This window comes from Heptranchias perlo, chromosome 19, assembly GCF_035084215.1.
Source record: "Heptranchias perlo isolate sHepPer1 chromosome 19, sHepPer1.hap1, whole genome shotgun sequence".
Taxonomy (NCBI): domain Eukaryota; kingdom Metazoa; phylum Chordata; class Chondrichthyes; order Hexanchiformes; family Hexanchidae; genus Heptranchias; species Heptranchias perlo.
Genome location: NC_090343.1, coordinates 10,192,971 through 10,245,104, shown reverse-complemented (window position 1 = coordinate 10,245,104; position 52,134 = coordinate 10,192,971). Strand labels below are relative to the sequence as shown.

Here is a 52,134-nt window from a genome sequence, read left to right as displayed (position 1 = left end):
ACCAGATGGGCCAAATGCCCTGTTTCTGTGCTGTAATTTCTATGTAATTCTATTACTGTTCATACTATAGATATCATCTTTAAAAAAATTCTGGGTGGATTTCACACTTGTGGGATTTTTAAGAAATAACCACAGCTTTTGTGTTTAAAATGAGAGCTGAAAGACTCAGGGAATTATTAGAAAAATGTGAGGCTGCAATCAGGGGCGCAGTAACCATATGGGAAATTTGGAGATTTCCCCAGTACCCCCATGAATGGTTCCAAGGTACTGTATTGTCGGTGTCCCTTTTTTTCCATGAGAGTCTTGAAGAATCAGAAGCCCTTTGAGAGAGCCAGTCTGCCACTGGCTGCAATCATGCTCTGGCAACTAATCTGGAAATGATATCTGCAATGCACAGTGTGAACAGCACCAATACACAGTGACAATAGAGTTCTCTTTGCTCATGCATGCTTTGATGTATGTAAAGAACTGTGCTCTTGCTGCCACTAATTTTTAATATTAGGAGCAAGCAGGCCCAACATCTGCTTTGGCCTAACAGTAAAGTCTCAATATGCAATTTTAAAATTTACTAGGCAATCCAATGGATTATTCCAGTGGACTGCCTAGGCAGTTTTAAAATGTAGCTTCACGCTGGGCAGGAGTTATACTGCAACAGACGCAAACTCAGACTCCTATTAGCCTCAAGGATCTGATGCATGTCGTACCATCAGCTTTGTATTGATGCACAGAAGAAACCACTTTGCAACAGTCCCTTTGAAAAACATCACTAACCCATTCAAACACATGGAACTGTAGTTATTTTTAAGAGAAGGAAACCTCAAAATAAGTCAGATACTATCTACTCCTGATAATTTGAAGTTGTTTTCCACATTAAAAAATTGAATTTTCCAATAATTTTAATTAAGCAACATAAATAACACACTGAAGTGGGAATTTAGCAATTAAAACAATTTAATTATAAGATCATTTTAATTAAGAAATGTAGCTGTTTAACAATGTCAGTTCTACCCTGAGAGTGTTACCACTTTATAATATACTTCAGAGTGTGTTATTCTTTACAGAAAATACAAAAGTGAAGGTTTATTACCATTTTTGCCAAACTGGGTTGTGATAAACTGATAGATGACAGGTTCCTGCAAATAAAACGTGATCTGACAAGTGGTTACGTTAGACCACATGACTTGATAAGTAGTAAAAATAGGATTTATTTAACTGAATAAACTTAAATGTCATAGTATGTGTATTAGATCAACAATATTTAGTTAATGCTGAAAATCTGAAATAAAAACAGAAAATGCTGGAACCACATAGCAGGCTTGTCAGCATTTAAAAGAGAAAAAAACACAGGTTAATGTTTTGAGTGAAAATCAAAGCGGAATCAGATTTTTCTTAAGTCTTAAAAGGTATTCAGTTTTTTCTTGCTATTATTTTCCCTCTGGTATTATTTTCTAAATGTATTGTCACTGATGAATCATGACTTTAAATTAGTATGACTAAAATCTGACATTCATTCTTCAGTATTGCTTTCTTTTATCCATGCAACAAGATTGAACTTAATTACATTGATCTTATTACCTCAAATATCCAACCTCTCAATTTTTCACCATTTGTGGTCTTGGCCCTTGTCCTAAAATGTGCAGTCCTGTCTTATATTTCTCAACTTTGAAGGGTTCTCTTCTTCATTCCATTTTAACTCAGAGAAATGAAAATCACCCCTAGTTATTACCCTCTCACTTACAATTCCATTTATAAAGTGCCTTTCATGTCCCCAGGACATCCCAGAGTTTCACAACCAATGAAGTACTTTTGAAATGTAGTTGCTGTTGTAATATAGGCAAATGCAGCAGTCAATTTGCACACAGCAAGGTCCCACAAACAGCAATGAGATAAATGTTTAATCTGTTTTGAATGAAGGATAAAGGTCATCTAGGATACTGGGAAAACCCCTTTGCTCTTCAAATGGTGCCATGGAATCTTTTACTTCCCCTAGAGGGCAGATAAGCCTCATTTTACCGATTCATCTGAAAGACCTCAGTCCTGCACTGAAGTATCAGTTTAAGATTATTTGATCAAGTCTCTGGATTGGGTCTCAACCCGAGCTTCTGACTCAGAAGCAGGAGTGCTCTCACTAAGCCAAGGCTGATACCTAAGGACGTACCTAACAGCAATGGCACTGCTAGAGTAGGCATGGAAAAGGTCGCTGTCTCTCAATCTATCCAACATCCCTGTGCAGTTGACAGTAAATGTGCTAGAAAGCAGACAGGACTAGCTAGCCACAGCAGCATCAGATGTAGCTGAACCAGTTGTAGGGTATGATCAGAAACCAATGCAAGGAGGTAGAAGGCCACCTGAATACTAACTGTCCGTCAGTGAAATCCTGCAGCCAGCCAGTACACTTACTCCATCCATGGGGGAAGCGCTAAGAAGTCATTATGCACATAACACACCTGCACTAAAAGGAAGCACCACAGGAAAAGATGATAACATCACAAGTACGAGGGTAATAAATTGATTAATTTGTTCCGATATTTTGTTTCTGATTGCATAGAATAAGGTAGCAGAACAGCAAAATGTGCATTGATGATATTTGAGGAACTCCAGACAAGTGTGTTGCTGAAGGTATTTTGGACCATTTTATTGTGTATATGTATTTTATTTACTAGAATGGTCGGTGTCCGCCTCCTGTCCTAGTCCTGATTCCAAATTGTCCTCCTCCTCCATGGTTATATCTTTGTATAACAAACTTGTGGAGCATATAGCAGACGACAATGATCTTGGAGACCATAGAGGGCTGTATTACAGGGTGCACCTGATCTCTCCAAACATCTAAAGTGCTGCTTCAAGATGCCTTTGGTATGCTCAGTAATGATTCTGTTGGCTGCATGGCCCTCTTAGCATGTGTTTCAGCACTGAGAGGAGTAGCACTCCTTCAAAGAGTCAGTTATCAGCGGCAGTGTGTACTTATCACAAATCAGACAGTTCAAATTTCCTTTTCTCCAAGGAGTCAACACAGGATGTTTGAATCAGCTCATTTTAATGCACATGTGTTACTACCACTGACAACTGGCTCCCTGAAGACCTTTGCTCAGTCATTCTCCCCAAAGTTGTTGCTCCCCATGGCTCTACGTGTTGGATTTACTGAAGTGACCCACAGCTCCAAATTAGTCTGAGGCTGCAGCTGCAATATAAGAACTCCTTAGGAGGTAAGCAATCTCTGAATTTAAACAAACATGCATTGACAGAAGTAGGGATGGGGTGGATGTGACAGGAGTTGGCTAAAAATACTGGAATTATTAGGGAAGGACGTTCAGGGAGTCCTCATCCTGCAATGTTTCATTCTAGTTACAGCTTATGCTGATCTCAACAATATCCTGGAAAGATGCCTGGAAGTAGCTGGTAGCAATGCATAGAAAGTGTTAGCTGTTGTGACCTGTGTGGCTATGGGTCATTCCTTTGCAATTACAGGTAGAATTTCTAGATGATTCTGCGATTTCTCACTGAGGTCAGTCTATAACCAAGTTGCTGATCCTAAGTCACAAGCACCGAATTTCAGAAATTGCTTTTGAGTATCCTGACTCGCAGCAAGTCCCGTTCACCCATCACCGCTGCACACGGTAACCTACATTGGCTCCCGGTTTAGCAACGCCTTGATTTTAAAATTCTCATCCTTGTGTTCAAATCCCTCCATGGCCTTGCCCTATCCTATTTCTGTAACCTCTTCCAGCCCTACAACCCTCTGAGAACTCTGCCTTCCTCCAATTCTGGCCTCTTTTGTATCTCTGATTTTCTTCACTTCACCATTATCAGCCCTGAGCTCTGGAATTCCCTCCTTAAACCTCTTTGCCTCTCGAGCTCTCTCTCCTCCTTTAAGGTGCTGCTTAAAACCTACCACCGTCACCTGTCCTAATATCTCCTTATGTGGCTCGGTGTCAAATTTTGTCTGATAACATTTATTACACAAATTGTATTCTCTGGAGTTTCGAAGGTTAAGGGGTGATCTGATCGAAGTGTATAAGATATTAAGGGGAACAGATAGGGTGGATAGAGAGAAACTATTTCCGCTGGTTGGGGATTCTAGGAGTAGGGGGCACAGTCTAAAAATTAGAGCCAGACCTTTCAGGAGCGAGATTAGAAAACATTTCTACACACAAAGGGTGGTAGAAGTTTGGAACTCTCTTCCGCAAACGGCAATTGATACTAGCTCAATTGCTAAATTTAAATCTGAGATAGACAGCTTTTTGGCAACCAAAGGTATTAAGGGATATGGGCCAAAGGCAGGTATATGGAGTTAGATCACAGATCAGCCATGATCTTATCAAATGGCGGAGCAGGCACGAGGGGCTGAATGGCCTACTCCTGTTCCTATGTTCCAATGTAACACTCCTGTGAAGCGCCTTGGGATGTTTTGCTATGTTAAATGTAAGTGCAAATTGCTGTTGTTGTTGAGTGAGTACATTCTATATTGAGTAAAAACTTCTCCCTTTTTTTGTTTCCTAGTTGCCTCTTGACTGTTATTGCTGCAAATGCCATTCCAAGAAATAAACCTTCAATCAATGAAAGCACTATATTCTGGGCAGTTTTTTTCTAGTCATCTAGCAGTTGATACTTAAATAGACCTTGGTGCTGTGACTGTTTAATGTTGGTGATGCGTAAGGTCACCAGGGAAAGTCTCCCCAAGTGCTTACCCATGTTCCAATCTTTAATATACACCTGGACTCCAACCACATGGTTTCCACCGATTGCTTTATTAACTGGAATTATTTGTAGTTTAATCATTTCTTTAATATTATAGTTTAATAATTTATTTTCAACAACAACAACTTGCATTTATATAGTGCCTTTAACTTAATAAAACGTCCCAAAGCACTTCACAGGAGCATAATCAAACAAAATTTGATACTGAGCCATATAAGGAGATATTAGGACAGGTGACCAAAAGCTTGGTCAAAGAAGTAGGTTTTAAGGATCATGTTAAAGGAGGAGAGGTTTAGGGAGGGAATTAGGGCCGAAGCAGCTGAAGGTACAGCCAATAATGGTGGAACGAAGAAAATCAGGGACGCGCAAGAGGCCAGAATTGGAGGAGCGCAGAGATTTCGGAGGGTTGAAGGGCTGGAGAAGGTTACAGAAATAGGGAGGGGCGAGGCCATGGAGGGATTTGAAAACAAGGATGAGAATTATAAAATCGTGACATTGCCGGACCAGGAGCCAATGTAGGTCAGGAACACAGGGTTGATGGGAGAACGGAACTTGGTGCAAGTTAGGATAAGGGCAGCAGAGTTATGGATGAGCTCAAGTTTATGGAAGGTGCAAAGTGTGAGGCTGGCCAGGAGATCATTGGAATGGTCGATTCTCGAGCTAACATAGGCTTGGATGAGGGTTTCAGCAGCAGATGAGCTGAGGCAGGCATGCAATTTTAGTTTGGATAGGCCATCCATCCCACTAATGTTCTCCATTCAGGGGGAGGGGTGTGCTTAAAGCTATTCACTTGGGACCCAATGCTTTATTCTTTTTAAAGTTTAATTAACATCTTAACATTTTAAAAAAAGTTTTCTGTTAAAATAGGGAATTTTGATAAGCAGTTATATTACTTTCAGCTCCCAAAAGAAATACTATACTGTACAACCAAGGGCATTTATTTGCGTCTGATTACAACTGGAAGGAATATGCTTGCAACTGGCCCCAATCAGTTTTTGATTCTGCCAGTTTTGAACATTTTATGCGTCATAAACATCGAAGCGTGCGTGCAGAAATGTACACACAACCTTCTTGTGGCCCGATATCTATTTCCTGATTGAGTTGGAAGAACTCTACAACGCTTCCTTGTTTGTCTGTGCTGCTGCCGCCGACGGTTTGCTAATGCAGGGAGAATGTTAAATAGCACGGGAAGATGGGAAACAAAAAAAGCCGTTCTAGAAAAGACAGACATTTTCACCACATCAGCAGCACAATGCTGCTTTTATTTTTTTTAAAAATCCGGCTAACACGTAATGGTGGGTAAAAAGAATGACCTGTATCTTGTCGATTTATTTGTCTCGATTCTGCCTTCGTCCTCTGCAGTGCAGTATCGTACGAATGACTCTCCCCTCCCTTGTACTGTCACATTTTAAAAATGTCATCGCTACACAATTCTTACTCTTAAGAAACAAAAATCAGTTAACTTATATACATAACATTAGTGTATATATATACGCACATACATACTATATAATACAATAATTTTATGTATAAATATACATTAAAAGTTTTGTTAAAATAGGGAATTTTGATAATCAGTTATAGTACTTTAAAATTATATATATACCCAGACACACTTTATATAACTATATAGCTTATATGCACACATTCTATATAAATATATATATGTGCACAGATTTTTTTGTGTGCGTGAGACTGAGGTTGTCACCTGATCCATACGCTTTTTGTTTGAGCCACTTGTATTCCAACCTCTCTATCCCCCCACCTTTCCTTTTTTTTCCCTCTCTCTCTTGGATATTTAGGAGGAAAATACCTTTACTTTGGCATTTCAGCCTGCTGGCGCGGTGCGCGAGGGAGGGAGGGAGGGAGGAAGAGTCACCAAAAAAAGGCAACATTACAAACAAACGGAGAGAAAGAAAAAGGCAACAGTATCACTGCGGGACGCGAGTGAGTTAGGTGACTCAGGATATCGTGCCGTCTATTTTTGTTTTAACGTCACCTCTCTTTTTATAGGGAAGTAGAGAGAGGGGGGAGAAAAAAAAATAAAGGGAGAAACACATACAATGGCAGAAGAAGACGCCCGTCAGGAGACGAACCTCGGGGCCTACTCGCCGGTAGATTACATGAGCATCACCAGCTTTCCGCGGCTGCCTGAAGACGATGCCGGCTCCACCGACAACGTCCTGCGATGCCGCAAGGAGGATGATTCGTCTCTCTGCGATCCGGACTCTACAGGTTGGTCATAATACTGTGACCACAACGAGTTATTTAAAATAAATACATTTTAATTGCTGTTATTTATACCTGTTTGTGTGTGTGTGTATACACATATTATACATATATATAACATTTATTTATTTAGAGACCAGTTTTTTTCTAATACCTTGGAGTTTTTATTTGTTTGATCAGGTGTGGGGGGTGGAGATAATGCGGATATCAGATTTTAAAATGTAAGATTATAGTGTGGTGGAAGACATTACAATCGACGGGGAAATTCATGCGTATTTGTTTTAACACCGCCTTCTCCAGAGCTGCGAAATTGACCCCTGAAGTCATTGGCCGGCCTTGTATATTGTATATCCAGCACTGATTTGTTGGTTTAATTAAACTGGGTAGTTTTATTTTAAAACTGTAACAAGGAAATAAGATTGCTGTTATGGGATCGAATAGAAATATAGACGTACTGAAATAATAATATCCAATGTTTGAAACACAGCAGGTGGATCAGCAACAGGAAGGGCCTATCAAATCCATTGGCTATCTCTTTCGATGCCTTCATAGAATCTGTTTGGCCCATAATACCTGTTCTTTTTGAAAGGAAAACAATTAGTCCCACTCTGTTCTTTCCCCACTGCCCTGCAATTTTTTCCTTTTCAAGTACATATTCCCTTTTGAAAGTTACTATTGAATCTGCTTCCACCACAACAACTTGCATTTATATAGCGCCTTTTAATGTAAAACGTCACATGGTGTTTCGCAGGAGCGATTATCAAACAAAATGTGACACCAAGCCACATAAGGAGATATTAGGACAGGTGACCAAAGAGGTAGGTTTTAAGGAGCGTCTTAAAGGAGGAGAGAGAGGCGGAGAGATTTAGGGAGGGGATTCGAGACATTAGGGCCTAGTGGCAATGGTGGAGTTAAATTCGGGGATGCGCAAGAGGCAAGAATTGGAGGAGCGCAGAGATTTCGGAGGGTTGTAGGGTGGAGAAGGTTAGAGAGATAGGGAGGGCCGAGGGCATGGAGGGATTTGAAAACTATGGGGGAGAATTTTAAAATCGAGGCATTGCCGGACCAGGAGCCAATGTAGGTCAGCGAGCACAGGGGTGATGGGTGAACAGGAATTGGTGCAAGTTAGGATACAGGCAACAGGGTTTTAGATGAGCTCAAGTTTATGGAGGGTGGAAGATGTGAGGCCAGTCAGGAGAGCATTGGAATAGTCAAGTCTAGAGGCAACAAAGGCATGGATGAGGATTTCAGCAGTAGATTAGATGAGCTGAGGCAGGTGCGGAGATGGGTGACGTTACGGAGGTGGAAGTAGGCGGTCTTGGTGATTGAGTATATATGGGGTTGGAAACTCATCTCGGGGTGAAATAGGACACCAAGGTTCCGAATGGTATGGTTCAACCTCAGTCAGTGGCCAGGGAGTGGATTAGAGATGATGGCTAGCGAACGGAGTTTGTGGCCATGCATTCCAGATCATAATAACTCTGTTTCTAAAAAAGAAAATTTAAAATTCTCCATTTCCCCTCCTTTGCCAATTACCTTAAATCTGTGACCTCTGGTTACCAACTTACCTACCAGTGGAAACAGTTTTTCCTTATTTACTCTATCAAAACTCCTCATTGCTTGAAATCCTGACTCCTTTTGCAAGTATCATTGCTCTCTCTTCATGGCCAAATCTGCATACTACTACAAGGTTATTCTGGAGGATAGGAACAACGCCAAACAATTGTTTTCTACCACTAACTGTTTCATCTGATCTCCCTCCAATTCCACCTCAGACACTAAATATAAGGAACTGATGGATTTTGATTCAGTTTAAGGAGAGTGACCCTCTTTCTGCACCCCCCCCCCCCCCCCATGTCCCTTTTCCATTTCATATCCCATGCCAGGTGCTGGTCTCAATAGTGCTGCCCCCCCCAGAGTGCCAGTATGCATAAAGACTCCCTTACATTTACTTTGTTGAAACTGGCAAACTTAACCCATTTGTAAACAATTTTACAACACCAAGTTATAGTCGAACGATTTTTATTTGAAATCTACAAGCTTTCGGAGGTTTCCTCCTTCCTCAGGTAAATGTTCAGGAGCTCCTTGAAGCCTACGCATTTATACATCACAGAACAATACATGGTGTTTACAGACTGCCCCTGCAACTGCCCGTCGCCAAGGCAATCACCGTGTTCAGACAGAGAGGTGTCACCTACAGAACCCCCGAATAGCACATTCGGGGGTTCTGTAACTTAACTTAACCCAAATAGCACATTCATAGTTTTCATGGATCTACATTGGTTCCCTGAACATCAGGTTGTCTGCAGTATGGAGTGTAGCCGAGGGAGGGAGAATTGCACATCTCTCAGCAACTGCACTTATGTTTGGGTAAAAGGATCTTTTGTGAAAGTAGTTAGCACCATTGAACTCTCCTGTCTGTTCTTCTCTCTTTACTTTGTCTTGGTTGATCCTATGAAGAAGCTTCTCCACCTGACAAGATGCCAGTTCTGATGAAGAGTCCAGCAAAAATGCTTACCTGTCTTTCAGTGCAGTTCCAGCATTTCTGTGTTTTATTTCAGAGCTGCAGTACATTTATGTGCATCAACACTAAGTTGCATTCATCCTGTTAATTGCATATTTGCGATCGGTGTGTTTGTGACCATTATGCTGTTGCCAGATTTTGAGCCTAGCCACCATTCAGATAAATCACAGCCTGTTAAAAATCATAGCAATATTGAGTTAATTATGTTGGGATAACTGTTCATTACATTGAAAGATATTAGTTTTTATCAACCAATTAGGGATATAGGGAGAAAGCAAGAAAATGGGTGTGTATAAAATCAGCCATCTGAGAGAGGCCTAAATACTAATCTTGGGTTGATCCTCAATACATGACTGTGCCTCCACTCCTTTCTCATTCCTTATCTCTCTTTTTCTTTGGTTTCTCCTTCTCCCTTCCTGTATATCCTTCTGTATGTCTCCCACTCTCTGTTTATGCCTCACATGCTTTTCCTTTTTTTCCTGCATGTTTCCCTCTCTGTTATATTTTCACACACTTCCTCTCACTCTCTTGTGTTCTCCTTTTCCATTCACCTTCCAGGAACACTTGGAGCCAGACAAAAGGCTCTGACCTGCTGTTAGCTGTAGAATTGGTTTTGTCTGTCCTTACACACACAAGAAATGAATGGGGATACACTTCTACTCAAGGCTCAACAGTCTTCCCCCTGCTGTTGCGCTGGATCTGTAACTGCAACTCTGATAGATGTAGGCCTGTCCAAGAGCTGCAGCACCATGACACGAAATGGGGACTCAGGCTGGAAGTAGCTGGGAAGCTAGGGCCTGAGGTAACCACAGGCTAGGAGGAACGTGGGAGCTTGGAGTTTAGGTGCTGGGGGTGTGGCTAGGTTTGGCAGAGAGCCGAAAGGCTGAGTTTGAGAAACAGTGGAGAGGCTCTAGCCTGGAGTGGAATGAGCACTGATAGGGAGGGTGGGACCCGTACAGTTACACTGGGAAGGATGGAGGCCGGGGCAGGTTGAGGAGTCAAGCAAAGCCACCATTGCCTTATACTTACCTTTTATGTACCTGGGTCTGAGCCCAGGTCTTTTGGGAGCGAGGCCAAAATTGGAGATTTGTGCCTGGTGACCCTGACTGATGATCTGTTCATTGTTATCACAAACCATCAGATTTCAGCAAACGGATAGACTTGGAATGGTAGAGGAGCAGACATAATTTCTTTATTTATACTATCACACCTCCTGTGGCATTGCTCATGGTGTCAAAGGAAATGTTTTTTTATAAAGAAATGAGCACTTGTAGTAAAAATAAATATGTGGAGTCTCTCTCAAACATTGCAATAGTTGTAATATGACCTCCCTCCTATGGATTGTGTTATTGCTGTAATATTGTGTAATAGTGTGTACCATCTACAAGATGCACTGCAGCAACTCGCCAAGGCTTCTTTGACAGCACCTCCCAAACCCGTGACCTCTACCACCTAGAAGGACAAGGGCAGCAGGCGCATGGGAACACCACCACCTGCACGTTACCCTCCAAGACAAACACCATCCTGACTTGGAAATATATCGCCGTTCCTTCATCGCTGGCTCAAAATCCTGGAACTCCCTACCTAACAGCATTGTGGGAGTAACCTTCACCACACGGATAACAGCGTTTCAAGAAGGCAGCTCTCCACCACCTTCTCAAGGGCAATTAGGGATGGGCAATAAATGCTGGTCTTGCCAGCAATGCCCATATCCCATTAATGAGCATAAAAAAAATTACAGAACCACTGGGTCTGTCCAGGCTGACTTGTGCTTTACTCTAGTTCATGGGCTCCTCCACACTCTGCCTAAATGATAGGTTTCATCCAGTTCCTGCTAATCCTGAATAGCAAGTTCTGCAGTTACTCCTGGTTAATAAGCTTTGGATGGTTAACATGCAGTCTCTCTACCTCAGCAGGCCTTTTGATTCAGCTTCATGCTGATTATAAGGGAATGGATTAGACATTTTCCTAGGAGAAATTCAGGCGCAAGTATCAAGATAATTGTGGATGCTGGAAATCGGAAACGAAATCTGAAAATTCTGTAAACATTCAGCAGGACAGGCAACATCCGTGGAGAGAACAGACAACTTAATATTTTAGGTGTGGACTTTTGTTTCTGATGATTTTCATAGTTTCATAGTAGATACACCTCAGGAGGAGGCCAGTCGGCTCATTGTGCTCTTTGAAAGAGCTATCCAATTAGTCCCATTCCCCTGCTCTTTCCCCATAGCGCTGTAATTTTTTTCCCTTCAAATATTTATTCAATTCTCTTTTGAAAGTGACTATTGAATCTGCTTCCACCACCCATTTAGGCAGTGCATGTCAGATCATTACAACTCACTGCATTAAAAAATGTTCCCTCATGTTGCCACTGGCTCTTTCGCCGATCACCTTATATCTGTGTCCTCTGATTACTGACCCTTCTGCCACTGAAAACCATCCCTTTAACAGGAATGTTGATTACCTGTGGTCTCTCTGATATTACTGAATGATGTACTAATATGCTGCAACGTATTTTCCTGCAGTTTTGCCAGAAAGGGTTTTTTTTCACTCCTACGCTCAACCAAAAATCTAGCAATCAGATGGAGTACTTTTATCAGATAAAGAAAACAAAGAACTTGCATTTATATAGTGCCTTTCATGACCTCAGGACACCCCAAAGCGCTTTATAGCCAATGAAGTACTTTTGAAGTGTAATTACTGTTGAAATGTAGGATATGCGGCAGCCAATTTGCACACAACAAGGTCCCACAAACAGCAATGTGATAATGACCAGATAATCTGTTTTTAGTGATGTTGGTTGAGGGATAAATATTGGCCAGGACACGGGGAGAACTCCCCTGCTCTTCTTCGACATAGTGCCATGGGATCTTTTACATCCACCTGAGAGGGCAGACAGGGTCTCGGTTTAACGTCTCATCCGAAAGTAAATCTGGGGGCCCAGAATCAAGACACTGGAATTTGGGAATGATTTGCATATTGTCAGGATGTTGCAGGAATTTGCTTAAAGTAAAAGTTTTACATTTGGGTGGAACTGGCTAATGTGATCACTGTACTTCAAGATCACAAGATGATCACAGATGAGGAAGGGCACTTGGCCCATCTTTGCTCATCCATCCAGAAAGACTTTAAAGTCCTTCCCTTGCAGCATCCAATTAAAAAAAAAACTGATTCCAGTGTTTTTGGGGCCTAAATTCCATAGCACTCGATAACGGTGTGCTGGACTCGCACGTCAGAAGAGAGAGGTCATCCTAAATTCGTCCTTGTGCCTCATTGAAATAAATCCAGCGACCTGCGTCGGGGATCCCGATGTTAATACTGGCATTAACAAGAAATCGGGTTTTAAAAAAATCTGCAGATTTCATGGGTGTGAAGTCAACAGTGGCTGCAGGAGTGTGGCTGAAGCACAGTACATGGAAGAAACGAAACAGAAAAGGCAGCAACGGTTCACATGATGTTTCTGAGACAATGCCACAGCTAAATAGAGCTTTGACTTTTATATTCATGTGATGAAAGTTGTTTTTCTTGTGGCTAGTGAGCAGAGCGAGGTGCTTGGTTGCTGATTTCCTGAACGATATCGTACCTTGGTCATAACTGCATGCCTATCAGAGAAGAGTGTGTTCCTTTTGGATTCGTACAACAATAGAAGGCATCACCCACAAGCCTACAGGTGCTTCTGCGTATTTTCTCAGACTCAAATGTCTCTTTACAGTTTTTGTAACCTAAGAAAGAAAAACTGTGGATGCTGTAAATCTGGAAAAAAAAGATAGAAAATGCTGGAAAGGTAAAACAGGTCATTTGGCATCTGAAAGAGAAAAGGCACGTCAATGTTTTAGGCAGGAACCTTCCATCAGAATTTTTTAATGATCTGCCGAGCCTACCAGGCATTTCTACTACAGTTTAGTGTCAGCTGTGCCACATTTGTGCAGCTGTTTGTACTCTCGATCGTCATCAATGGAGTGATGGCCATGTTGAGTCTTGCAGGCTAACCTAGAGAGCTGAAGCCCATGCTGCTCCCACCACTGTAGGACGTAATTCGCAGTGAATTTCTAATCGAATGTGGAGGCGTTGTACTTATTTTGAAATGAAAGAAAACAACTACAATATTTCGAAATCTGAAATATAAACGGAAAATATTGGAAAAGCAACAAGTTTGGCAGCATCTGAAAGAGAAAGGATGAGTTAGCATTTTGGCTCAACACTTTAACTAAAATGGAAGATGGGTAGGGCCATTTTTAGGACTGAAGAAAACAAAATGGGCTGGGGGAAAACAATAGATTAAAACTGAAGAAAATAGCAAAATCCTGCAGATGCTGGAAATTTGAATTAAAAACAGAAAATGCTGGCAACACTAAGCAGGTCAGACAGCATCCAAAGAGAGAGGGACATAGGGTTAACGTTTCAGGTCGATTACCTTATGTCAGAACTACCCCCTACTGATCTTGTGCATTTGCAGTTATAGAGAGAAAAGAAAGAACTTGCATTTATATAGCACCTTTCACATCCTCAGGTTGTCCCAATGCACTTCACAACCAATTAATTACTTTCGTGTTGTAGTCATTATTGTTATGGAGGCACGTGTGGCATCCATTTTGTGCACAGCTAGGTCCCACAAAGAGCAATGAGATAAATGACCAGTTAATCTGTTTGTTGGTGTTGTTTGAGGAATAATTGTTGCCCTGAACTCCAGGGGAACTCCCCTGTTCTTCTGGCCTTTATATTTAGAGGACGAGATGACAAAGGGGTAGCAGTTATGCTACAGCTAAACAAAGCCCTGGTTAGACCACACCTGGAGTAGGAAACATAGGAACAGGAGTAGGCCATTCAGCCCCTCGTGCCTGCTCCGCCATTTGATAAGATCATGGCTGATCTGTGATCTAACTCCATATACCTGCCTTTGGCCCATATCCCTTAATACCTTTGGTTGCCAAAAAGCTATCTCTCAGATTTAAATTTAGCAATTGAGCTAGTATCAATTGCCGTTTGCGGAAGAGAGTTCCAAACTTCTACAACCCTTTGTGTGTAGAAATGTTTTCTAATCTCGCTCCTGAAAGGTCTGGCTCTAATTTTTAGACTGTGCCCCCTACTCGTAGAATCCCCAACCAGCGGAAATAGTTTCTCTCTATCCACCCTATCCGTTCCCCTTAATATCTTATACACTTCGATCAGATCACCCCATAACCTTTGAAACTCGAGAATACAACCCCAATTTGTGTAATCTCTCCTCATAACTTAACCCTTGAGGTCCGGATATCATTCTAATAAACCTACGCTGCACTCTCTCCAAGGCCAATATGTCCTTCCGAAGGTGCGGTGCCCAGAACTGCTCACAGTACTCCAAGTGCGGTCTAACCAGGGTTTTGTATAGCTGCAGCATAACTTCTGCCCCCTTGTACTCCAGTCCTCTAGATATAAAGGCCAACATTCCATTAGCCTTCTTGATTATTTTCTGCACCTGTTCATGACACTTCAATGATCTATGTACCTGAACCCCTAAGTCCCTTTGGACATCCACTGTTTTTAACTTTTTACCATTTCAAAAGTATCCTGTTCTATCCTTTTTTGATCCAAAGTGGATGACCTCACATTTGTCTACATTGAATTCCATTTGCCACAGTTTTGCCCATTCACCTAATCTATCAATATCGCTTTGTAATTTTATGTTTTCATCTACACTGCTTACAATGCCACCAATCTTTGTGTCATCGGCAAACTTAGATATGAGACTTTCTATGCCTCCATCTAAGTCGTTAATAAATATTGTGAATAATTGACGCCCCAAGACAGATCCCTGCGGGACTCCATTAGTCACATCCTGCCAATGTGAGTACCTTCCCATTATCCCTACTCTCTGTCGCCTTTCGCTCAGCCAACTTCCTAAACAAGTCTGTACTTTTCCCTCGATTCCATGGGCTTCTATCTTAGCTAACAGTCTCTGTGTTCACGTCTGGGCACTGCACCTTAGGAAGAATATATTGACCTTGGAGGGAGTGCAGTGTAGATTTATTAGAATGATACCTGGACTCCAAGGGTTAAATTACGAGGAGAGATTATACAAACTAGGGTTGTATTCCCTGAAATTTGGAAGGTTAAGGGGTGATTTGATCGAAGTTTTCAAGATATTAAGGGGAACTGATAGGGTAGATAGGGAGAAACTATTTCCGTTGGTTGGGGAGTCTAGGACTAGGCGGCATAGCCTAAAAATTAGAGCCAGGACTTTCAGGAGTGAAGTTAGGAAATACTTCTACACGCAAAGGGTGGTAGAAGTTTGGAACTCTCCTCCGCAAAAGGCAGTTGATGCTAGCCCAATTGTTTTAAATCTGAGATTGATAGATTTTTGTTAGCCCCATATCCCTTGATACCTTTGGTTAAGGCAGGTATATGGAGTTAGGTCACAGATCAGCCATGATCTTGTTGAATGGCGGAACAGGCTTGAGGGGCTAAATGGCCTACTCCTTCTCCTATGTTCCTGTGTCTCCTTCATGTCCACCTGGCTGGAGAATGGTGATTGCTCATGAATTGCCACCACTCCCACAGTTATTTTGATGCCTGATTAAAACTGCTAGCAAGTATTAGTAACAGTACTATTTACAAAGCAACTTATCGCTTCACATAACAAATTACTTTGAAGTGCAGTGATTGTTATTTAAAGCTTTCGCTTTCCGTGTGTGAAAAAGAGAAATGGAGATTCACTGCTTGACATCTGCTTCTCTGCAGTACCTTGGGATGCTTTCGATGGTGAAGGTGCTATATAAATGAGAGTTGTAAAAAAAAAATCTCTTTAATATACGGATGTTGGTGTATTTCATCAACTTGTTATGTGAGGCTATTTGCACGGTATAATATGAGTCTTCTTGAAGAATGAATTATAAAATATTTAATTTTAATAACTTTAGCTTTACTTCCTCCTCTCAGTTTCATTACTTCACTAAATTAACTTCCTTAAAATCAGTGTTGCTTTCTTTCCTAGCTTCCCATATTGCTACATTTCATAAGAATCATGTAACAACATTGAAGTACGAAACAATGCTTGTTTGGTTGCAACACTACAACTTTCAAACAATTCATCTGCTTTGAGCCAAGAGCAAAGCTGGAAACTTGGAAATAGAGGAGCGGGGTAGGGAGGTGAGGCAAAGGTACTTCAGATAGGACCAATAGCATTTAATGAATAGTTTAGAATTCTGAGTGGAGCAATGATAACATTGATTGGAGTCCTATGATTCCTCCCTCGCACATGCCACTCCCATGTCCTGCGCTGTTTTAGAAATTCAGTAATCACCAAATGAAACAAAACAAACTAAATCTTTTCATCTTTTTCTCCCCCCCCCCCCCCCTCCAACGTAGATCCTGACCTGTTCCTGAAATCAGCTCGCCTTCAACGCCTGCCCTCTTCCTCCTCTGAGATGGGCAGTCAGGAGATGTCTCCATTGCGTGTGACCAATAAGGATCCTTTTTCTGGTGACTGCACCTGTCGGCAGGATGGTTTGACTGTTATCATCACTGCCTGCTTGACGTTTGCGACTGGAGTCACCGTGGCCTTGATTATGCAGATATACTTTGGAGACCCACAGGTAACTGTTCTACCCGTAACTACAAAAAGAAATGGTTCACTCATTTTACCTCCCCCACCCCCCCAATTCCTAAAAGAAAGACTTGGCAATGATACAGCGCCTTTTATGACCTCAGGATGTCTCGAAATGCTTTACAGCTAATTTAAGTACTTTTGAAGTGTAGTCACTGTTGTAATGTAGGAAACACGGCAGCCAATGTGCACACAGCAAGGTCCCACAAACAGCAATATGATAGTGATGTTGGTTGAGGGATAAATGTTGGCCAGGACACTGGGGACAACTCCCCTGCTCTTCTTTAAAATAGCACCATAATTTTTTACGTCCACTTGACAGGGCAGATGGGGCCATAGTTTAATGTCTAAACTGAATGACGGCACCTCCAACAGCGCAGCACTCCTTTAGTACTATACTGAAGTGTCAGCCTGGATTATGTGCTCAAGTCTCTGGAGTAGGACTGGAACCCACAACCTTCTGACTTGGAGGCAAGAGTGCTACCACTGAGCCACAGCTGACACTCAGAAATTTTATGTGGTCCTACCCCTTTACACTTCCTGGAATATAAGCCTCCACTGTTTCTCAGTTCATTCCCTCCGACCTGTTCTCTTTTGCTAAGTACGAATCGCTCCCATTCCTAAGTAAAGTATATTTGATGGTATGTGAGGTAGGATTTACCCAGATGCCTATATATCTCAAAGTTCGTTCGTTCTTTCTTTACGTACTTACACACTTACTTTGGCACAAGGGAGCTTAAGTTAGTTTACAACGAATGAAGGAACAGGTCTAGTGTGGAGCTCAACTGCTGGCACCTATTGCAGTAATAAGGAAGGGAAAAATTTCCTGAGCCTACAGTTCCCAGGAGATAAAGAGGGGCCATGCCCCGGAACAAAACTTTGATATTTTTACTGGGTTCTGAAAATCCCATAGATCAGGTGATTTCAGGATTCTTTGCCCCATAATCTCTATTCCCATTGGGAATCCTGCAGATATGGGAATATTGCAGAAACTCGATGAGTAACAATCATAACCAAAGGAAGTTTTGCATCTGTGACTCTACATTGCTCTCTTGTTCTGTGTAGATCTTTCACCAAGGCGCAGTGGTTACAGATGTGGCCCATTGTTCTGCAGTTGGTACCGAAATATTGAATCGTGATGGCTCTTCGGTGGATGCAGCTATTGTGTCTGCATTATGCTTAGGAATAATCCATCCCCACAGCTCTGGAATTGGAGGGTAGGTGTTGTAGGTATTAACAAATCATTAATAAAAATACTCATGTTTATCCACAAAATTGTTACTGTTTCATGAAGGGTCATATGTCCATATGCCGCTTTCCCTTAACATCCAGCTGTAAAAGTTTAGAGTGAAATGAATCTCAGCCCACTTTCTAATGGGCCCAAAACAGCTCATAATTCAACATAAACTGGTACTAAGTTGCCAATCTCTCTCCGTGACAGCACGGAGATGTCTGGTGTGGTAAATTTAAGTGTCGCACCAGTGCACTAGGGGCGTTCTTCTGAGGTTGGGTAAAGGAATGATGTTGGGACAGAATAGACGTGAACATTACTCTTCATCAAACCTGTGGTGCACTGACAAAGAAATGTTTGGTGTTGACACTCTTAGTAACGAGTATGAAAATCTTCCATTCTGCACCATTGATATCTGTCACCCCGATGGCACAAAAATTCAGCCCCAAAAATTAAAAATATATATATTTTTAAAAGGTTCATCCTTTGCCAATAATGAAGTAAATTTTCAGGAATGATGTCCTTTCTCATTATTGATGTCCTTTCTTCCAGGGGTGGAGTAATGTTAGTTCATGATATCAGGAAGAATGAAAGCTTCATCTTTGACTTTAGAGAGACAGCTCCAGCGGAGGTTGAGGAGCAGATGTTCACACACAGCTGGGAGGACAAGGTTTGTGCAGTCCCCTGCCTCTTGTTTGTGTTCCTTTATTCAAGGAGCAACAGAGTTCCATAGTACTTCAGTCTTGGGGTTTAAGGATAATGTTCTATGGCGCATCAGCCCTTTGTTAAAAGACAGTGTGCTATGGCATATTGGTTTTGGGTTAAAGGACAGTATCGCGTAACCATTGGGTCCTTAGGGGTTAGAGAACACTGTTCCAAAATGTATTATACTGTGGCTGCCACTCCTAAACTTCGGGTTTTTCATATTCTGGATTATCAGGCAGAAGTAGTTTGTCAGGTAATGAGGCAAACTTTTAAAGGAATTTAAAGCCTTCACTTTATTTCTTGTCATGGCAGTCATTATGAAATTCATACGAGTTCCAGTTTAGTGGGATTTTTAAAAAATTGAACGACTATTTTGTTTGAAATTTCCATCTTCAATTAGGACTGATATTACAATGTTCTTCATACAAAGAGCCATCAATACATTGAATCATAGAATGATTTAGCACAGAAGGAGGCCATTCAGCCCATCGTGCCTGTGCCGTCTCTTTGAAAGAGCTATCCAATTAGTCCCACTCCCCTGCCCTTTCCCTATAGCCCTGCAAATTTCCCCCTTCAAGTATTTATCCAATCCCCTTTTGAAAGTTGTTATTGAATCTGTTTCCACCATCCTTTCAGGCAGTGCATTCTAGAACATAACAACTCGCTGCGTTTAAAAAAAAAATTCTCCTCATCTCACCTCTGTATCTTTTGCCGATTACCTTAAATCTGTGTCCTCTCGTTACCGACTGTTCTGCCACTTGAAACGGTTTCTCTTTATTTACTCTATCAAAACCCTTCATGATTTTCATGATACACTCCAGGATAGCGTAGTGGAGATTGAAGTCCTCGAATTGTTTAAGATACAATTGGACTCTGCAGTGGGGCACTTTAAGGTTTTTCTGGATGGATGACCTGAGATTGGTCGAATGGCTTTCCTCATCTGTAATTATCTTGTGATCTTGCATGATCACAGAGTTATTGATTCCAAGATTTAATTTCTGAATTGTTGAGGTGCTTTAACCCAGCAGAATTATAAAATACAGTTCTCTATTATGGTCATTTCAATGTGTACGTTGCACCCAAGGATATCTTGTAAAGAAAGACAGACTTGTATTTCTATAGCGCCTTTCACGACCTCAGGGCATCCCAAAACGCTTTACAGCTAATTACGTACTTTTTTGCAGTGTAGCCACTGTTGTAATGTAGGAAACGTGGCAGCCAATTTGCACACAGCAAGGTTCCACAAACAGTTGATAATGACCAGATAATCTGTTTTTAGTGGTGTTGGTTGAGGGATAAATATTGGTCAGGGCACCGGGGAGAATTCCCCTGCTCTTCTTTGAAATAGAGCCATGGGATCTTTTACGTCCACCTGAGAGGGCAGACAGGGCCTTGGTTTTAACGTCTCATCCGAAAGACAGCACTGTCGACAGTGCAGCTCTCCCTCAGTATTGCACGAGAGTGTTAGCCTGGATTTTGTGCTTGAGTCCCTGGAGTGGGACTTGAACCCCGAACCTTCTGACTCTAAGACAAGAGTGCTACCCACTGAGCCACAGCTGACACTTGTATGACTCTTTCTATCTATAGTTAGAATAGAATCATAGAAGTTTACAACATGGAAACAGGCCCTTCGGCCCAACATGTCCATGTCGCCCAGTTTATACCACTAAGCTAGTCCCAATTGCCTGCAATTGGCCCATATCCCTCTATACCCATCTTACCCATGTAACTGTCCAAATGCTTTTTAAAAGACAAAATTGTACCCGCCTCTACTACTGCCTCTGGCAGCTCGTTCCAGACACTCACCACCCTTTGAGTGAAAAAAGTTGCTGCTGCAGCCCGCAATGCGATTTTCAACAATGCCTACTTGAGCTCTCCGATAGCTCAGTAGGTAAATGTAGCATAGTTGTGACACTGAGTCATAAAGAGCAGGAAGGCCTCATGTTTGAGACCTAGTCTATAATGAGTTAGCAGATCTCATCCAGGTAAGTGGTGGAGCCACTACATTGGCCTCAGCACCACTGAGGAAGGGAGAGAAAAATAAAATGAGTCAAGGCTTCTGCTACTGATCATTATCATTATGCAGTGCCCATTGATGGTATGTGCACATGTGTGTACATGTCTTTGTTGTGCTGTTTGTACATGCCGGATGAGGACCAAATTAGGCTCAACACTAATGCCCTTCACCCCATCCCATGCAGGTCAAGTAACCTGCTGTGATTCAGTGTCCAAGCTTGCTCATGAAGAATGGCCATTCCTTATTCAACTTTAGTGTGAAGGTGTCCTTAGAACAATATCCAAATGGCAAAGAGGGTAAAAATAATCTTTTAGATAATATCTTGCAAAAATAATCTCTTCTTTCTTTGTCACTTGTTTGCTATTCATTTCCTTTAGTTCTAAGGCCATGCACCGTTCCCCACCCCCATAAAGAGTTTAGGCAGGTGGCTTGCTACCAACCACCTGCCAATGGCACTTCTTTTAATTTTGTGATAATTTTCTACCCCCCACCCCCCCCCAACCCAAAGGCTTGTACTCAGTTCTAAGGATGCTGGGTGCCCTGCAGTATCTCATCCAAGTGGCTATTGCTCATGTGATCCTTGGTAGCGTCAGCGGGCTATTCAACATCACAACCAAGCCCAAATCCTACCCTCGCCCAGTGTTCACACACAAACCCGTTTCGAGCAGAAGTTACTGAACATTGATCAAGAGCAGGAATCCTGGCTGATGTTTCCCAGTGTGTTTTCCCTTTCTCCCTGTGCAATAGCACCTGGCTTCAGCACCATGTGGATGAATGGGCACAGACCCAACTCCTTGCACTCAAGTTTAGACTCTTCAGCAGTGGTTGAGGAATTCTCAGTTTAATGTCTGCTTCACTTATCAATATTTTTCTTCCTAATACTTCCCCATAAGTTTCTTTTCTATCTCCATAGCCACTCTCATTTACCTCTGATTATCAGGCTCCAGAATGATATTGATTGTTTCCATATCTGCGACTAGGTCTGGAGACAAGCAATCCGCTAACCCTTTTGAGTTGTGGATGATGCATGATATGGGAAGGCCTATAGAAGTGGAGGAAAAATAGCATGCAAGGAAATGTTAGATGCTTGAGTTCCCTCAAACAGGTTATTTCTACGTGAACTATATTCACTTAGGCCGCAGTCCATCGCCATAGTGTCACTATTTTCTTTTACCCAGCTATTGTTATTATTTTTAATGCCTTTACAGTAATACTGGAAAAAGCCTCCAAATGTACAGATATTCCCACAGTGCAGATTATCTTGTGTTACAGCATTTTGTACCAGTGCAAGCCTCTTGCAATGAGACAGCTCGTTACTTTTCCCTCTTCCTGTTGCAAGGTACACAGGTGTGGAAGTGACCCTCTATTCTTCAGAAACAGAGGAGTGACATTTATACAACAGATTTTACTGTATGTCCAAACACTTGGTGAATCACATAAGATGAGCAGTGCAGGGTTATTTGACAGCTACAGGCCTAAAGCACTGTCTTCCCATGTGGGAGACCTGAGTTTGAATTCCAGTCTTAATTGCCATTCACACCTGGGCTCCTCCCTTTATATAGGGCAAGATTTCCAATTTCTTGGCCAGGGTTGCCTGGAGAAACCATGGTAAAATTGACCACAGGGCCTCTTTTTTTCCTTTACGGCTGAAGCCTCATCTCTGGATGGAACAGCCAGAGAGAATTGTTGATAGCACCTATGGAGATGTCTGAGGATCATACTGCCCTGCCCTGCCCTCCATTTAAAGAGAACAATAATTTGGAGAGAAGTATTGAATAAAAGATTAGTGTTAACACATAGATAATGTCTTTTTTCCTTGTTTATGCAGCCTGGCCTTTTGGTGGCTGTCCCAGGTATGATGCAAGGATTGCACCAAGCCCATCAACTCTACGGCAGGTAAACAATACACGCGAAAATGTCTATTAATACATTATTAGCAGTGTTATCGATACAGATCTCTTCTTCATGCCCACATCAATTTGTGTTTGAAATTGTGTCAAAAATATTTGACTCCTCTTAATTAGTTTAAGATGTAGAACCCTGGTGGATTTGTTGTATTGTGGCAGTAATCTTATAGCATCGCAGAATCTATCTTCAGGATTCTGGAGGATTATTTTTTCTCCAAAAATAATTATATCGTTTCAAACTTCTGACGTCAAGGACCTGCCTTTTTCTCTTTAGAGGTGTTGACCTGAAATTCAAAACATCATTAGAAAATAAGCATTGTTAAACTGTAGTGATGCAGTACCCAGTTTCTAAGTATTCACTAGAAACTGCAACAGTTTGTTATCTATTGACACTTCACTTAAGCACAGTAAGGGTGATTAGAGTTCAAAAGAAGGGTAGTTAAGCAAGTTTTTGAAAGCATTTCATCAATAAAAAAATCAATTGTAACGTTAGTCAGTGTTGTGTAGATTAATGTAACCATTATTCTGTGTGTCAAAATCATCAGCGAGGGAATATATAAAAACAGAAAATTCTGGAATAAACAGCAGATTAGTTAGCATCTGCATCAAAGAGAAAAGATAGGTTATGATATTTGCATGTATATCCTGCATCAGAACACAGCTATGGAATAGGAATCCCTGTTGATCTTTTCTGGTAGTTTTATTTTTTTTTATTGGCTTTCTCTCTTCCCCCTCTTTGCTGTCTCTCTGTGGCATTCATCATTCCTGGTCTATTGGACATGGGCTAGAGACCTGCTCTCACACCTCTGCCAATGTATCACTGGAGATATGCAAGGGGATGAATGAGAGTAGTCCCAGGGGAAAGGAGAAGTAACTCCTCAACAGGATGAACCCAGCATTGAACAGACATGTGATTTAATCCCACTCTGAATTCAGTTGACATTAATTTATTAGATTTGTTAGTTTCAACTGATGCTAATTCAGATTTTTAGCAGAAAAGGGCAAACTTCATTAAAATTACTAGTTGGGGCCACATGGAACAATGATTACAATAGCTCCCCCTCATAGCTTGGTGTGTAGTATTGTCTGATGAGGTACTAGTCAGGTAGCCATAGGAGGATCCCAGATTTGATCCCTTTTCTGGTGCAGCAGTAGGAGTGCTACATTTGGCCTCAGTGTCTTGCATTAGAAAGGAAAACGGAACTTGCTGGATTTTTGGCCCCTGATTGCTATCCATTGACCCCTGCTGGAAAATGTGTGTGCATCAGCATCAGGTGAGGACAGAATCGGACGTAACTGTGATGGAATCCGTGAAGATCAGGGCAGTTGTTAGATCATGTGGATGCAATGGGGCTGCTAATATTGAAGATCAGATAACTCCCAACAGTATTGATGTTAGTTTGATGCTTAAAAAGGTCACATCAAAGTTTGACTGGTTGTGTCTGACTGAATCCAAAGTTCTTGGATTGCCTGAAAAACCACCCATTGGAGCTTTTTTTCAGTGAACTGGAAGCCAGTGTTTTAGATACAGCCCTCATCTTCGAAATGAGTGGTGGGACACCATTATAAGACAAGTGATAAATCTTTAAGAGGTATGGTATTGGAAAGAAAAAGGAATTAAAATTAGACGAGTGAATGTGCAGAAGAAGGAAGATGAAATGTTTAAAATATTTTAGTTCTTTATTTGATTCCTTCCGAATTTATTTTATCTCAGTTTTCCTTTCTGCCATCTCCTCTCCTGTAAGCTTTGACTCCTTTTACTGGGGTGGAGGTCCATGGGCGCTGACCCCTCTTGCCCAAGTGCCCATTATTCATATGTGAGCCGTGGCAGCAAATTTTGGCAAAAAATACCACGTTTTAACCCCAGCCAAGACTGCAGTAAAAGCACTAATGAAAGTTACAAAAATTATGGGGTAGAATTCTACTGAAATCCCGCCGTAACTTCGGTGGTAGATTGGCAGGAACCTCAGAGAAACAATGTAAACGGCCGTTTATACTGTTTCTCGAGGGTTTCTGCAGAAGTTATGGAGGGAGCTCCAGAGATCGACCATGGAAATTCTACCCCATGGTGAATACAGTTACAAGAATGATTGGCATAGGAGCTATTTTCGAGGTGATTCTTTGTAAGTCATGGACCTCAACTGGCACAAGCTATCAGATCTTTGTCATTGTTTGAATGAGTTGTATCCTCAATTATATATTCCTGACAAACTGAAATTATTGCTAAAATATTTTGGTGACGTTTTGCGTTCATCAAAATGAGGCATATCGGTGTTGGGTTTGGAACATTTTTACGATATGGCACCGGTATCCAATTGAGCATAAGAACAGGCAAAAATATGAAATAAGAAAGGACCATGAAGCTTCCCCAGGTCCAAATCTCCACCTGTTCTGCTCCAGTAACTTGTCTTGATGCCCTTCTTAGAAGGGCACTCCCAACTGCACAAAGTGTGACTTTCCTGTTTCACACACCATCAGTTTTTCTGATTGAGATTGCCATTTTGCCAAATTCAGGACATTTTTTGTGCTGTGGACTCATGCCCACGAGGAACTGAAAAGCAACTGCCCGAAATAATTTCACTTAAGACCTTTAGTATCGATGTGGAGATGCCGGTGATGGACTGGGGTTGACAATTGTAAACAATTTTACAACACCAAGTTATAGTCCAGCAATTTTATTTTAAATTCACAAGCTTTCGGAGGCTTCCTCCTTCGTCAGGTGAACAATGTGAAAATGAAATCCTCGAAATGAAATCGCATTTATAATTCACAGAACAATGCTTGGTGAGTACAGACAGTTTTTTCAACTGCCCGTTGCCAAGGCAATCAGTGTGCAGACAGACAGGTGTTACCTGCCAGGTCTCAGAATATACAAATCACCAAAAAAAACAACAAACAAAAAAAAACAGAGATAGAGAGGTAGAAACATAGAAAAGACAGCAACTGACCCGTTATATTAAAAACAGATAACATTTGTTCGCTGGTGGGGTAACGTGTAGCGTGACATGAACCCAAGATCCCGGTTGAGGCCGTCCTCATGGGTGCGGAACTTGGCTATCAATTTCTGCTCGACGATTTTGCGTTGTCGTGTGTCTCGAAGGCCGCCTTGGAGTACGCTTACCCGAAGGTCGGTGGATGAATGTCCATGACTGCTGAAGTGTTCCCCAACTGGGAGGGAACCCTCCTGTTTGGCGATTGTTGCGCCGTGTCCGTTCATCCGTTGTCGCAGGTGAACGGACACTGCTCTTGTGCAATTACTGAGTATTATAATTAAGAAAATGCTTGTATAATAAGTTTTATTTTCTATCTATAAATTGTCCGTGGTATTAACCATAGTCAGTTTATATAAGTTTTTCATATACACAAGATGGTGATAGAATAAGGAGATAGACTTCATAAAGATTGGATAGGCTGGGGTTGTTTTCTTTGGAACAGAGGAGGCAGAGGGGTGATTTAATTAAGGTGTACAAAATTATGGGGGGTGCCTTGATAGAGTGGACAGGAAGGACCTATTTCCCTTAGCAGAGAGGTCAATAACCAGGGGGCATAGATTTAAAATAATTGGTAGAAGCATTAGAGGGGAGCTGAGGGAAAAAAATTTCACCCAGAGGGTAGTGGGGGTCTGGAACTCACTGCCTGAAAAGGTAGTAGAGGCAGAAACCCTCATCACATTTAAAAAGTACTTGGATGTATACTTGAAGTGCTGTAACTTACAAGGCTACGAGCCAAGTGCTGGAAAGTGGGATTAGGCTGGGTAGCTCTGTTTCGACCGGCACAGACACTATGGGCCGAATGGCCTCCTGTGCTGTAAATTTTCTATATTTCTATAAATTTGCTTCACATAGTGACCAGAGCCTGCAACTATATTGTGACAGCTAACATATCAAAACTGAATGGGAAATGTTGACATAGCAATTTACAATGGGAAATGTTGACACCAAAGTGTGACGAAAAATTGTGACACCAGGAAATAATGTTTCTGGACAGGAAGTGCATGCCCTATGCAAGGTTGTCACTACACTTTCCTGTTTTTTTTTCTCTCCATTTTTCCAGGGTCTCCTGGTCTGAGTTAATGTCTGCAGCAGCGAAAGTTGCAAAAGAAGGTTTTAATGTTACTCAAGAACTTGGTAGGTGTAATACATTTTTTTTCTTAAAATATGAAATTCAATGCAGTATGTTGCTGCTGCAGGGAGCCTGAAATCCCACTCGTGTAGAGACAGGTTGGAAAGAGAACCTGATTGATAAAAAGGGATTGAGTGAATCTCAGCTTGCAGAGGAGCTTGGAGAGGTCAGGGTGATCTAGAAGATAAAGAGGGTGAGGGCGTTTCTGACAGGTTGGAGATATTGGAGTGGGCAGAGAATCTTGAATGTGTAAGTTAGACAAGGAACTATTGAAGATCTAGAGCTCCTGGGAGAGAGGGATGGCCTTGAAGATGTTAGGCAGGTAGCTGATTTTGGAGACACTGGAGTGAGAAGAAGGGGAATCCTAGATAACAGAGCAAGTCAGTAGGGGAACTCAGCGTAGGGTAGTCTCCGAGTCATGGATCTAGGGGGTAGGTGGGGTGGGGGATGGGGAGGAGAAATAGCCCATCTCAAAATTCACATTGTTTTTGTATTCTCCAACTTGCTGCTTTTGAGCGAGACTTGAAAAGTATGAGCGAGCATGTGGCGGGGAGAGAGCACGATTGAGGAAAGAAATATGGAAGAAATGCTCTAGACTGCTTAGAGTCAAATGTTCCTTTCTAGTTTAATATGTCAATCATGTGAGCCCCTCAATTTGTTCATAGTTCATTTCTAGGTATCCATTAAAAGGGTATGCTGTAACAAGATTTACAACATCAGTACAGAATTCTCAACAGTGAAATCTTTTTTTTTCCCTTTTAGAAATATTTTGAAGTAGATCAAACTCCTTTATTGATTTGATTTAACTGTATAACCTTGTCTGGCTTCCACTATTCCAGCCAAAGCGATCGATCAAGTTAAGGACAAAAATATGTCGGATATTTTCCTTGAAACCTTTCTGCCACATGGGCAACCGTTACAGTCAGGAGCTTTCATGAAACGTTTGGATCTGGCAGCCATTTTGAATGCAGTTGGCCTAGATGGCATTTCGGCATTTTACAGTGGAAATATCACAGAAGAGATGGCTTCTGAGGTAAAGAGTTAAGTCTATCAAAATAATCTTTTTAAGCTTACGGACCTCTCAGTTCTTGGTAGTAACAATTAAAATTTGAATTAATTTAATCTTTCCGACACTTAACTCCAGATAAGCACTTAACCATTTTGAGCATATTGCTGATGTAGGATTTCTATAGATTCGATTCCTATGGGTACAACCAACACCATAATGCACTCGCTGCTTCACCACTGATCTGCACTTTTGGGTCTACCTGTTGGGTAAATATTGTAACCAACAGGCCTCAGAGTGTTAGTTCTATATCCCAGCATTACATTTCTTGGTAAAGTAGTTATGATTTTTTTTTTCAGGATTCAACAACAGTAGATAGAATGGATATCCATGCCAGGAATTTGGAACTAGTGAAGCACTTAACACTGACTCTCTTGACCCTTCTTTCTCTTCAGGTTCGGAGTAAAGGCGGAGTACTCTCTGAAGAGGATTTTGCTAATTACAGTGTGATTGTCGAGAAGCCCGTTGAAGGATCATACCAAGGTGTGTGCTGATCTCTGTTAATAGGTTTGAGAGGTGGGCGGGACTAATTGAACCTGAACCTAGAGTTCAGAACTTCTTTTGTCTCTGAATCTGAGGCATGGTATCAGATTTCTTAAGGCACTGTAATATTAGCTTTGCTCGATTGTTGGCGCACTAATTTCTGAGTTAGAAGGTCGTTCCCATCACCCATCCAGATCTGAAAATAATCGCAACTAGAAGCAGTGGGGATCTGTTCTTTTTCTCTTTAGATCTAGCGGACCCACTGTGCTTTGCCAGAATTGTTAATTTCAAATTGATTCAATGGAATTTATTTTTTGCTGTTTTACAGGTCACTTTGTGCTCACTGCTCCACCCCCACACGTGGGACCTGCACTTGTTGCTGCCCTCAATATTTTGGAGGGATTTAACATAACAGCCCAAGCATCCAGGAACCTGACCTACCACTTACTCACTGAGGTAGGAGTTGCAGAGCTTGGTATAGGATTGCCACCCATCTGGTTTGGGACTGGACATACCAGTTTTTTAGCAGGTTGTATAGTAATTGTAGGGGATAAAGAGGATACACATTAACCAGTCGAAAATGAACAAGTTTACAACCGTGTTGTAATAATGCAGATGGGAATTTATACAAATGCACTAACTAGTGTGTTAAAAATGTGTTCAGAGGAAATTAAATTTAAAATAAGTCTTTTTTTTCTACTAACTTTTGTGTTTTATGATGAGAAGGCATTAATTACCAAAGTTTTTAATGAATTTTCATCAACCACCAAGAAAATAAAACTTGTGGACTCCAAGCCAGTTCCCACTAAGTATAAAAAATAGGAGCAGGAGTAGGCCATTCGGCCTTTTGAGCCTGCTCTGCCATTCAATATGATCATGGCTGATCCTCTATCTCGATACCATATTCCTGCTCTCTCCCCATACCCCTTGATGCCTTCTGTGTCTAGAAATCTATCCTTCTTAAATATATTCAGTGACTTGGCCTCCACAGCCTTCTGTGGTAGAGAATTCCACAGATTCACCACCATCTGAGTGAAGAAATTTCTCCTCATCTCAGTCCTAAATGCCCTATCCTGTATCCTGAGACTGTGACCCCTCGTTCTGGACTCCACCCCCCCCCCCCCCCCAGCCAGGGGAAACATTTTCCCTGTATCCAGTCTGTCTAGCCCTGTCAGAATTTTATACGTTTCAATGAGATCCCCTCTCATTCTTTCAAACTCCAGTGAATACAGACCTAGTCGACCCAATCTGTCCTCATACAACAGTCCTGCCATCCGAGGAATCCGTCTGGTGAACTTTTGCTGCACTTCCTCTTTGGCAAGTATATCTTTTCTTGGGTAAGGAGACCAAAACTGCACACAATACTCCAGGTGTTGTCCCACCAAGGCCCTGTATAACTGTAGTAAGACATCCTTGCTCCTGTACTCAAATCCTCTTGCAATGAAGGCCAACATACCATTTGCCTTCGTAACTGCTTGCTGCACCTGCATGTTTGCTTTCAGTGACTGGTGTACAAGGACACCCAGGTCCCTTTGTACATCAACATTTCCCAATCTATCACCATTTAAATAATACTCTGCCTTTCTGTTTTTCCTTCTGAAGTGGATAACTTCACATTTATCCACGTTATGCTGCATCTGCCATGTATTTGCCCACTCACTCAACTTGTCTAAATCGCCTTGAAGCCTCTTTGTACCCTCCTCACAATTCACAATCCCACCTAGTTTTGTGTCATCAGCAAACTTGGAAATACTACATTTGGCTCCCTCATCCAAATCATTGATATATATATTGTGAATAGCTGGGGCCCAAGCACTGATCCCTGCGGTACCCCACTTGTCACTGCCTGCCACCCCGAAAAAGACCCATTTATTCCTACTCTCTGTTTCTTGTCTGTTAACCAATTTTCAATTCATGCCAGTATATTACCCCCAATCCCATGTGCTTTAATTTTGCACACTAACCTCTTATTTGGGGCTTTATCAAAGGCCTTCTGAAAATCCAAATACACCACATCCACTGGTTCTCCCTTATCTATCCTACCAGTTACATCCTCAAAAAAACTTCAGTAGGTTTGTCAAACATGATTGCCTTTTCATAAATCCATGTTGACTTTGTCTAATCCCGTTGATATTTTCCAAGTGTCCTGTTATCACATCCTTTATAATAGACTCTAGCATTTTCCCTACTACTGATGTTTGGCTAACCAGTCTGTAGTTCCCTGTTTTCTCTCTCCCTCCTTTTTTAAATAGTGGGTTTACATTTGCCACCCTCCAATCTGCAGGAACTGTTCCATAATCTGTAGAAATTTGGAAAATAACAACCAATGCATCCACTATTTCCATGGCTACCTCTTTTAGTACTCTGGGATGCAGATTATTAAGCCCTGGGGATTTATCGGCTTTCAGTCCCATTAATTTCTCCAGCACTTTCTTTACTAATACTAATTTCCTTTAATTCCTCCTTCTCGCTAGACCCTTCATTCCCTAGCATTTCTGGGAAGTTATTTGTGTCCTCTTCTGTGAAGACAGAACCAAAGTATTTGTTTAATTGCTCTGCCATTTCCTTGTTCCCAGTTATAAATTCTCCCGTTTCTGACTGTAAGGGACCTACATTTGTCTTCACTAATCTTTTTCTTTTTACATACTTGTAGAAGCTTTTACAGTCTGCTTTTACGTTCCTTGCAAGTTTAGTCTCATTTTTTTCCCCCTCTTAATCAATCTCTTGGTTCGTTTTTGCTGAATTCTAAACTGCTCCCAATCCTCAGGCCTGATACTTTTTCTGGCAACTTTATATGACTCCTCTTTGGATCTAATACTATCCTTAATTTCTTTTGTTAGCCATGGTTGGGCCGCTTTTCCTTTTGTGTTTTTGCGCCAGAAAGGAATGTATAACTGTTGCAATTCATGCATTCGTTCCTTAAATGTTAGCCATTGCCTATCCACCGTCATGCCTTTTAATGAAGCTCCCCAATCTATCGTAGCCAACTCACTCCTCATACCTTCATAGTTTCCTTTGTTTAGATTTAGGACCCTAGTTTCAGATTGGACTACTTCACTTTCCATCTTAATGAAGAATTCTATCATGTTATGGTCACTCTTCCCTAAAGGACCCCGCACAACAAGATTATTAATTAACCCCTTCTCATTGCACAATACCCAATCTAGGATAGTCTATTCCCTAGTTGGCTCCTCAATGTACTGGACTAAAAAACCATCTTGTACACATTCCAGGGATTCATCCTCCACAGTATTATTGCTAATTTGGTTTGGCCAGTCTATATGTGGATTAAAGTCACCCATGATTACTTGTTACATGCATTTCTAATTCCCTGTTTGATGCCGTCCCCTACATTACCACTAATGTTAGGAGGCCTATAGACAATTCCCACCAGTGTTTTCTGCCCCTTGCTGCTTCTTAACTCCATCCAGACTGATTCTACATCTTGATTTTCTGAGCCAATAACCTTTGTCACTATTGCTCTGATTTCATCCTTTACGAACAACACCACCCCACCTCCTTTTCCTCTTTGCCTGTCCTTGCTAAATATCAAATAGCCTTGGTCACCCTGCAGCCATGTCTCCGTAATTGCAATTATATCGTATCTGTTTACATCTATTTGCGCTGTTAATTCGTCTACCTTATTACGAATGCTTCGTGCATTCAGATACAGTGCCTTTAGATTTGTCTTTTTAACATTTTTAGACATCTTAAAACTTTTTTGTACTATGGCCTTATTTGTCTTATCATTTTTTTCTTACCTGGACCCTATTTGTTAGTGCACCCCTTTGTATGCTCTGTTCCTTCCTGACACAATCTGGTTATCCTTACCCCAATCACTTTCCTGCACTGCTTCCGTGTCTTTTCTCTATAGCTTTCTAGATTTCTTTCCACCGGGACCCTCTCTCTTTCCCCCCACCCCCACCTCCCGGCCCACTATTTAGTTTAAAGCCCTATCTACCTCCCTAGTTATTTGATTCACTGGAACCCTGGTCCTAGCATGGTTCAGGTGTAGTCCATTCCAACGGAACAGCATGAACTCACAGAGCAAACTCCTCTTAATTGGCAATGGGGTAGATTTTCTACCCGGCAGGTTACCTCCGTTTCAGGTGCATGGGGGCTGGGAATTGTGCTGCTCCCTTCTCCACTTGCACATTTGCCCGCTCCCTTCTCCACTTGCACATTGTAACACTTCCCTGGGGGCTGTCATGCAGTTGCATAGTAATCTTGCACAAATGGTGCATTCTTGTGCAATTCAGCTTCATGATACTAATTCATTCATCCCACTCGTATAACATGGGCATTAAAGGCCAAACATGTTGAGCCCTTTCAGGAAATGCTTTCTTAAAGGGGAACTGTTTGAATTGTGATTTGCTGCAAATTTGTAACATGGATATAACCTTCGGTGCTACTCTATCTAAGAGTTTTTTGGAGGCCAAAGAAGAGGATGAATGAAAGGCCACCAGGGAGATTCTGCCCATATCTGCCATTATGTGTAAAATGGGTTGCCGATGGGCTATTGCTTGTTTTGCCCTCCCGCCCAAGACAGATTTCACCCCCTATGAGTTTTTATGAATGGGAAACTCTTTGTGATGTCAAGTGTCTATTAAGGTAGATTTGCAATGAACAGCCCGGGCTTAAAACCGGCATTGTGGATTAGGTGCCTGTTATATAAAAAAAACGCCCAATTTTCATTTCCAATGATTTTGGGTGGTTTCTGTACTGAGTGGCCAATCCGCAACGCCAGTTTTACACGCAGATGGTAAGTTGAAAATACTGTCACGTGCTGGTAAGAACATTGTATATGTTCTTACCAGCACGTGACAGAATATTGTCCAGTAGTGTCACGGGGCAGAAAGGGAATGGGTTATTTTCTTATTTGAGGATTGTTCAGTTGTTCACGTTCAGCCTTACAGCCCAAGGATGTAATAATGTGAAATATTTATGCTTTAGGAGAAGACAAGTTGCCCCTATTATGGAAAGTCCCATTGGTTTTAAGACTTCATTTTCCATTAATGTCTTCATACTCAAGTGATTCATTGTTGACCTAGCTACCTGGGAGGTAATTTTAACCTAACTCGCTGGGCGGGAAACCCGCATGATCAGGTGCAACGCAGGTTTTACACCCCGCCCAATATTGCTCTACTTTAACTTCAATGGAGAGTAAAATCGGGCGGAGTGTAAAATCAGCGTTGGACCTGATGGTCAGTTTCCTGATGGGCAGATTAGGTTAAAATTTCCCCACTGGAATCAGAGTCTGAAGGTAGGCTTTCTCCCAGTATATGTTCAAATATTAATTCTGGGCAGTCCAAGCCCACTGCTGATGAGTCCTACCATCATGGCAATGAACTCAGTGTAGCTATCCTCCACGGCTACTTCGGGTCCCATTCTGCTCCTTTCCCTGCAGTTGACTGGCCTGCTGTCCGTTTCAAGCGTTTTCTATTTTTGTTTCGGATTTGGAGTTTTTCCTTTTTTTGTTAATGCTATGGCCAGTCCTTTATCATTCATTGGAAATATATCACCGTTCCTTTATCGTCGCTGGGTCAAAATCCTACCTAACAGCACTGTGGGACTTCACCACATGGACTGCAGCAGTTCAAGAAAGGCGGCTCACCACCACCTTCTCGAGCAATTAAGGATGAGCATTAAATGCTGGCCTTGCCAGCGACATCCACATCCCATGAAAACATTTTTTTAAAAATCTTGCCCCAGATCATTCTATGTATATCCACCTGTGACAAAAACATTTGACTGAAAACAAATCTGACAGCCTTCATATTGTTTTAAGACCACTGTACATCCCCTTGATGCCTGCTTAATATGTCTCTTATCAATTCTAGTCTCCTACTTCTCCTACAGTGGCCGGAGGTTTTCGCTGATGATTTGAAGCAGGAGCCTTGTGGGAATATGGTCAGAAGACCCCCTCATGCTGCTTCTGGAGGAAAAGGATGCATTAATGGGTACCTCTCACTCCCTTCAGGCCTTAAACAGCCACCTTTTAAGGCCTTGGCCCAGCCCAAGGCATTAAAGAATATTCATCTCTGATCTTTGTGGCTCTTCCACCCACTTTAAGTGGCTTCCTCCTTTTCATGTAGTGCAGTACAGGATCCCGATGGGAGTCACCCTGCATACTTAATGTCCCCCGACTTGGGAAACTAGGCCTGGTCATGGCTGGTCCAGGCCCTTCTGGGGAGCATTCAGGAAAATCCAACCCAATATCTGAGTCCTTTACTGGGCACTGAGTGGGAGAAAACAAATTTGGGGGAGGGGCTGAATGATCTGTTGAAGAGAAGAATATTTAGAAGCCATTTGAAAGTAGGAAAGTGGCAAGGCAGAGAGATTTGAAGAAAGAGTTCCAGAAGCTAAGTGTTGTACATCTGAGGTAATGGCCAGTAATGGTGAAGGGGGGGGAGGAGAGCTGTAGACTTGTGATATGGGCTTGCATCCTCCTGCTCCACGACACATCCTGTTGATGATCAGTTGTGCTCCACCATCACAAAACGAGGGTGTGCTTTGTATTCCCCGTAAACACTACTTTCTCTTCAATTTTTTTTTTCTGCTCCTTCTTCTTCAGTCACTGAAAATGGCTTTAGCCCTGGCAAGCAACCTTGGAGACCCCTTCTTTGATTCCACCACAACTCAGGCTACCGAGCAGATGCTCAGGTGAGAGATCTCATTTTTACTTTTTAAAAAAAAATTCCATCCAAATATTTTAAGGCTTACAGCCACAATTTTGTGCAAAATCTTTTATCAATCTCAAGCTGTGCTTTGGTGATGAGGAACTTGGCAACCTGGATGAAGAGTCCATTTTCAGGACACTGTGCAATTGTAAAGTTAAAAGTGATTAATGTAACGGCATAACATGTTGACACTGATCACATGATGGCACAGTATATTAATGAGCCCTGCAAAAGAGTGACCACTTTCAATGAGCTTTCAGAAATGTGACTTTGGGGTTGAGCTTCCACGGGAAGGGTTCTCCCGATTGCCTGCCGTAACTTTGGTGGAAGAACCGCGGAAACCCCAAGGTGACGGAGTAAAAGGTGTGCTGTTTCTCTGGGGTTTCCGCCAATTTTCCTGCGGGCGGTCGGGAAAACCTCTGCGGAAATTCAATCCCTTTTAATTCAACTTCGTGTCCACCCTGATGACTTATTTCGTGGCATTCTTTCATCCGTCCAGCAAATCAGAAGCCAATTCTCTGCGTCAGCTCATCAACGACAGTGTGGCGTTCCCTCCTGGCCACTACCTGCCCTTCTACTCCCTGGAGACTGGTCCTTCTGCGAGCCAAGTACATGTCATAGGACCCGATGACTTCATTGTTTCTGTTGTGAGGTAAAAAAAAAAGAGGCGGATTATTTATTTAAGACAAACACTCCCAGACCTTTGGGGGGATCAGATCTGGATTGTGCTGATCCTTTTTAAGCAAATAATGTCGTAGCACCAGGCTACATGAATGTGAGTTCCTCTCTAGTGTCGGGCTACTGGAAAAGTGATTGCTTTTTGTGTCCGTATTATTGATCATGGTACAATAATGCTTGCATTTATAGCACGCTTTTTAACATCAAAACTTCTCTAAGCACTGTAAACAACGAATGTTCTTTTGGAGCGCAATGACTGTATGGTATTGGTTTTAATTTTGGGTGGACAATATACATTTGCTGGAGAAAATTTGAGACCTGGACTATTTTAATTCCCGGGCCTCATTAACTTCTCTGTCATCTTATTGTTGTTTCTGAGAGCGTGCTTTGCATAAAATGGCTGTCACTTTTGCATACATGGCAATAGTTACTGCGCTTCAAAGTTATTAATTGTATGTGAAGCACTTTAAGACGTGTGAGAGATGTGATTCCAGTCACGTCTTCCATTCTTTTGCACCATTAAGCTAAAAGTAAATGCTAATTCATAGAATGATAACAGCACAGAAGGAGATCATTTGTGCCGGCTCTTTGTAAGAGCAATCCAGTTAGTCCCATTTCCCTGCTCTCTCCTCCTGGCCCTGCATATTTTTTCTTTTCAAGTATTTATCCAATTCCTTTTTGTAAACTGTGACTGAATCTGCTTCCACCGCCCTTTCAGGCAGTGCATTCCAGATCGTAACCACTCGCTGTGTAAAAAAAAGTTTTTCCTTGTGTCGCCTTTGGCCAATCACCTTTAAATCTGTGTCCTCTGATTCTCGACCCTTCCGCCTATGGGAACAGTTTCTCTTTATTTACTTTATCTAAACCCTTCATAATTTTGAACACTTCTATCAAATCTCCTCTTAACAGTCTCTGCTCTAAAGTGAACAACCCCAGCTTCTCCAGTCTATCCATGTAACTAAAGTCCCTCATCCCTGGGACCATTCCAGTAAATCTTTTCTGCACCCTCTCTAAGGCCTTCACATTCTTCCTGAAGTGCGGTGCCCAGAATTAGACACAATACTCCAGCTGTGGCCGAACAAGTGTTTTATAAAGGTTCAACATAACTTCCTTGCTTTTGTACTCTATGCCTCTAATTATAAAGCCCAGGATCCCGTATGCTTTTTTAACCGCTTTCTCAACCTGTACTGCCGCCTTCAAAGATTTGTGCACATATACCCACAGGTGTCTCTGTTCCTGCACCCCCTTAGAATTGTACCATTTAATTTATATTCCTTCTCCTCATTTTTCCTGCCAAAATTTATCACTTCGCACTTCTCTGCATTAAATTTCATCGGCCATGTGTCCGCCCATTCCACCAGCCTGTCTATGTCCTCTTGAAGTCTATTACTATCCTCCTCACTGTTTACTACACTTCCAAGTTTAGTGTCATCTGAAAATTTTGAAATTGTGCTCTGTACACCTAAGTCCAAGTCATTAATTTATAAGAAAAGAAGCAGTGGTCCTAGTTCCGACCCCTGGGGAACACCACTGTGTACCTTCCTCCAATCCGAAAAACAACCATTCAAAGAGCAAAGAGAAGGATGTATCAGGAGGATTCTGTAATGTGTAGAGAGAGCTGGAACGACACCTGACCTGCAGGATCCAGAGTATTAATATTAAACACAGTTTTGTTTATCTATTGTGCAGCTCCCTGAACCGTCCCTTTGGCAGTGGGATCATGACGGCCTCTGGGGTTCTTCTGAACAGCCAGATGTTGGACTTCTCCTGGTCAAACAAAACACAGGACAATTCCACAGTGAACCTTGTAAGGAAATATTTTATCACTTAAAATGACTTCCCATCTTCATGCTAGCAAAATCTCTGTGAAATATATTGGCCTAGAAATTTGTTGACGCCGCACTCGTTTTGCAAGCGTAAAATGGGCACCTTAGCGTCCAATATAACGGGCGGTGTGCACATTCCGCGTTGGAAGTGCGCCGCTCGCCATATCGGTAAATGCTGAAGTGTAGGTGTCCATATCCCGCGGCTGGAACAGGCGCAAGTCCCCTTTGCATATGCAAATAGGGAGCCTAATGCCTGTTTCGGGATTCCTTCCCAAAATTGGGCTACCCTGAATGCAGCTGGCACCAGGTCTACATGTGGCCGAACTGGGCGTACTTAAAGGGACGGCTGGAGGACGCCACCAAAAAGGTAAGTTCCTTTTTAAAACATGTGGGGGGGCTATTCACCGTCCCGATCGCCTCCTCCCCCACTCCCAACCATACCTGGGGGGCCGTGGCAGTGGCTCCAAAATTTATATCCGCCGGTCGAAATGAAACCCGAGGCCCAATATCAAGTGTGCCTTGAGCCTACCCGTTCCGGTGCCATTTCGTGCCAGCTGGCCGGCGTTGTGCAATTTCACCCCATTAAATCCTTCAAAATGTTTTTGAAGTCTCGTAATCGGAATCCTTTTTTTTAAAAAACAAAATCAATTTTTTTTTTATGATTGAAATTCGTATCCCTTTTATTTTATTATATTCACTTCCATTGATTTGGAAGTAGTTTTCATTTAAACAATGTAGGTTGAAGGCCTTGCTGAGTGTGCTAGTTTATGGAAGTTTAATAAAGGATAAAAGATGGGGATGATCGAATGCTGTGCCCAATCTGATGGTTTCTGATCTGCTGGGATCATGGAAATATCTGGCCAAAGACAACCAGTCAAAGATGAATAATGTAGGATTGGTCTATTAGTGTAGTAGTTATGGTACTAGACTAGTAAACCCAGAAGATTGAGAGTTTAAATCCCACCATGGCAAAAATCTGGTAAGTTGAATTCTAGCATAAAAAAAACAAATGTAAATTTAAATTGTAAAGCCGCTTAGTTGCACCCTTGCTTCAAAGCACATCATTGTAGAAACACCCTCACCACAAGAACTGCAGCAGTTCAAGGCAGCGGCTCACCACCACCTTCTCAGGGCAACTAGGGATGGGCAATAAATGTAGCTTTACCAGCATCACCCACATCCTGAGAAGAATTTTTTTTTTAAATGTAAGTTAATATGGATAATCTGGAGTTTGCCTGATCCATCGTTGAGGGGAGAAGGAACTTTCCAGAACCTTTCCTCCGAAAAGTAAATGGATTGAGTAGAATCTGTGAAGGAACAGACTGTAAATGGCCTTTACTCATTCCGTGCTTTTATGTCTTTATCTTTTGTTTTAGAGAAATAGTATTCAAGCTGGCAAAAGGCCCATGTCCTTTTTGTTACCGACCATTGTACGTCCGTTACGAGGTATGTGTGGGACGTACCTCTCCCTGGGAGCATCCAGTGGAACCAAAGCTCTGAGTAGCCTGACACAGGTTAGTGAGGATTATTTGTTATTTGGCTTGTATTCCCTTGAGTATAGAAGATTGAGGGGTGATCTGATCGGGGTGTTTAAAATGTTAACAGGATTCGGTAGAGTAGATACAGAGAAATTATTTCCTTTGATGGTGGACAATCAAGAACGAGGGGGCATAATCTTAAAATTAGAGCCAGGCCATTTAGGAGGGAAATCGGGAAGTACTTTTTCACACAAAGAGTAGTAAAAAATCTGGAATTCTCCCCCACTCCCAAAAGGCTATGGATGCTGGGGGACAATTGAAGCTTTCAAGAATGAGAGCAATAGATTTTTGTTAAGTAAGGGTATCCAGGGATATGGAGCTAAGGCGGGTAAATGGAGTTGAGGTACAGATCAGCCATGATCTAGTCAAATGGCAGACAGGCTTGAGAGGCTGACTGGTCTACTCCTGTTCCTATGTTTCAGTATTCAAATGCACTCTGTAAATCTCAGCCTGCAATTCACAGCTTTATTGAAAAGGAGATGGGGTAACAAAGAATAATTATGTAATCAGCCAGTAAGCTAAGGGCAATAAAGGGAGAGGTGGGAATAAAACAGTAACAGCACAATCAGTTGGATATGACCTCATTCACAGTCTCACCATTTTGTTTGATTTTTGTGTCTGAGCAGGTCCTGTTGAACATATTCTCCTTTCACAAGCATCTGAATGAAAGCCTTGCTCTTGGCCGACTCTACCCCCAGCTTCAGCCAAACATTTTACTGGTTGATAGTAAGTACATGAAACCATTTTTTTTTAAATAGAGAAAGAAAGAAAGTACTTGCATTTATATAGCACCTTTCATGATCTCAGGATGTCCCGAAGCACTTTATAGCCGATGAAGTACTTTTGAAGTGTGGTCACTGCTGTGAAGTAGAAAATGTGGCAGCCAATTTGCGCACAGCAAGGTCCCACAAACTGCAATGTGATAATGACCGCTAATCTGTTTGGTTTTTTTATTGATGTTAGTTGAGGGATAAATATTGCCTAAGACACCGGGGACAAATCCCCTGCTCTTCTTCAAAATAGTGCCATAGGATCTTTTACTTCCACTTGAGAACGCAGGCGAGACCTCAGTTTAATGCCTCATCTGAAAGTCGGCACCTCCAACAGTGCAGCACTCCCTCAGTACTGCACTGGAGTGCCAGCCTAGATTTTGTGCTCAGGTCTCTGGAGTGGGACTTGAACTCACAACCATCAGTTGCACAGGTGAGAGTGCTACCAACTGAGCCATGGCTGTGATATCTGATAACATTGTGTCAAGTTCCCACAAATACAGTTTTTTTTTGTTTTACATTTCTTGAATTTGCAAAAAAGAACACTTATTTTAGACGGCAGCAGTAAGGGGAGGGTAAAGGTCAGCCGGGGTTCCCACTTCTGATCGTCATCCAGCAATATCTGTTTATAGTGCATGCGCTGTTGGACATTTGTGTTGACAGCCTGATCCTGTATTCACTAATGTACAAACTGAAGAATGGACAATTGAATGAGATATTAAAGAGCATTTGGGGGGCCCATGGAATTGTACCACACCTGAGTCATCATCTTCAGGAGCAGAAACGAACTGAAGGGGAAAAAATATATATTATTACCACCCCACCTTCAGGTGCCCTGCCCTCCCCAACAGCATTTCCCAGCTGAGAGGCTGTAGTTCTGCTTGGCACTCTCTTCTCCTTTTCCTCCTTTCCAATAATGCAATTAAGGTTAGAAACTCCAGTGAATGGGAAATTGTGGGTGCACAAAGTTGCTATGCTCACTAGCCCTCTCCCCATCCCCACCCTGCATCCGCAAAGAAATAAATTATAGAAAACAATTAATACGGAAACGTTGGAGTTAGAGTTGCACTTCGAAATCTCTCCATTTCTGACTTTACTCCCTTATTTTCTCCCATCCTCTCTTAAAATGGAAAGGAATTGGCTGTTGCTGGAGTACTAATTCACCGGCACTGGCAGCCCTCTGGTGCCAGACCTAGGTGGCCATTCTTTAGTAGTGGACCTAGACCATACGTCTTGGGCAATTCGACTGTGAGGGGCATTCACAGCCCAGCCTGATCTGTGCCTCACCCATGTCCACCATAAGAGAGACCATTAGAGACAGGAGCAGGAGTAGGCCATTCGGCCCATCGAGCCTGCTCTGCCATTCAGTGAGATGGTGGCTGATCTGATTTTTACCTCAACTCCACTTTCCCATCTTTTCCCCATATCCTTTGACTCCCTTGCTGATCAAAAATTTGTCCAACTCAGCCTTGAATGTATTAAATGAATCAGCCTTCACAGCTTTTTGGGGTAAAGAATTCCAAAGATTCACGACCCTCTGGGAGAAGAAATTCCTCCTCATTTCCGTCTTAAACGGGCGACCTCTTAACCTGAGACTGTGCCCCCTAGTTTTAGATTCCCCCATGAGGGGTAACATCCTCAGCATCTACTCTATCGAATCCCCTCAGAATCTTGTATGATTCAAAAAGATCTCTGATTCTTCTAAACACCAATGAGTATAGACCCAACCTGTTCAATCTTTCCTCATAAGACAACTCTTCGATATCCAGAATCAACCTAGTGAACCTTCTCTGAACTGCCTCCAATGCAAGTATGTCCTTCCTTAAATAAGGGCACCAGAACTGTACGCAGATGTGGTCTCACTAGCACCCTGTACAGTTGTAACCAGTGTGCAGTTTCCAGCAAGTGGCCACCAAATAGTGATCATGAGCAGGGATTCTGGCTGATGTTTCCTGGTCTTAATGACTTAGTTCCATAGTGGGCATTGCATTGAACCACTGAGCCAAGAGGGGAGTCTATCAACTGATGACTTTGCAGATCCTCTGAGTTTTGAAATCAGGAGGCCTAGATCTGTTTGGTAGATTTTGCAAGTAATAAAAACGTCTCGTTATTTTCCAGACGAATTCCCAGAGGAAGATGTGGAATTCCTTGTGGAGAGAAGTCACACGGTGGTGAGAGAGGAGGTTCTTTCCTCTGTCCATGTGGCCAAGAGGATAAATGACTTCATCACCGGCGCCAAGGATCCCAGAAGCAGCGACGCAGCCGCGGCTGTCATTTCATAGCCAGAAGTTCCAGCGAGTGACCTTTACTTTTTCTTTTTTATTGGTCCACCGTGAAGTCACACAAAAAAGGGAGACGAAGGTTAAACGGAGAAAGCAACAATCAACTTGGAGCACGGTGTGAGAGAAGCAGACTGCTGGGATGAGTTACGCAGGGCCCCTCCTTCCCCCAGTCTGATTATCATTGTTTATAACTGAAGGTGGCCTGACTTGCGCTGCTTGTCAATGTTTTCGTGACTGGAATCTTAGAGCAAATAAATGCGCACTGTGAGTCATCTTGTCTTGGAACCAAAGCATGCTGCAGATATACTCGATGATCCTCCTCCTTCTCTCTTCCCCCTCCTCTCCTCCTTCCCCCTCCCCCTCATCTCATTTCTATAGTCAAAGGATTCCAAAGATTCCCAGAGTCATAAAACTTCATACCATCGGTGTGATGTGAAGCCATCAACATTTTTGACATGCCCACTTCCGAGATGCCAATGCTTGCTTTGCATTAGCCCATCTCCCTATCTTATCTGCATTTAGGGATCAAAGAAACCCAATTTTCAACAACAATTAAAAGTGACCAGAAGTCTGGTAGCCCTCTCCCTGTCCTTGGTTATCCCTAAGTATGTGTGGGGCTACTTATTTTGAGATTGTATGTGCCCAGTTGGCAACTTGAAAACTAACCTTGAAATTATCTTCCCCCACCCCCTCGCCACAAAAAAGAATTAGTTAAACATTCCATTTTTTAAACAAGAAAAGGAGGAGGGGCAGAAAGGCAGCTTTTTTTTCCACAGTGATGGTGTGTCACTGTGGACTGATGCACTCATTTACAAAGTTAACTTAGAGATGTGAGTGCTGCTAAAACCGAATTGCATCATGGGACCTACACTCTGCCATTATAATACTTTCAAAAGAATTTTTTATTGTCACCTCCCAAGTAGTTCAACTTTGCTGAATGTTTTATAAGGTTTCCTTTAAGATAGTTTGTACTAATTAATTTTAAAGGAACATTGCAGTGTTTTTAATTTATTTTTGATTTTACTTTATTTATTTAAAACCATACACTGTTGAAATATACCTATCTACATTTTTCCAGAAGGTACTGTATTTAAACAAAAAAGCACACCTAATTTTAAACTCAAATTTCTTGTACTTTGTTCCGTTCAACCTCACATGCTGGCCCTAGTAGGGCTAATATGTGCTGCTCTATTTGAAATTATCATTAATTATGCTTCAAAACTCTATAACTTACTGTCCAGTGGTGAAATTGCAATATGAGTAATTCTGTTGTCAATGATGCCAAATACTTTTACGTTGGCCTGTATTTATTTATTTATTTGTTTTTAAACATTTTATTTCAGTACATTTTATTTGTAGAATGCTTTTCAAACATGGTGAACTTCTAAACCTGGATATTGTGAAAGTAGACTCTTGTCTATTCAGTGTTCTCCCAACAGAAACCATTGCAATTTCTTCCAAGTGACCAAAATATGTGGTTAATCACACTACGTGAACTGAATTTCAAACCGCTACAACTATATATCTGTATTTAGTGCCAGTTGTTAACATTGTTCAGGCTTGTTCAGACTGTTCCAAAGTGAACAATTGCTGCTGCAAAGTATTTTTCCATAAACTCATAACTAAGACCAACATCTGGCTCATCACACTTCATTTTTGCTGTTTATGGTGGTTGTTTTAAGATCATATTCACAAGGGCACATCAGTGAAAGTCATTTTATTTTATTGTTACCTATCATTGACTTTTTTCATTGTTTTGACACTTTTATGAATCGAGAAAACTTTGTAGCCTACAGAGCTGACACTGCAATTTTACAAATATTTGTTTCCCAATTTCCTGCTTGTTCCTTTTTTGTTTGCTTTTGTTCCCCCTGTTTTTTTTCCCCCATTTTCTCCAGAAGACGGTGAGTACTAGAAGGCTATTCAACCTTGGGGGAAATCACAGCCAAAGCCAATTCTGTCCTCATCCAATGCCCATACGTGTGCACTTTCCAGCAGAGTGCACAGTGGTCCACAGTTGCACTCCTGGGGTAAGAAGAGTTGCTCATGCCAATTATAGCACCCACTATTGCCTCCAAGTTCAATATCAAGGACTGAACCTGGGATCTTTGTGATTGGTATCGTGCTATACCACAATGGATGGTGCATTTACCTACATAGAATTACACAGAATGTACAGCACGGAAACAGGCCATTCAGCCCAATAGGTCTATGCCGGTGTTTATGCTCCACACGAGTTTCCCCCCCACCCCTCGTCATCTAACCCTATCAGCATAACTTTCTATTCCTTTCTCCCTCATGTATTTATCTAGCTTCCCATTGAATGCATCTATGCTATCTTAAATGCATCTATGCTATCTTAAATGCATCCAAGCTATTGTGAGGCATGAGTGGTGCTTTTCTTGTACTTTTTATTATTAATTTGTTTCAATGTGATTCATACCTGCTGATGATGATCCTCTAGCTAAAGGGCAGAAACTAGGGATGTTTTTTAAAAAATAAATATTTAAATAAAATATCAGTGACATCACTGTAGAGTGTCAGTTTTGTTTTCTTGAGAAGGCACCACCCATCGCCTCCCAGTAGCTTATCTTAGAACAGCCTTAACGCATAGAACAATAGAGATTTACAGCACAGAAGGAAGCCATTCAGCTTTTTGTGTCTCTGCTGGCTATTTGCTAGAACAATCCAAAACTAATCCCATTGCGATACTCTTCCCTAAAGCCCTATATTTTCTTTTGCTTCAAATATTTATCCAATTCTCCCTTTAAAAGATGTAATGGTCTCTGCCTTGACCATTCCATGCTCCAACAACCTTCTGCATCGAGAAATTTATCTTAAACTCTCTCCTCACTCAGTGATGATTTAAATTGATGATCCCTTGTCACTGACTCCTCAGCTGGAGGAAATAGTCATTCCCCATTCACTCTATTAAAACCCTTCATAATTTTAAAACATCATCTGTGTTAAAGGTCGGAAAAGCTGCACTGCAAAGCAAAATTTGCTGAATGCCCATATGGCACTGGATGTGATTAACTGTCACTCCACTCAAGTCTCAATCAACTATCCCTGTGCACTTTGAGTTCTATGTTGATTGCCTAACTATTGGGATGACCTGTAATGGCTGGTCAAAGTCAAGTAGCTTGCCAGAATCAGAGACTTGATGTGGGTGGAAAAGATTCAGAACTTCAGTTTATTCTTTGCCTCTATTTGCTCCAGTGGATACAAGGAGTCCCACTGGCATTGGATGCTGTTGAAGACATGGCAGGAAGATAAGAACATAAGAAATAGGAGCAGGAGTAGGTAATACAGCCCCTCGAGCCTGCTCCACCGTTCAATAAGATCATGGCTGATTTTTGACCTCAACTCCACTTTCCCTCCCAATCCCCATATCTCTTGATTCCCTTAGAGTCCAAAAGTCTATTAATCTCAGCCTTGAATATACTCAACTCCAAGATGAGGTTGAGGTCAATGATAAAGGCTGAATTTGATGGGCCAAATAGCCTTTCGTGATTCTTAAAATTTTACATAAAAAGTAAAACACCAATATGCCCTGTCTCTGTTGCTGGAAGATATATAGAGAGAAACAATCTTGAGAATAGATAGGGATGCAGAGAACAGAAGGAAAAACAGTAAATATTTGGGGGAAAAATGTGCAAAATTAAATTTCAAAATAGGAACTAAAGAGTCTTGTAGATTTTTTAACTAGTTTCTCAGCTTATACACATCACCTCCACAGATGTGTTATTTATTTTCAACACCAAGGAAAATTGCCACTGACGAGTCAGATCCAAGGTATAGAGTTAGTTAAATAAAGGTAACATAGGCCAGATACTGCTGTTGCCTCTAATACAAAGAGAATGATCAGACCGAGTGAAAGACCACAGTGGGTCCATCTTACCATTTTATCAGGAAGGAACTGCTATTCCAGCAAAGTTGCTCACAGACTGATCACTGGAAGGCATGTTTTATTTGACCTTTGGTAGTTGCACTTGGCTTGGACCTTTTGTGCTGTACGAACTTGAAACGGTTGATGATAGGTGAAGAAAAAAAAGTAACACACATGTACAGGGTGTAAAAAGGACGGATACTTTGGGTAGGATGGTAACAATTATTTACGAGCTGTCATTGAGAAAATGTTATATGATTATGTGTTACTGTTTAATGACGTGACTGAGTCAAGTGTCCTCGGGTTTAAGTCAATGCTAAGAATTCTATAAATAGAATGTTATTTATTTATCGAATTGCAATTTGCACCTCAAATAAAATCCTTACCCTGCTGAATAAAATCAGAATGTGTGCACATTGTGCAAAATTTCCACTGATAATTTAAGATCAAGCCTTGAAAGTTACTATTTATTTATATATGGGATGCTGAGAGAATCAGGGATGGGGAGGCTTTGAAATATTCTGTACTTAACAGATATTAACGAACTATATACCGACTAGAGGTGGCGGTACAGTGATATAAAGTCAGGAGGGAGTGGCCCTGGGAGTCCTCAACATTGACGCTGGACCCCATGAAATCTCATGGCATCAGGTCAAACATGGGCAAGGAAACCTCCTGCTGATTACCACCTACCGCCCTCCATCAGGTGATGAATCAGTCCTCCTCCATGTTGAGCACCACTTGGAGGAAGCACTGAGGGTAGCAAGGGCACAGAATGTACTCTGGTGGGGGACTTCAATATCCATCACCAAGAGTGGCTCGGTAGCACCACTACTGACCGAGCTGGCCGAGTCCTGAAGGACATAGCTTCCAGGCTGGGCCTGCGGCAGGTGGTGAATGAACCAACACAAGGGAAAAACTTACTTGACCTCATCCTCACCAATCTACCTGTCGGAAATGCATCTGTCCATGACAGTATTGGTAGGAGTGACCACCGCACAGTCCTCGTGGAGACGAAGTCCCGTCTTTGCACTGAGGATACCATCCAACGTGTTGTGTGGCACTACCACCGTGCTAAATGGGATAGATTCAGAACAGATCTAGCAGCTCAAAACTGGGCATCCATGAGGCGCTGTGGGCCATCAGCAGCAGCAGAATTGTATTCCAGCACAATCTGTAACCTCATGGCCCGGCATATTCCTCACTCTACCATTACCAACAAGCAAGGGGATCAACCCTGGTTCAATGAGGAGTGTAGTAGAGCATGCCAGGAGCAGCACCACGTGTACCTCAAAATGAGGTGCCAACCTGGTGAAGCTACAACTCAGGACTACATGCATGCTAAACAGCGGAAGCAACGTGCTACAGACAGAGCGAAGCGATTCCACAACCAACGGATCAAATCAAAGCTCTGCAGTCCTGCCACATCCACTCGTGCATTGTGGTGGACAATTAAACAACTAACTGGAGGAGGAGGCTCTGCAAACATCCCCATCCTCAATGATGGCGGAGTCCAGCACATGAGTGCAAAAGACAAGGCTGAAGCGTTTGCAACCATCATCAGCCAGAAGTGCGGGATGGATGATCCATCTCGGCCTCCTCCCGATATCCCCACCATCACAGAAGCCAGTCTTCAGACAATTCAATTCACTCCACATGATATCAAGAAACGGCTGAGTGCACTGGATACAGCAAAGGTTATGGGCCTCGACAACATCCCGGCTGTAGTACTGAAGACTTGTGCTCCAGAACTCGCTGCGCCTCTAGCCAAGCTGTTCCAGTACAGCTACAACACTAGCATCTACCCGACAATGTGGAAAATTGCCTAGGTATGTCCTGTCCACAAAAAACAGGACAAATCCAATCTGGCCAATTACCGCCCCATCAGTCTACTCTCAATCATCAGCAAAGTGATGGAAGTTGTGGTCGACAGTGCTATCAAGCGGCACTTACTCACCAATAACCTGCTCACCGATGCTCAGTTTGGGTTCCGCCAGGACCACTCGGCTCCAGACCTCATTACAGCCTTGGTCCAAACATGGACAAAAGAGTTGAATTCCAGAGGTGAGGTGAGAGTGACAGCCCTTGACATCAAGGCAGCATTTGACCGAGTGTGGCACCAAGGAGCCCTAGTAAAATTGAATTCAATGGGAATCAGGGGGAAAACTCCAGTGGCTGGAGTCATACCTAGCACAAAGGAAGATGGTAGTGGTTGTTGGAGGCTAATCATCTCAGCCCCAGGACATTGCTGCAGGAGTTCCTCAGGGCAGTGTCCTAGGCCCAACCATCTTCAGCTGCTTCATCAATGTCCTTCCCTCCATCATAAGGTCAGAAATGGGGATGTTCACTGATGACTGCACAGTGTTCAGTTCCATTCGCAACCCATCAGGTAATGAAGCAGTCCGAGCCCGCATGCAGCAAGACCTGGGCAACATCCAGGCTTGAGCTCATAAGTGGCAAGTAACATTCTCCAACAAGAAAGAGTCTAACCACCTCCCCTTGACATTCAACAGCATTACTATCGCCGAATCCCCCACCATCAATATCCTGGGGGTTACCTTTGACTAGAAACTTAACTGGACCAGCCATATAAATACTGTGGCTATGAGAGCAGGTCAGAGGCTGGATATTCTGTGGCGAGTGACTCACCTCCTGACTCCCCAAAGCCTTTCCACCATCTACAAGGCACAAGTCAGGAGTGTGATGGAATACTCTCCACTTGCCTGGATGAGTGCAGCTCCAACAACACTCAAGAAGCTCGACACCATCCAGGACAAAGCAGCCTGCTTGATTGGCACCCCATCCACCACCCTAAACATTCACTCCCTTCACTACCGGCGCACTGTGGCTGCAGTGTGTACTATCCACAGGATGCACTGCAGCAACTCACCAGGGTTTCTTCGACAACACCTCCCAAACCCGCAACCTCTACCACCTAGAAGGACAAGAGCAGTAGGCACATGGGAACAACACCACCTGCACGTTCCCCTCCAAGTCACACACCATCCTGACTTGGAAATATATCGCCATTCCTTCAGCTTCGCTGGGTCAAAATCCTGGAACTCCCTTCCTAACAGCACTGTGGGAGAACCTTCACCACACGGACTGCAGCGGTTCAAGAAGGCGGCTCACCACCTTCTCAAGGGCAATTAGGGATGGGCAATAAATGCTGGCCTCGCCAGCGATGCCCACATGCCATGAACGAATATATAAAAAAATGTGAAATCGGAGTTCAGGATATGTATTCTGTCAATAAATTGAAAATGTTTTTTTTATCAGTGGGAGGGGAGAGAAACAACAACAATTTGCATTTATATAGTGCCTTTAATGTCGGAAAACATCCCAAGGGGCAGGGCAATCGATCCCAAGATTAAGTCTCACTTTAATGCAGGAGTGCTTCTTCAGACTCCACAAAACCAGCCTGTACTGCTATCGCACCTGCTCTTCCCGCCCCCCCCCGAAGATTGGACCACCACCACCACCCCCTTCACTGCTGCCCAATGTTACCTCCCTTCTCCCAGCCCCTCTAATTGGACCGGGCCTCCCGCGGGACTTTCAGGAGGAGGGTGGGCACACGAGGGCGGCTGGCTGAAGTTTCACCAGGGGAAAAATCTCAGTCGAGTCAGGACCTGGGTAGAGGATGGAATCGAACATCTTGTCTATTAAATGGCCTGAGGGAGTGTTCAGGGGTCTGAGAGGGTTTTCTATGGAAGATTATCAAGAACAACAAGGATTACCTCATCTTCTGCATTGATATGACCAAAGGGAAAATTTCTTGCTGGAAGTGTTAAGGCAGCATTCTATCTGCTGTACGTGGTTACACCAGCCCTGGAAAATTATTTTAAAAAATTACCTAGGTTAATTTTTCCTTTGAACTTTAACTCTTGAAAGGGATCAAATGTACTTTATGGTGTAGGTGAGGACCTAGTCAATGGATTAGAGAAGAGCTGTCACAGGCCACAAAGATTTAAATGCAGCATGACAACAGAGAAACAAACAATGAAGAGTTGAAATTACAGGGACCAACGCATGAAACAAGCAGTAAATGAACAATAGCACAATGAACAAGTGAAGATAGTGGGATCAACATGATGAACAATTGGGGTTGGATGGACAAACACACAAGAACTGGAGGTAGAGGGACAAACAGACTCAAGAATCAGGGAGATAAATGCAATGAAGGATTGGAATTGAAGGGACAACTTTCATTTATATAGTGCCTTTAACATAGTAAAACATTCCAAGTTGCTCCACAGGAGTGATTATTAAACAAAATTTGACACCGAGCCACATAAGGAGATATTAGGACAGGTGATCAACAGCTTGGCCAAAGAGGTAGGTTTTAAGGAATGTCTCAAAGGTGGAGAGAGAGGCAGAGAGGTTTAGGGAGGGAGTTCCAGAGCTTAGGGCCCAGGCAGCTGAAGGCACGGCCGCCAATGGTAGAGCACTGAAAATCGGGGATGCACAAGAGGCCAGAATTATATGAGCCCATCGATCTTGGAGGGTTGTAGGGCTGGAGGAGGTTACAAAGATTGGGAGCGGCGAGGCCATGGAGGGATTTGGAAACAAGGATGAGAATTTTAAATTCGAGGCATTGGTGGACCAAGAGCCATGTAGGTCAGCAAGCGCAGGGGTGATGGGTGAACGAGACTTGATGCAAGTTAGGATATGAGCAGCAGAGTTTTGGATGTACAAGGTTAAAAGTAACAGGTTAGGTGCCTAGACATTGCTTTACAAGCTGAAAAGTTGCTTTGCTTTTCAGCCTCACTACAACTGGGAATTAAATTTGCTTCACAACTTGGTAAAGAGCTTCAAACGTACACCTGTTTTAATGAAAAACTGCTGCATTCAATACCTGTGTAATTCATTGCTAACACGTTAGATCACGTCTAAATGTTGGCACAGCTAATGGTAGATTCCATGTGAGTGCATTGTTGCTGCCGGATGTTTGAATAATTCAAGCTTGTTTTGTGCCTTAAATGTAATGCATTTTCACTCAAGCGTGACTATTTGTGCAGGGTTTTTAGGATTATAAAATGGAAATTAGATCACACAAATTAAGGCATTCTTTCCATATAATGTAACTCAATCTTTTATTGTTAAATGGGGAACAAAACTCCATGGTATTATCCGTTTCTACACTGGACACTATTCTTCCCATCTAATATTACTATGATCTTTTCTCAATTGTTTATTATGCTTGTAGTTACAGCATTCTGTTCACTCATTTAGGCGAGCGAGGTTGCTGTGATCTTGTTTTTTTCTTCTTGCTAAGAATGATGGGTGAATTGAATCACCGTGGACTTGGGCCCAGCACAAATTAAGGCTGAGCTTTGCAGGGCTATGGGGAAAGAGCGGGGGAGTGGGACTAATTGGATAGCTCGTCCAAAGAGCTGGCACAGGCATGATGGGCTGAATAGCCTCCTTCTGAGCTGTATGATTCTATGAAGATCTCAGATTCAATCTTCTGGTGTCTGATAATGTGCCTCTAATTCTGAAAAACATTCAGATTAGAATTCCACTTGGCTGACACTTGCGAACAATAGAACCCCAATTTCACAGGGCTGAGAGCTATCTGTTCAGGGGGAGAACAGTATTTTTGTTAAATAATTTTTGTTCTGCCAAATAAAAAAGGATGGTTTGTCGCGCTCAATTCCCTCACAGCTAGGAAAGCATCATCATTTATCCGGGTTGGCGGGGGGGGAGGTGGCGGGCATCAGGTCCGCCCACCGAACAGTGTTAAAAGTCCACTCTTTTATAATATTAACGTTAATTTAAAATAGGATGGTTGATGGCACAGTGCATTCAGATGTAATTCTTCCTCTTTTTGCCTTCCATGTGTCAGCTGCGGCTCAATTGGTAGCAGTCTTGCCTTTGAAGTCAGAAAATTGTGGGTTCAAGTCCCACTCC

The 52,134-nt window shown here is 42.3% G+C and overlaps 1 protein-coding gene across 2 annotated transcripts; it reads left to right on the top strand.

Moving 5' to 3' along the window:
* The first annotated feature begins 5,717 nt into the window (after positions 1-5,717).
* Positions 5,718-43,967, top strand: LOC137335151 (glutathione hydrolase 7). Of its 2 annotated transcripts, XM_068000295.1 has the most exons (16): positions 5,718-5,990; positions 6,709-6,930; positions 16,793-17,019; positions 18,096-18,247; positions 18,814-18,931; positions 22,812-22,879; positions 26,944-27,017; positions 27,852-28,045; positions 28,474-28,561; positions 28,890-29,017; positions 35,136-35,224; positions 35,741-35,893; positions 37,609-37,726; positions 39,122-39,259; positions 39,910-40,009; positions 42,172-43,967. In XM_068000295.1, the coding sequence occupies exons 2-16, from the start codon at positions 6,759-6,761 to the stop codon at positions 42,333-42,335; spliced, it is 1,983 nt and encodes a 660-aa protein (XP_067856396.1). In that variant the 5' UTR covers positions 5,718-5,990; positions 6,709-6,758; the 3' UTR covers positions 42,336-43,967. The 2 variants fall into 2 exon arrangements, with proteins under 2 accessions (XP_067856396.1, XP_067856395.1); XM_068000294.1 differs by lacking the exon at positions 5,718-5,990 and having other exon boundaries at positions 6,438-6,930.
* The last annotated feature ends 8,167 nt before the right edge of the window (positions 43,968-52,134 follow it).

Excerpts from the sequence above, each read along its gene's own strand:
- LOC137335151 (XM_068000295.1), top strand. The coding sequence starts at position 6,759 with ATGGCAGAAGAAGACGCCCGTCAGGAGACGAACCTCGGGGCCTACTCG. Across the intron at positions 6,931-16,792 it reads CTGCGATCCGGACTCTACAG|ATCCTGACCTGTTCCTGAAA; the intron begins GTTGGTCATAAT and ends CCTCCAACGTAG. Across the intron at positions 22,880-26,943 it reads GCCCATCAACTCTACGGCAG|GGTCTCCTGGTCTGAGTTAA; the intron begins GTAAACAATACA and ends CCATTTTTCCAG.